General features: G+C 43.6%; 1 long non-coding RNA gene across 1 annotated transcript; it reads left to right on the top strand.

The window, feature by feature from the left end:
* Positions 1-37255: 37255 nt before the first annotated feature.
* On the top strand, positions 37256-43426 carry LOC309373265. The gene is made up of 3 exons (XR_014169920.1): positions 37256-37615; positions 39988-40056; positions 43268-43426. It is a non-coding gene; the product is annotated as an uncharacterized lncRNA (long non-coding RNA).
* The last annotated feature ends 28663 nt before the right edge of the window (positions 43427-72089 follow it).

Below are 72089 nucleotides of genomic sequence, written 5' to 3'. Positions count from 1 at the left end.
CTGGCATGCTATGAGAATAGGATGCTGGTCTAGATGGTCCATTGACTTTTCTTATGTTCTGAAGCTCAGACAGTGACCAATCTGAAACCTCGGAGTCAGTAAGGCTTCAGTTTGAGAGGGCACATGAAGGACTCTCTGTGAACAGGAACCAAATGCCTACCTAAATTCCTGGCATTCCTGCTGCTGAACTGATGTTCCCAAAATACTTTTCAGATGGGATTCAGCAGAAGAAATACAACCATGTTCATCATCACTGTTGTTTTGATTGCTTCCATTATACCACTTGGTATGGCACTGGGTTAGTTGATCAAGCAGCTTGTGCAGTCTACTGGCGAGCCCCCAAAGTGAGCAGCATCTGCCTGCCCTCTGTACCCCCAGAGGTAGCCCGCCCTGTTAAATGTGAGCCGGGAGGTATCCTTCCTTACATTTCCACAGTGGCATCTGGCCCCGTGGCAGGAAGGTAGCTTTCACATCCAGTGGCGTAGCGTGGGGGTGCAGGGGGGCCGGCCGCACCGGGCGCAACATCTGGGGGTTAGGGTTAGGGGGCACAAATCCACGGGTTGGGGGCGCAAATTACTTGCCTTGCCCCGGGTGCTGACAACCCACGCTACGCCACTGTTCACACCACTGTGAAAGTACAGTTTGCATGCATCTTGCTGACAAACATCCTCAGCATCATCACATCAACTGTAGCAGCAACAAAATCAGATCGATCATTACAGGTATTCATATTAAGTGGTGAAGAAGGCAAGAGAAGGCAATGAAGAATGCTAAGACTTCTGCAAAAATACCCATGATAAAGGGGGGAAATTGAAAATGATGCTAAGGAGTAGCAGTAGTGAGAACAGCAATAGACAGCATTTTTTCAAAATGTGAAAGATTTGTAATTACAGTGGTACCTTGGTTTAACAACAGATTAGTTTATGAGCAACTTGGATTATACTGCAAACCTGGGAGTAGGTGTTTTGGTTTGTGAACTTTGCCTTGGAAGCACAACATGTTTCGCTTCCTGTTGAGTGTGTTCCATTTGTAAATTGAGTCCCCCACTGCTGTGGGAAAGTACGCCTTGGTTCAAGCACGCTTTGGTTTAAGAATGGACTTCCGGAATGGATTAAGTTCATAAACCAAGGTACCACTGTAGTGTAAAAAGAAAACACTGGCAGTGGGAGAATAATTGCGGACATTCTCAGGGGGTGTTACTGGATATCAGCTTCTTCCTCCATGGCCTAAGGGCTCATCCACACCTTTGCTTGTTCTGTGTCTAGAAAGCATGGGTCTGCATGGCTTTCACCTTGTCTCGCTCCTTTCCCAGGAAAAATCAGGTCTTTAGTGCTAAATCAGAGGAGACATCAATCCGGAAAAAACTTGAATTGCCCGGCAAGAATGTTACTTGCCCCAAAATGGAAAGAAGTACCAATGAAAGAAAAATGGATCTAAAAGCTTATGGAAAATGTAGAAATGGTGAAACTTACCAGAAAAATAAGAAATCAAGATAACAGACATTTTATAAAAGAATGGAAATGGTTTATTGAATATTTACAAACAAACTGTAAGCAAATAAGAACATTGGCAGGATTATTGTAATAATCTGCAGTTTTATAAGAGCATACATTTAAAGTAGATGAATAAATGATTAAGTTAAGTTACGGTAATTTGGAACATGCAGAAAATGAAGAAAAAAAAGGAATCGCAGGAAGAGGGGGAGGGAAGTCGAGTTTCAAAATGTTAAAATGATTGTAAAATTGTTGAAATGTATAAAATTGAAAATCATAAATAAAAATTATAAAAAGAAAAAAAGAAGAAGAAAACTTGAATTGCCTGGGGTTTACCAGGGTAGCAGTGTTGGAAAGTAGTGTTCCAACTATATAACTCAACAGGGAAAAGAATGGGGCAAACTATAATTTGGCTCCCTTCCTCATTACCTGTCTCAGTTAGCATCAGTTGCCACCGTTTAGCCATAGAAAAGACCTAGATATAAACCTCGGGTTTTATTTATTTTTTAATAGAAAGGCCTGGTTAGTATTTATCAAAATTGGTTTTGCTATAGAAATGCTGAGGTGAGGAGTAGCAGCCTCAGCAAAAACGCAGCTATATCTCTGCATCGGTGATAGATGACCCAGTCTAATAAAAGATCTTGACTTGCGTGTATGTTAACAATTAATGGGATGTATCATACACTGTATATGGGAGGTAATAAAGAGGCGCAAATGAGAATTACACTGGTTAATTGGTGTCATTAATGGCTCTTTTGTTTTGCTGGAATAGCAGTATCTTATTCTGAAGATGTCGCAGAGCTGGCTGCAGCCATCGAGCTAAAAGTGCACAGGACTCAGAAATGCCACTTTAACCGTAAATTCACTTTCAAGGAAATCTCTTGACACAAGGCCTTCCATTAGAATTTAGCATTAACTCCTTTCCGGCTTTGTGTATGCTTAAAAAAACATTTGGCAAATTATCTACCATTTGGATCCTTCCTTGCCTGCTCATTACACAGCAGCAGGTCATATGCAGCCAATTACGCTGCAACACCGTTTGTCGAGAAATGTCTCAATCTTCCATTGTGCAAATAAATACTTAAGATGTGGTGCAACGTTACAGGCTATGACACAATTCTGGCGCTTTGGTTGTTAACCTGGCATTTGCAGAAAGTTTTATTGACCCAAATACTGTTTCAGTGGGGATGAATGTAAGGTCAAAAAAGATTGCCCCATTTTCTCCCAAAATACATTCTGTCCGCCCCTCCCCCTCACACACCTGGGATGCAAGTGATGGGGGGACACTTTACCCTCTTCCGGGGGTGCTTGTGGTTCAGCTAGTGGTACAAACCCATTACAGTGGTACCTCAGGTTACAGACGCTTCAGGTTACAGATGCTTCAGGTTACAGACTCCGCTAACCTGGAAGTAGTACCTCAGGTTAAGAACTTTACCTCAGGATGAGAACAGAAATCGCGCGGCGGCCCGGCAGCAGCGGGAGGCCCCATTAGCTAAAGTGGTACCTCAGGTTAAGAACAGTTTCAGGTTAAGAACGGACCTCCAGAATGAATTAAGTTCTTAACCCGAGGTACCACTCTACAGTTACAAACTCCTCAGGTTACAAACGCTTCAGGTTACAAACTCCGCTAACCTGGAAGAGTTACCTCGAGTTGAGAACTTTGCCCCAGGATGAGAATGGGAATCATGTGCCGGCGGTACAGTGGCAGCAAGAGGCCCCATTAGCGAAAGCACGCCTCTAGTTAAGAACAGTTTCAGGTTCAGAACAGACCTCCAGAACCAATTAAGTTTGTAACTAGAGGTACCACTGTGCAATTGGAGGATGGGGAGTCAGGCTAAATTGAAGATCATGCAACCAGGTGCTGCTGCTAAGATTGCGATGCTCCAGAACATACCTGAACAAGTGAGTTAGGTGCCTGGTCTCTAGAATCCATAGCAGAACTCACACTCAATCCCTGCATCCTTGTGTATAATGAATGCACTGTTGCAATAGCTTCCCTTCTCCAAACAGTGAGATATTCCAGATGTGCAGTGCCTACCCAGGTTCAGATTTATGAGGAAGCTTTTGGAGTTTTGTAATATTTGAGTTTATTTAAAAATATACAGATTGAGCCTAGGTAGAGGCCCAGATTAAACACTCAAACAGTCAACCAGAGCCCATTCTTCCCACATCTAATCTCTATAGAGTGAGCAGCCCAAATTGCTCTTAGCATACAACTCAGCTGTCTCGGTGTCTCTCTTAATCTGCCTTCATACCACTTCAAAACTGCAGCCTGTGCCATTTGTTTCCTTCTCAGGCACCTAGATTATATCATCTTTAGCTGCGGTGGGGAAAGGTCTGCTTCTGCCCCATTCAGAAGACTTAAGGAAGATCGTCTAATGATTAGTTCCCATGGAAACACATCACCAGAATATCCTGGGCTATTAATTCTCCTTTGTCAAATCCAAATCTCTGGCCAGGTATTGCCTCAGGACAACCCACAGTATAGTCCTATTCAGAGGAACCTGATAGAATACATATATGCCATACGGGGATGTCTGGCTATAAATACAAATTAGGCAGTCAGAAATGGAAGGTGCCTAAACAATGGGATCTAAACAAGTTAAAGGACATCAATCATTGCTACCGTTTTTCAGAACAGACAAGGCCTTTATTGGGGTGGGGTGGAAGTGAGGAAAAAGAGGCCTGTATTGCAAGTGCCAGAGAACCATAGCCCCGTCCCCTAAGAGATGTACTCAACAAACGTTTCACATTTCAGTCCCCTTCAAACTGATCATCAACCTATTCATTGACTTTCAAATGCAGGTTTTGAGACCTGCAATAACCTGGAATTTTCATTGTTTCAAGCAATTCGCTTTCTTCTATGGGATTGTGATAAACAAACATCCTTTTGATTTGGATGAACAATGTTCTCTGTTTCACTTACTGGTGTGACCTTGTTCTGTAAAGGCAGCAGAATGCTGTAATCTGTATCATGAATCATTGTCCTGGCGACGCAGTGAGTCAGAAACTGGTGCCTTAACTTCCGAGCTCCTGGTTCCAGTTGCATGAAGCCACCGTGCCCAGCTAAGCCAAGGGTTGGCTTCATGCGTTGTGGGAGCCTGCGCATTTGCTAATTTTTATTATATCACGTGAACATCAAAAAAATGAAGATCATGGCCACTGGTCCCATCACCTCCTGGCAAATAGAAGGGGGGAAAATGGAGGCAGTGAGAGATTTTACTTTCTTGGGCTCTATGATCACTGCAGATGGCGACAGCAGCCACGAAATTAAGAGACGCCTGCTTCTTGGGAGAAAAGCAATGACAAACCTAGACAGCATCTTAAAAAGCAGAGACATCACCTTGCCAACAAAGGTCCGTATAGTAAAAGCTATGGTTTTCCCAGTAGTGATGTATGGAAGTGAGAGCTGGACTATAAAGAAGGCTGATCGCCAAAGAATTGATGCTTTTGAATTATGGTGCTGGAGGAGACTCTTGAGAGTCCCATGGACTGCAAGAAGATGAAACCTATCCATTCTTAAGGAAATCAGCCCTGAGTGCTCACTGGAAGGACAGATCCTGAAGCTGAGGCTCCAATACTTTGGCCACCTCATGAGAAGAGAAGACTCCCTGGAAAAGACCCTGATGGGAAAGATGGAGGGCACAAGGAGAAGGGGACGACAGAGGACGAGATGGTTGGATAGTGTCTTCGAAGCTACCAGCATGAGTTTGACCAAACTGCGGGAGGCAGTGGAAGACAGAAGTGCCTGGCGTGCTCTCGTCCATGGGGTCATGAAGAGTCCGACACGACTAAACGACTAAACAACAACAACATCATGTGAACCAGGCCACTATCTCATGCAGAAAGACCAGGGTCCAAGCCTTTCTTCTTCAAAGGATCCCAGAAAGCAGAACTGGGAAGAACCCTTTGATTTTGACCTTGAACAGCTGCTCCTAGTCAGTGTTTAGACAGTACTGAGCTTGATGGACCAATGATCTGACTCAGTGTAAGGCAGCAAGCTATGATATGGATGCAATCGCCCCTGCCTTGTGGTCTAATCAAGGATGGACCTAGGGGGTTAATACCAGTGGCTCTACTCTGAGTAACCATTGAACACCACCCAAAGTAGACAGGACTCTTCAAGATGGGCCAATAGACAAGCCTGACATGGATGATTTCTTAGCTTTTGGGGAGGGAAGGATGCTGAGCAGGAAAAACATGGTAGGAGGATATTTTGACCATGACACCATGCAGATGATCCGTGAACGAAGATGTGGCAACAGGCTTGTTATACAGCAACTTTGAATAGCCATGTATCCCGATTACTGTGATGCACATTACTATGCAAAAGTCTTTTTGTTGCTAGAAAGTGGAAAGCCAAATTGCTGAGCCACTTACGAACGTCTCAGTCCCAAAACTATATCATTTAAAGAGAAAAGAAAAGAACTGAATCTACTTTAGCTTCCATTTTTCAAAAGTATTTTTCTTTTTCCTTTTTTTTATTACTGTCCTGCTAATCTCTTGAATAGTTTGGGATGCATTAACAGTACCCTTCATCATTCTAGACATCTTTTACTTTTAAAAAAATAAAAAATCTGAGCACTTCAAGTGCTTTGTTTCTCCTGAACAAGTTGTCTCTTAACAGCAAACAGATGATAGAAAATGCATTTGGAGGATCATCATTTTAAGGGGTTTCCTGAAATGTTTTTAGGGAAGCAATTATAAAAAAAGAAGAGGGTGAAAGAGAATGTGCTTTTCTCAAATGTCTGTGACAGATTCACTTTCTGTTATCTTAGTGCATTCTGAACAATCTTTATCTATCTCTCACTACATTATAAAGAGTTCTTTGGAAAGTAAACGCAAGGAACTTGTAGTGAATGCTATGAAACAGAATGCAGGTCTTTATCATCCCATAGCTGTTTTGATTCATAATCTGAGTCAAATAGGAAAGTGTTTGAATTGAATTATTTAAGGCTGCAGTCCTGTTCTCCTTACCTGGGAGTAAACATCATTGAATTTTATTTATATTATTTAATGACAATTGCATGCTGCTTGATTGCAAGAAAATCTCTGAGTGGTCTACTTAAATATATAACATAACACTGAAACAATAAGTTTGTAATAATAGGTATTTAATAATATTCAAAAGATGATTAAAAACAGCAGCAGTTAAATGAAATAAAGCACATGGAACTGCTACATATTTGGATAGGCCTGCCTAAACAAAAATGTTGTAAGAGTACAGTGAACATGCCTGCCTCATCTCAATTAGCAGGGAGTTTCAAAGGCTGAACTCAGTTGCATTTACTTATAAAGTCAAAGCTAGTACAGTGGTACCTCAGGTTAGAAATCCCTCAGGTTACAAACACTTTGGGTTACAGATTCCGCTAACCCGGAAGTAGTACCTCGGGTTAAGAACTTTGCCCCAGGATGAGAACAGAAATCACGTGCTGGCGGCAGCAGGAGGCCCCCATTAGCTAAAGTGGTACCTCAGGTTAGGAATGGTTTCAGGTTAAGAATGGACCTCTGAAACGAATTAAGTTCATAACCCGAGGTACCACTGTAATGATGATAATGTGGAAGATTATGTTGGGTGGGATGGCACAGATTGGGAGGAACAGAGGAGCTGATTTAGTCTGGGACCGCAGGATGATAAAATAAATGGTGCGGATAAATGATGCTGTTACTTATGTTAAATTCTTACATTACAGTTGGACTGACCCCTTCTCCCCGCAGGGCCAAATGGAATTTTTAAAAATCATTTATTTGTTTTAGTATTTCAAGACTGTAACCTGCCTTTGGTGCCTTGGCAGAATGGTGTAGCAATGTGATAAAGATATAATCATAATACAACTCACATCCTCCTTGACCATAGCCTGTGTTGGCTGAGGCTGATGGGAACTGGAGTTCTACTAAATCCGAAAGACCACAGATCACCCCATCCCCACATCAGTCCTTCAAAATCATCATTAAGCAACTTGGCAAGCTTGTGGAATGCCTTTCCCAGTACCCAGACTAAATCCTCTGCAGACTTAAAATGTAGCCTTGTCTAGAGCAGATGGAAGAGGCAAATACATTTAGGAGATCCTTGATTTATTTCCCTCTCTGTTTCTGTACTTGAATTCTCCTACTAATGCAAATGGGAATTGTACGGATACAGAGAGGCTATGATGTGCCTGTATAAAATCCAGGTAATAGAGTTATCAGCATCCTCTCTAGATAGGTCTGAGTGCCCGTAATGAGGAGAAGCTCACATATTTGATCGTATGCAGATTAGTTCTGTTTCAAAATAAAGAACATCCAACTGCATAAGGCTGGGGGGGGGAGGGGAAGGGGAGAACACTTGTCAAGATGAAATGGTGCTTTGTAGCTATACAAGTGGAGCAAAAGCAGTGTTTGTGCCAATGTACTTTTAATGGCCTGGCTCTGTGGTGGGCCAAAGATGCCTGTGCTATTAGCCTCACATACAAAGCAATGGTACCTATAGATGTCTCCAATTGCGCAGATATCTTATATATCTGAGCATCACTCTCAGATCAGTGGTTGGACCACCCTTTGTTGTGACCTCTAGGATAATCCAGGAACAGGTACAAAAATGGTATTATACACAGGTAAGGTTGATGTTGGGATATGAGTACTACGCAGCTGCAAACAAGCAGCTCGATGTTTCCATCACATGATGTGGCTAGCCCTGGGAAAGGGTGTACCAGGCAGTTCACAGGGCAGTTCACAGGGATTTGTTCTTTGTGTAATATGAGACCTTCCTGTTGCTTTTGTGAAGGAAGTCTGTCTCGGTTGCTCGGAGGAGACTGAACTGAACGGACATGTTTTGTACAGTTGTACAGTCAGAAATAAACCGTAGATGAAACAGACTTTCTGACTTTCTTCTTTCTCCTGCTGGTATGCAAGGACAAAGAGGGTGTGCATCTTCCACGCAGGGAGATGTCGCCTATCAAGATCTTCCTGGACTGCCGTGATGCCAGCCAGGGTAGGTCACCGGCAAACATGCCCTGGAGCCTGGGAGAGGGGCCAGCCTCTCCCGAGGGGGCAATGTTTTCCAACAGTTATATCAATCTGGAAGTAAGAATTGCTGAAGGAAATGTGGAGTGATGGGACCGTACAGTCATATGTGGTGGGATTGTCCATTATTTAATGAATTTTGGGAACAGATTGGTTCCCAATAACCTGGGAAATATCGGGACTTGTGGGAAGGAATGTGGAAATAACTAAATTAATGGCTCTTATTACCCTGAGTAGTGCCGAGTTAAAAACAAAAGAGGAATGCAGATGGGTAAAATTGATGATAATTGCAGCTAGACAGCTTATAGCAAGTAATTGGAAAAATGCAGAAGAGCTAGGGGTGAAACAATGGAGGAAAAGATTGGTTTGAGAAGATATTGAATTATTTGGGTAGGTTTGAACAATTTGAGGCAATTAAAATGTTAAAAGTTAAATAAACCCTGTGGAGGGAGAAGTGTTAAGGTATATAGAAGTGTACATATGGTTGATTCAAAAATGTTATTATTGAATATTATTGAATTTGTATATTATTGAATATTGTATACCCAATGTATCAGCCGCATGGGGGTTTTCACTGTTTGCGTTTTGGTGGTTGGTAATATGTGTATATATATATTTGTTGTCTGTGTGTGTGTGTGTGTGTGTGTGTGTGTGTGTGTATATATATAATCAGTGGATCAGTGGTTGGTACTACTGTTAAGTAAAGCAGTGAGTCTCAGGTGCTCAAGCAGCAAGTACCTGGAGCAGAGAAAGAGGCATGTGATACAAAGAGCAGAAGCAAGCACCAGGCTGGTAGGTGATCAGTCAAGGACTATTGTGACAGAGAATGAGCCTGGTGGTCTCCCAAACTGAGGTACTGCAGCTGATCTCAGAGCATTATAGAAGTAAGCAGTAAGTGATTGGCTGTCAGGCACCACATGATTCTAATGAGTATTCTATTGATATCCCAGTTCAAAGTCTCTGCAGTTCTCTCCTCCAACCAGCAACCCTACTAGCACAGAGTAGGATATTTTAGAGAAAGTGCCATGGGCACCAGTTACAAAAATGGCTGCCATGGGGGTATGCCAGTTAACATAAAATGGCAGACAGAACAAAATGGTGCAGGGATGATTGGCCATATACGGTCCCATCAATTGGGTAAAGGTACCTACATCAGCCAGCACAGCACACAGTTGCAGAGATTCTCTGGGGGAATTTTTTCAAAATCAGGGGGCCACCACTGAGAAGCCCTCCACCTAGGAATAACACTTGCAGTATAATGGTGAATTTTGGACACAAGAGAGAGCTAAAAAAATTGGATTATTATAAAAGATGCAGGAGGAAATGATTATCAACAGGACCCAGGAGGTCCAGGAAATTCTTTGGAATCTTGTTTCTATGTTGTATGTTGGGTATGTGACTGTAAAATTTTAATTTGAAAAACCAAGTGTGTGTGTGTGTGTGTGTGTGTGAGAGAGAGAGAGAGAGAGAGCCCCCACCTATGAGCTTGATCATTGATGTTTTTCAGTTATACACAGGGATAAAGTGTGATATGCATTTCTTTTGACACCAAGTTCCTAAACCATGCAGGACTTTGCCCGGCAAAACCAGCACTTAGAACTGAGCTCAATGAGCTCTTCAAGGACTCTGCCCTCTCTTCTTAGGTTCTTTTAATTTAAACCAGGCAGACTAGACAGCCTTCAAATCAGCAGAGGAAGGGGACTTCAGGCCCAGAGGTTGAATGTGGCCCTCAGCCTCTCAACTTGGCCCTAGGAACTCTTCCAGGGCACATCCCTTACCAACCTTGCTGTATATATTGAGTGGTTTTGCTTGGCTGGAATTTGTCCTTGAACATTGGTAATGCTTCTTTTGCCTGAATGGAGCATGGGGGCGGGGGGTACGTCAATGTGTGTCAATGCTAGCCTACTGTAGGCTAGCATTGGCTCTGCCCACTTTAGGCTGCAAAGAAGGAAATGAGATCCTAGGTTCAGTACCTCAGAAACAGATGGTGCCTTCATACAGAGGAGTGTCCTTTGTACATTTCTTTTATTTATTATGCAATTATTGGATTTATATGCCACCCTTCATGAAAAGATGTCAGGTTCACAAGATAAAAATATAAGATGAAAACACAAATAAATAGTCCAAACAGAAACAACGAAATTACAGTCATACCTTGGGTTAAATACGCTTCAGGTTGCGTTTTTTTGGGTTATGGACCGCCAAAACCCGGAAGTACCGGAATGGGTTACTTCCGGGTTTCAGCGGTCGCGCACGTGCAGAAGCGCTAAATTGTGCTTTGCTCATGCGCAGAAGCGCCGAATCGCAACCCGCGTGTGTGCAGACGCACCGCTGTGGGTTGCGGATGCTGTGGGTTGTGAATGTGCATCCCGCACAGATCACGTTCGCAACCTGAGCGTCCACTGTATAACTCCCCCTCACACAAACACATTTAAAAAGCTGTATCATATTATTCAGTGAAAGGTCTGGTTGAAGAGGAAAGTTTTTCGCTTGGCCTGACAATTTTGGCAGGAAATCATGTTCATCTAGCACTGTACAGTACAAGATCCAATTGTGGATATCTTTGCAGAAGAGGGGGTCCCAGCAACTGCTTTTTGTTAGGGCAGCGGTTCTCAAACTTTTTCCTCTGGGTGGGCTGCACTTTCGGGATAAGAATGTGCTCGCGCCACACCAAATTCTTTATTGATAACAATAGAAAACAAAGAGAAACAACTTATAACTCAGAACACCACTACTTTATAATAAGATCATGGGACATCCAGAAAGTATCAAACAATGCGGCTACATAAGAACACAAATCATTCCAAAAATATAATATTGATTGTCCTTCCTTGAATCTTTCTGCCACATTTGCAGTCCTCTCCTGCCACACAACAGTGTGGTGCACAAACACCCTTTGAGAACCACTGTGTTGAGGTTGTTACTAGTCTCAAGGTCTTCAGTATCAGAAGTTCAGGTGTCCAGTAGTGAGGCATTTCTGGTAGCATTTCTGAGTTGGGTCTCATTATTTTGGAACCCACCCCCATCACAGAGACTCATCAAAGCCCAATCTTGACTATTTTCCCAACGTATTTGAACAAACTCATATTATGGCTCATTTTACAGCTTAGCAGCGGTCTTCATGCTGCTTTCTTAGAGCTGGGACGTTACTAAGAAATGTATCAGGAATTCTTCAGGCTTTATGGCCAACATGCAAAGATTGGTTCCTCGGTGGGCAAATTGATGTGGAAAAAGCTCCACATCAAGTTTGGACGAATGGAAACCACAGTGATAGATGAAAGGCTTTTTATTGCCTATTAAATTTTTACTTATTTTAATGAGATACTTTCTATTTGCTTTATAATCTGCAATTTTACCTGCCCAGCGCCGTTGTGAAGGGCTAGAATGTAGCTTCAAATAAACATGCATTTTATTCCACTGCTAACCAACCATTCCATACTTTCCTTCCACCCCCACCCCCCCAATCCCCTGCTGTCTGGAATAGCACACAGATAGAAGAAAAATGGCTTAAAAACATATTTCTTTCTGCCCTCGTTTCTGATTTCAGCAACAAACGATCAAGCCTTAATTGTGTACTGCATCACTCCTCTGCCCAACATATAACTTGGTTGCAAACAGATAGAAGAGGCATCTGATTGATTTAATCTCCTTGCATTTCTATTTTTATTGAGTTTTATTTTTAAACATAAAATATCTTTAAAAAGTAGTTTTATGATTTAGCCTTTATGAAAGACTAGCTTTTTAAGAGAATTGTAATTTTTTTAAGGGTATTTCGCTTCTATGAGTTATTTCTTGTAGATTCACATAATGACATTATAAATCTTTCTGTGCAGGCAATTACTAAGGCAGAAATGGCCTATTCCCCATTGGCTTTTAGGCTCAGCTTACTGACATATTACAAGCAGGCTTACCATGGTCATTAAAAACTGATCTGGGATTTATTGTGCCTCTTTAAACTCTCAGTACTTTGAAAAGTATTGAACAGAAAGGAATACAAGGTGAAGTTACAAAGAGATCCAACAAGGCAATCAAGGAGAAAATAGACTTAATTTATCCCACCAGGCCCTTCCAAAAAAAGAAACTCCAACCCTACTACAAAAAAAATATTTGAAATTAAAATCTGGGTCTCTCCTAAAGGAAAAAAACATGCAATAGGTCTAGTCATAATGAACAGAATTGCTCCTAAAGAGGTTATGCAATTTAGAGGACATCCGTTTCAAAACTACAGCAAAATCTTGCAAAATATGTAGCACAATGTTCCCTTTCCCCCCATGGAATTTACACCAAATAAGTTAAAGTCTTGCCTTGTCAAGATAACTAAGACAAGCAAGACAGGCAGAGACAAATAAAATATTTTTAAAAAATATGCTAATGGATGGTCTGAGCACTGCATGTGATAACTATGTCTGCAATCCTGGGGACTTGAGTGAGCCCCAGTGTGTTCAGCAAGGCTTGCGTAGATATATGCACAAGGCTGTGCTGTAAGATGAGGAAAAGGTCTGGGTCATTTGGGGGGGGGGAATCACAGATGAGTTGAAGATTACAGCAGCATGCCTTGGATTTCACCTGGAAGGATGCGTGCGGGATTGGTAAATATACTAAATCTTTGTGTATGCATTTTTCTATACCACTTGAGATAAAAATCATCAGCTGGAATCTTCCTACCCCGTTTTCTCACAGGACAAGAGATCTGGTGACCACAGAAATATTGTGATGAAGGTCTCACTTGGTCAACACCCTGAATCGCTGGTGAATTCAGGGATTATTATTCCAAGATAGCTGGTCGTGGAAACAGGCTCAGAGCAACACACACGTAATTAGAAAAGGAAAGGAAAGAAGGCAACAGTAGCATCAATAGAGATTCTCTTTCTGCTCTCTAGTTCATGCAGAAAAGCAAGAGGCATTGGTTTGTGGAGGTTCAAGGATAATAAGAGAAGAATCTGAGCAAACGCCACAGTTTATTATTTATATTTATTTAACAAAATGTATATGCCACTTGATTTTAGGAAAAGCTCTAAGCCAGGGGTCAGCAAACCTTTTCAGCAGGGGACCAGTCCACTGTCCCTCAGACATTGTGGGGGGGCCGGACTATATTTTTGGGGGGAGGGGAATGAATGAATTCCTATGCCCCACAAATAACCCAGAGATGTATTTTAAATAAAAGGACACATTCTACTCATGTAAAAACACCAGGCAGGCCCCACAAATAACCCAGAGATGCATTTTAAATAAAAGGACACATTCTACTCATGTAAAAACACGCTGATTCCCGGACCGTCCACGGGCTGGATTGAGAAGGCGATTGGGCCAGATGCGGCCCCCGGGCCTTAGTTTGCCTACCCATGCTCTAAGCAGTTCACAAGAAATATTAAAAATTGGTCCCCACTGGTTAGGGGTCTGTTTGTTTGCTGAAGTGATAAAAGTTTGTATTCTTACCATGAGATGAGCAGTGGCACTTCTCACTATTGTTACTGGCACTTGCCATAGGCTCAAAAATCCCAATTAGAATTAAGAGCATTATTTTCAAATATATTGCCTGGCAAATGATACCCCCCCATGCACCCAGCCCCTCCAAGACCCTCAAGAGAATTCTAGGGTGGTGTGTCTGTCTCTGGGCAAAATACATATGCCCCACACCAAGGGGTGTGAGGTTTCTGAAGCTTTTTCATCAATCCAGCCTCCTGGACCCAGTTGGGTCCCACATATGAAAACAAGGAGGATGTGGGTTTCCTACAGATGCTCTTTAGAATGCCGGATCTTTGGCATCTAGTGGAAAGCATATTTTAATGAATTCATTATGTCTAAGGATGGGTGAACCTGACAATTTTTCTTCCACTCAGTCTCTCATTGTTTGAACCTTAAATTCATTTACCCCCATTTCCACATCAGTTTCCATAAAAAAATAAAAACAAAAAGCTCGAGAAAATTCACCAGCATTTTAATGTGAATTTCTCCTAATATATGCACTTTGGTATTCTATTTTTTGAGGGGAGAGTGTCTAATATGCACATTCTTTACAATATATAATGTGATTTTGTATGGTATTTTCACATTTCACATCTCTATGCACCGTCTACCCTGATGCATGCATTTTTGTCTGCAGTGCAAAATTCAGAGAACTGCAAATTTTGAAGAATGGCAACGTTTTGGTTTGAAAGTTTTTGGAAACTGTAAATCAGGTTGGAGCATCTTTAAATGCAAACTGAATCAAATTTCTCCCGCATCCCTTATTACATTTATGGCCCACTCTGCTGGAAACCATCCAAGTCCTGTTCAAGTAGTTTATGGGGCAAACGTATTTAACTTCAGCAGTAGAATGCCTTCAGACCATTCTGTGAACCGATCAGCCTCCAACTAAGATGTTCCATATTCTGATGATAAACTGTATTGTAGGAGGTTGGATTAGGTGGTCCTCAGTGTCCCTTCCAACTCTGCAATTCTATGGGTCTATGGAAGTTTCTTCACACAGCTTTCCATAAGTAACGGCTAAGCTAAGTTGCTTGGTAACTTGTAAAATACTTCTCAGAAACTCAGCTCATTGCATGGAGAGGAACGAGAACACACAGCTTTCCCCCACTTGGTGCACCATCCCTACTTGTACACATGCAGAAGAAACACCCAAACGCAAGTTTTATGCATACAGTTCAACATACAAAAGTGGAAATTTGTGTGGCTTTTTCATTGCAGGGGAGGAGGCGCAAATGCTTCAAAAAGAATTCATATATTCTATAAACAAATACATATCCTATAAGCGATAGAGCACTATTAAAAAGAATATGAGTGGCCTTTTGTATTTCCAATTACAGTGGTACCTCTGGTTATGAACTTAATTCGTTCCGGAGGTCCGTTCTTAAGCTGAAACCATTCTTATCCTGAGGCTCGCTTTTGCTAATGGGGCCTCCTGCTGCACGCGTGATTTCCATTCACAACCAAGAGCCACCTTTTCCGGGATAGCAGAGCTCGTAACCTGAAGCGTTTGTAATATGAAGCGTTCATAACCAGAGGTACTATTGTAGCTGAATTGATTAGATGCAGAATTTTGTGTATGTGAGCAGTCTGTGTCTGACTGCCTCATTGCACGTCCCCAGCAAGATGAAAGAATCATAAGCCATGTTGCCACACTACCACCAATGATGAGAGTTGGCAATTATTCATGTGTATCTGAATTTTCAGTTACGGATACACACCCACATTTTGGGCCTCCTACACCAGCAATCAGTGAGTCTCTGACCATTACTATAAAGCACATATCTTTTACTCCAGATGGAGCAGATACAAATGCACTTCAAAGATCTCAGGATGCACGTCTCTCACTAATTCTACACAGGAAACACCCACTGACATCAGCGGGACTTGTGTTTGAATCGCTAGGGGTAGGGCTAAAGTCTTAAATCTCTAATTGTCTCTACAGAATCTGGTTCCACAAGTAATCTAAAATTCTTTTTTCCATTAAGACAAACCTCGTTCAGCCTTACATTCCATTCTTGGAACATGCACACAGTGCATTGATTTACACTTTAGCAGTAATAACTTTTGGCTATTAGAGAGCTCTTATTATCCTTTTTTAAAATTGGCTTCAAGCATTTGGAGACTCATCTCCACGCCTTGTAGAAGGGAAGGGATCCCATGGCAGAGATTTTGCATGAAGGCTAGCGTAAAGCCTTCATCACTTCCCATAACATTGCACATATTTCTATAATATACTTAGGAATACATATTACCTTAACAGCCTTGCGCTATTATTCAAAACGCCGAGACAATAAATTTTGTTCAAATTCCAGGAGTGTAATTTTGCTGTTGGAGGGATCCAAATCCTTAAGTAATATGATTGCTTTTGACTGCTAATGAAATATTATCCCAACCTTTTGGCAGCAAGGTTGCATTGTATATCTGCGTCTCTGAGATCCTTTATGGTCCTTAGCTAATGCTGTTCGGCTCAACGGGTGATATTACATCTGATTAAAAAGTGTTGTTGGTTTAAAATAAGAGGGAGATGGCATATAGCATAACTCTATGAGAGCAGTTACAGATAGGTAGCCATGTTGGTCTGCCATAGTAAGAACAAAAAAAAAATCCTTCCAGTAGCACCTTAAAGACCAACTAAGTTAGTTCTTGGTATGAGCTTTCGTGTGCATGCACACTTCTTCAGATACACACTATGAGAGCATTTCAAGCTGCAAATGGGGTGGGGGAGTGGGTTGCAATGCTCCATCGTGTTAGATCACACATACTAAAAACATTTGGCATGGTTTTTGTCCAGTCTGCTCCCTGCTGTGGAATTATTGTTGTTGTTGCTGCTGATATATACCCTGCCCATCTGGATGGGTTTCCCCAGCCACTGTGGGCAGGCAGCTTACAGCACATTAAAAAATGTGGGATGTAGCATCACTATAGCAGTCAAGTACAACATTTCCTCTTTGCCCAGAGTGGACACACAGGGGGATGTCACTCCAGCCAGGAGGACTTCCTGTCACACCTGTCTGGAGCATCTGCCCCCTGCGTGTGACCAGGTAGATGGGCGTGGCCCTAGGAAACCCCATAAAAGGGCTGGTCACGAAGTCATCTCCTCTTTGTTGTATTCCATCTTGATGTATTTTGCTGTGTGCTGGCTCTCATACAGCCACACATGGGCTCAATCCCCATATGGGATGAACTCACAGTCTCTTCGGAGACTTCGGAGCCTGCCTTCAGGATCAAACTGTGAACTGAATGTAAGTAAACTTCTTATCGCTACTTTTAAAAGAAGACTGTTGTGTCTTTGTTCTTTTTAAGAGGGAACAAAGGGGATTTACCAGGAACAATCCAATCTGGACAAGCCAGACTGGATTGCTTAACTCAAGAGATTCCACCGAATCTACCAACTAACTTCCTGCAATATACAGGGGAATGTCCTCTGCTACTGACTCACTACCATGACTGAGGAAGGATATTATTTAATCAATATATCCTCTCCTACTATCCACAGCATTCTCACAAAAAGGAACATAGGAAGCTGCCTGAAAAAGTCACAGAATATTGGTCCATCTGGCTTAGCATTGTCCACACTGACTGGCAGCAGTTCTGCTGAGTTTCAGGTGGGGTCTCCCACATCCCTACCTGGAGATGCCCAGGGATTGAACCGCAGAGCTTTCACACTCAAAGCAAATTCTGTACTTCTGAGCCACAGCCATCCCCCAGACTATGCTGGTTTTCTGCTTGCAGGAAGGTGTTTTTTAAACACACATAAGGGAGCATTCAACAATGCAATGCCTACCAACTGCAGATTGAAATGCTACCCTTCATTTTACCACTTCATTCGACCGCATCTGTAGACTAAGCCTCAGTGTGTCACCAGTGTGCCGCCATTGGGTCTCCTCCAGTGTTATGCTTCTATAAATAAAGATCAAAGTTATCCATTCCGAAGGAAATCAGCCCTGAGTGCTCACTGGAAGGACATATCCTGAAGCTGAGGCTCCATTCAATACTTTGGCTTCCTCATGAGAAGAGAAGACTCCCTGGAAAAGACCCTGATGTTGGGAAAGATGGAGGGCACAAGGAGAAGGGGACAACAGAGGATGAGATGGTCGGACAGTGTTCTCGAAGCTACCAACATGAGTCTGACCAAACTGCAGGAGGCAGTGGAAGACAGGAGTGCCTGGCGTGCTCTGGCCCATGGGGTCATGAAGAGTCGGACACGACTAAACAACAACAAAGTAAATGAAGTGCATTTGCCATGTGTACCTCATTATGCCACAAATAGTTAAAGGTCAATATTTCATCAGAAATCTATACACATTTCTTAAACAGAACATCAGCAATGACAGACAAGGCTCTCTGAAAGACAGCTTACCATACCCATTCCAGTCTCCAGAGATGACTTACCCAGTAGAGCAAACAGTGACTGAAGATGGTGCCATCTGCTCACATCCTGGCCTAAGGACCTCTTGGCTGGGGACATCTCATGCCCAGATCTGGAAGGAGAAGGAGAGGACGAAGGCTTGGTATTTTATATTGGCCTAGTGATGGACTCGGCTAACTTTTATCATATCTGTTACAGGAAGGAATTGATCTCATGTGTACATCTACATGTTGATGTTTTGTTTATTTTATGCCAAACTCTCTTTTGTCCTTTTCTGTTCTGATAAGTACAATTGTTTTCATAATATTAACTGAAAATATTGGACAATTGATTTATATGCCTCAATGGCCAATGAGCAAAACAGGTCAAAGTGCCACTGTGTCAGAGTAACACCAGCCTGGAAGGTGGTGGCTGTATTGTCATGGCAATGGGGTCATTGCCATGGCCAGGAGATCTCAGGGAACATATTCTGTATGCCACACTGTATTCAGTCGGGTCAGTGGTAAAGGGGTGTGTGCATCCTAGTCACCAATGGGACTTCCAAACCTGAGGAATGATGCGCAAAATCTCTGAAGGAAGACAGCATGAGAAGACATTTTGAAGTGACCACTGTTGACGGGCTATAGTGATTTTTCCAGCAGATCAGGAACAAGGGAACCTTCTGTGTATAGGACCCAATGCAATGAAGCCAAGTACCAAGAAGAAATCTCAGCAGTAGTTCAGCAGAAGCTTACTCATTCCACTGGCCTATTATCAAGCTCAGTGGTAGCCCCTTCTGAAACACCCAACAATGGATGATTTAAAAAACTTTATTTCTTTACAGGCTTTCCCAGAAGAATGAGTTAACTCACAGGCAGTATCTGATTTCTTTCTTTCTTTCTTTCTTTCTTTCTTTCTTTCTTTCTTTCTTTCTTTCTTTCTTTCTTTCTTTCTTTCTTTCTTTCTACTGTTTAATCTGTCCTTTCTTCCTATATTTTAAACCCCCCCATTGTACACCTTTCTGGAATTTTGTACTGTTCAGCTGTGTATAATATTCCAAATAAAATATTTCAGAAACTAAACAGGAAAATCCTTGAAAGTCAAGTTTAAGAATGGCTTCCTAAGCTCCTGCAAATTCCACCCATGATATTACAACACTAATAAAAAAAAAAACAATTTCTTTTCTTTTTTTTTGAAGTTCCTAGTGGAAAAAATAGGCATAAAAACATCTATTTGGTAAGGTTGTAGTAGGTGTTGTGTACGTGGAGAGGCCTAGTTTTGGGTTTGCAAATGTTGCATGTGTGTGACAATGCATATAGCATCTTCCATAAAATTGTGAGTCTTGCACCTTCCATTCCCTCTATCTTGTCTGAGATCTCCAGCAAAGAGATGTGAATGGGTTAAAACTTCACAGATGCTTCAGGGCAAAAGTACGCAGTTAGGTGCACAAGATGAATTGCAGTAGAGGACAGGAACATCTGTTCCCCTACACTTCTCGGATTGGAGGGTTTAAACTCCTATGCTCATTGGCTCAGATTGCCAGTCCTTACCTGGAATGTACAAAATCCCATTCAGGCAATGGAAACATGAAATTTTGATCCAATAAAAGCTTTAAATTAAAAAGCATCCCATTGTGCGTAGACTGTGTGTATCCAGTGAGTTCAGATATATATTTGAATTATTTGCAAAGAAAAAGGAATATGGGAGACTGGAAAGGGTTTCAAGATTTCTTAGGAATTTTGTGTTCCCCTAGAATGCAAGATTTTGTTCCCGCCTGTTAACGCAATCAGGTAGGTGTGGACAATGTTTCCTTTTTGAATCTCTTTATTTCCCCATTTTTTCAAATGCCATGATATTTCCAATTCCCTTAGATCCACTTCTATTTTTTATATATAGAGAGCAGAAGATTGCATCTGAAGGGTTTAAGTGAACATCCCTCCAATTGGCATACTCCACATTGGCATACTGCAGTGCCTATCAACTCCAGCCAGCATGGTCAATTATCAGGAAAAATGGGAGTTGTAGTCCGAAATAACAGAAGGGCATCAGATGGGGAAAAGCTCGTTTAACACCACTCTCCTTAGCTTTGTTGTTTAGTTGTTTAGTCGTGTCCGACTCTTCGTGACCCCATGGACCAGAGCACGCCAGGCACTTCTGTCTTCCACTGCCTCCCACAGTTTGGTCAAACTCATGCTGGTAGCTTCGAGAACACTATCCAACCATCTCGTCCTCTGTCGTCCCCTTCTCCTTGTGCCCTCCATCTTTCCCAACATCAGGGTCTTTTCCAGGGAGTCTTCTCTTCTCATGAGGTGGCCAAAGTACTGGAGCCTCAGCTTCAGGCTCTGTCCTTCCAGTGAGTACTCAGGGCTGATTTCCTTCAGAATGGAGAGGTTTGATCTTCTTGCAGTCCATGGGACTCTCAAGAGTCTCCTCCAGCACCATAATTCAAAAGCATCAATTCTTCGGCGATCAGCCTTCTTTATGGTCCATCTCTCACTTCCATACATCACTACTGGGAAAACCATAGCTATTACTATACGGACCTTTGTTGGCAAGGTGATGTCTCTACTTTTTAAGATGCTGTCTAGGTTTGTCTCCTTAGCTACCCTCAGCTTATTTCCAACCTGGTGCCATCCAGATACTTTGGACCATCCTCTTTTGATGTGGGTCATGCTGGATGGAGCAGATGGGAGTTGGAGTTCAAGACATCCAGAGAGTAGCAGGTTGGATATAATTGACAACAACAACAACAACAAAAACAACAACAACAATTTATTATTTATACCCTGCCTATCTGGCTGAGTTTCCCCAGTCACTCTGGGGGGCGGCTCCCAATCAAGTGTTAAAAACAATACAGCATTAACTATTAAAAACTTCCCTAAACAGGTCTGCCTTCAGATGTCTTTTAAAAATAAGATAGCTGCTTATTTCCTTGACATCTGATGGGAGGGCGTTCCACAGGGCCCCATCTGCACAGGCCCCACCTGCACATTTAAAATGGGAACATACCGCTTAAAATAGTGATGGCTTTCTCTGTGAGGGGAACAAAGATCTCCTCACAATTCTCAGACATGATAACACTTTAAATGTATAGTGCGTTTGGGCCTTAGGTTTTACCAATATTCCCTAGTTCTAGGGAGTTCCTTTCTACGTGTGTGTGTAAAGAATACCTAACAAACACCTCAGGTTACAAACGCTTCAGGTTACAAACTCCACTAACCTGGAAGAGTTACCTCGAGTTGAGAACTTTGCCCCAGGATGAGAACAGAAATCGTGCACCGGCGGCGCAGCGTCAACAAGAGGCCCCATTAGCAAAAGCACGCCTCTAGTTAAGAACAGTTTCAGCTTAAGAACGGACCTCCAGAATGAATTAAGTTCATAACTAGAGGTACCACTGTAATTGTGATTCAAATTGTAATGGTTCCTCACAATTTCTGTTTATAAAAGTGGGGTACATTTCCTAAAAGTAATGTTCCGAAGAATCATGGGTGACATGCTCAAGCACCACAAAATGTTGTCTTCTGAGGCACTCTGTAAATCACCTTGAGGAGAATAGAAATTTCAGAACCAAAGAGACCATTATAATTAGGCCCAGAAATAAAAACCCCATAATTTCCCCACTATCTTTCCTTGCCTCCCTCTCACGCTCTTCTGCACAGTACTATGTGCATTGATGGTGCAATATAATAATAAAAAATACATTTTCGTGGCAATAATAGGTGGGGTTTCTTTTTGTGGGACTTTGTATAGATTTTTTTTTTGGGGGGGTGACCATCTTTTATTTTCTTGATTCATTTTCACTCCTTGATGGGACAAATCTTAGGCCATCGTATTTTACACTTTAAGACACAACATGGCAGCAATAATTGAAGTACCGTAAGTGTGCCATTTTTAATCTCTGAGTTAACTTTTAGGTTTACATTAGGGCTAGGCAACCTGTGGCCCTCCTCATGTTGCCGTTGTACTACATCTCCCATCATTCCTGATGACTGGTGATTCTGGGCCTGATGGGATTTGGAGGCTGGCAACATCAGGAAAGCCACTGGTTTACATTATCTAAAAAACAACAGAGCTCACCTTCCCAAACAAAACCACTCAATTTGAAAGCAAACCCATCCTTATTGACAAGTCCAGATCATTAGAAGAAACAAAAGATAATTACTTGGATAACTTGTTTAAGAGATATGGGATTACGAACCAGTCATGGGGTTGCCAGATGGGCTTTGTGAAATATGGCAGTACAGTGGTACCTCAGGTTAAGAACTTAATTTGTTCTGGAGGTCCGTTCTTAACCTGAAACTGTTCTTAACCTGAAGCACCACTTTAGCTAATGGGGCCTCCTGCTGCCGCTGTGCCGCTGGAGCACGATTTCCGTTCTCATCCAGAAGCAAAGTTCTTAACCTGAGGTACTATTTCTGGGTTAGCGGAGTCTGTAACCTGAAGCGTCTGCAATCTGAAGCGTCTGTAACCCGAGGTACCACTGTAGTCCCCCCATCAGAGGAAAGGAGATGAGGGAGACCAAAAGGTATCATTATTGTTGGTTCATGCTGAAAGAGGTTGGTTCTCAAAATTTCCACTTGAATCTGCATTTTCTCCTGGCCCTTCATTTGTGAAAATGAAAGAAACTGAGGACAGTTTTCTTTGAAATGCCCAGTGCAACTAGGGAAAAGTAACACCCGCTCTCTTTCATCATGGAATTGGTAACTTCCATTTGCTCTTAAAAAAACAACAACCCAAAACACCAAACCTCTCACCCATTCAGTTTAAATTTAAACATATTAGTGGCGTTTATCTGTCTGTCTGCCTTTTATTTTGTCTGTCTTCCCTCTGTTTGTGTTTTGTGTGAAATTTCAGGAGATGAATCCCATTTTCTATTAATTCAATGGCTGTCATCTCGCATTACCTCATGCAGCCCAGATCACAACAATGAGATCTTAGGGTTTTAAATTAATAATACTGCAACACATCACTCCGTTAAAGGGTTGTACTCATCCATATCACGCCTGCTCTTGGGTACCTTGCCTGCGGTCTGATGCCTTCCGCCGCTAGAATGGGTTGGAATTGCATGAATCTAGTTGCAAACAATCTATAATTGGTAACTTGAATACTTGGAGGTCTCGAGGGGGAAGGAACATTAATTTAATATGGTGTTGAGATTTTAACAAGGTGATTTTTGCTTTAAAAAAAATAAAATAGTTGGGAGGGAAAGCTTTGGGGAATTGGAGATCTGTGCTCTCTGAGTGGCGTTTTCCACACCTACAAATACATACTGACAGATAAGTGTATTGCATTGCAATTACCTTACATACAATGTCAGCTAAAAGCTACATGTAAAGTCAGATTCTCAGATCGCCGAGGCATCAGGGAGCAGGCTATAGATTCCATTAACTATTAAAAGTTGAAATTAAATTTTATAGCTGCTAATTCAGAAGAGCCAAGGGGCAGAGGGAGGAAAAACGAAATTGGTGTATGAGTAAATCATCAAAACTGCTACAAGTTCAGGAAGGAATAAAACATTATGCCTAGAGGAAAATAACACACAAGATCAAAACTGCATCCCATCGAACATTTACCATTGTTATTCAGGCATCTCTCTCCTTAGTTTCTTCTTCTCGTTTCATGTTGAAACAAATGCGCTAGTGAAAATAGTCATTTTAGCTGGTGAGAACGATGTGTGTGTGTCTGTGTGAGCACGGAAAGAAATACGCCCATATACCTAACATACGGACGGCACGACATTTAAATGATAAAAAGCAGGAGTGTCTCCTGCCTGTTTTTAATCCTTGCCTCAGAGCCCCTTTGAAACATCCACAATATTAATAAGACTCTTATTTATCCATAAGTCTAAGATGCATTCGGCAAACAGGCAGTGAGATTTGTATATGGGATTCATTAAGGGCGGTTGCCAATTGTCAAATTAGTTTCAGACCAACCTGCTGAGTGTAAATGCAAATTTACCACCTTTGGAGCTGCCTCATTTTACAGCAATTGATTTATGTTTGAACGGGAGCTTTTTTTAAGAAAGAAAGAAAGAAAGAAAGAAAGAAAGAAAGAAAGAAAGAAAGAAAGAAAGAGGAAAAGAAGAAGTTGTCTTTTGAAGCCTTGCTATCTATGCACGGGCTCCTTTGTCCCAGTGTCTTGGGGATCTCGTGTGGCAATTTTGATCTTTGTATTCCGAAAGCCTTGGAGAGCCCATCCAGGTAACTTAAAAGTGCGATATAATCAGAAAGGATTTGGAAATAAAGTCTTTGCCTTGTCACATTAATGCGGCCCTATCAAGTGGCAGTTTATCAAGAGGCAGCTCACAAGGTTTTAATGAGCATGCTGCCTGTTCTTGTACAATACTAATTAATCCCATTTTTTCCACACTGGTGTGATTGCTTCATGAAACCCGCATTGTTTTATGCTCAGCAGCAAAGCGGGTTCTTGCTGATTAAATCTCCTTCCCAGTGCTGCAGCCTGACAACTGAATTATACCTTGCTCAAAATAATAATGGGTATCAGCTAATAAATACGGTTTAACACACACAAAACTATGCAGCCAAAATCACACTACAAAATAGGAGTTTGACTTATAGGCACAGCAGTGTTTCATTAAACATCTGTATTATAATTCACTGGTTTTCCAACTGATGTAATAACTTAATTGATGAGAACAAAGACAAGCTTATTTATTCACCCAATTGCTTGCTTCTTGACTAACATTCTCCCCCCCCCCTTCCCCCTTGGCGTTATTGTGGAAATAAATATGCAATATTCTTTTTATAGAAGTCTAATTTAGGCCCCCTTCTCCCCCCCCCATCGAGGAATCAACATCACAATCTGTTTCTGACAAGTTCTTGCTACAGAGTAGCAAAGCCTCATTATGATAAGACAGCATTGTGTTGTTTACCCTAATGCTGAGGCATTCCAGCAAAGGTGAAAGAGGAGCTCTGCTTCAGGCAGTTAATAAGGAATAATTGTCTGCAACTTCCCATTCGAAGATTCAGAAAAATGAGTATTGCTTCTTTTCTTCATCCACTCATACGTTCAAGTGATTTCAGTCCTCTGGATGCTAAGCCAATGAATGGGTAACAGCCATATTCCCAGGCAGGTAGGCAGGTGAGCATGGGGGAGAGAGAGGTCTGACTATTTTACCGAATCAGCCCCAGACACGTGCCGAAATTCTCTCTACCACTTTGCAGGAAGATGCACAGAACTAATACAGGCACCCCAAATATCTCAGAGTACTTTCATCTGAGCTAAGTTGGCCATTGGTATCCTCTGCCCAAGTGGCAAAATTCTATGACTCATTTAGTTACATTTTATATTTATCAGGAAAAAATAATTTATATCCTGCCTTTTTTTAAAAAAAAAAATAATTCGATATCCACATGTGCAATCATGTAAAGCAACCATACAAAATCCGATTTATAAATCAATCAATCATGGAACAGAATTGTAGAATGGCTGAGTGGGAAGGGACCACAAGGGTCATCTAGTCCAACCCCCTGCAATGTAGGAATCTTTTGCTCAGCATGGAGCTCGAACCTACAACCCTGAGATGAAGAGTCTCATGTTTTACCAACTGAGCTATGGGGTTCAAGCTGCCAGAAATAAATACAGCATCTGGGAAAAAATGATATATGTATAAATAACATCCTCAGCCATCAAAACACTGCACCTCTGAAAGTCCCTTAAAAACCATGTTTTTGATATACAGTGATACCTCGGGTTACATACGCTTCAGGTTATATACACTTAAGGTTACAGGCTCCGCTAACCCAGAAATAGTGCTTCAGGTAAAGAACTTTGCTACAGGATAAGAACAGAAATCATGCTCTGGCAGCGCGGCAGCAGTGGGAGGCCCCATTAGCTAAAGTGGTGCTTCAGGTTAAGAACAGTTTCAGGTTAAGAACGGACCTCCGGAACAAATTAAGTACTTAACCTGAGGTACCACTGTATACCGGTGGGACGCAGGTGGCGCTGTGGGTTAAAGCCTCAGTGCCTAGGACTTGCCGATCGAAAGGTCGGCGGTTCGAATCCCTGCGGCGGGGTGCGCTCCCGCTGCTCGGTCCCAGCGCCTGCCAACCTAGCAGTTCGAAAGCACCTCCGGGTGCAAGTAGATAAATAGGGACCGCTTACCAGCGGGAAGGTAAACGGCGTTTCCGTGTGCGGCTCTGGCTCGCCAGAGCAGCGATGTCACGCTGGCCACGTGACCCGGAAGTGTCTCCGGACAGCGCTGACCCCTGGCCTCTTAAGTGAGATGGGCGCACAACCCCAGAGTCTGTCAAGACTGGCCCTTACGGGCAGGGGTACCTTTACCTTTACCTTTACCACTGTATACCAGAAAACAGGCATCACAGTAGACAGGCTTCTTTGAAAAGAGCCAGCCCAATATATTTGACTGCCTGAGGCGAAGCAGCAAGGTGCACAGAATATAAGAATGTAAGATCAGATCAAAGCCTCATCTCATCCAGTATCCTGTTCTCACAGTGGTCAACCAGATGCCTGTGGAAAACCCCAAAGCAGGCCCTGAGTGCAATGACATTCTCCCCACTTGTGATTCCCAGCAGCTGGTGTTCAGAAGCGTACTGGCCCTGACAGCAGAAAAAAGAACATAGCCATTGTAGCTGGCACAAATCTGTTGATATCCCCCTTTCATAGAATCATCCAGCCCCCCTGCAATGCAGGAATCTCAGCTAAAGCATCCATGACAGATGGCCTCTGCTTAAACCTCCAAGGATGGAAAGTCCACAGCCTCTCGTGGGAGTCTGTTCCACTGCCAAACAACTCTTAATGTCAGAAAGTTTTTCCTGATGTTTAGTCAGAATCTCCTTTCTTGTGACTTGAAGCCTTTGGTATAGAGTCCTACCCTCCAGAGCAAGCTAAACATACCCAGCTCCTTCAACCGTTCCTCATAAGGCTTGGTTTCCAGAACCTTGATCATCTTGGTTGCCCTCCTCTGATGCTTTCAAAGCCATCTAAGTTGGTGGCCATCACTACACCTTATGGGACCAAATTCCACAATTTAGCTATGATTTGTTGAAGAAGCACTTTCTTTTGTCTGTTGTGAATCTTCCAACATTCACCTTTATTGGATTTCAACAGGTTCTAGTTGCCTCTATTGGTCCAAAGGTTAACACATATTACGATTACCATGGAAACACACAATTCATTTTTGTGTTTGTGTGTGGCGAATCTTAGAGAAGATTTGCCCCTTCCCTTCCCCCCCCACTGGTGGTAAACTTGGGTCTCTTATTCATAGGCCATATGCAACAAGTCCCAGTCAAAGATTATTTGGAATTATGCTTTGTGTTGCTTAAGAATCTCTCCCTTGCACGTCAACAAGGCCTTCCTGGTTGGACATGCTCCAGGGAAGCCAATAAACAAGAAAAAGCAAGCCTTAATGTTGACTGTAATAGTGATTTATACCAGGGCTGGCTTCAGATGCAATGAAAGACAGCTTTTATTATTTAGTTCCCTCTTTCCATGATGCCAACAGCACAATAGTTGCTTCGCAATCAACAAGGATGGATAGGGACTAGAGCTGTATCAGCCCAGTGCTGCCATGCCCCATATAGTTACTGGGACAGATTTCCCTGTCATTGGGCAATGGCACAGCATGACCAAAGACCAAGGCAATTTGTGTTTACTGTTCCTAGCAGTTTACTGGCCTGCGAGTGCTCCAATTGGAGAACAGCCTTTACCAAAGGTGTCATGGACTTTGGTAAACCCAGGATGAAAGGGAGAAACATGCTAAGAGGAAGGAACGCTTGGCAAATCCTCAGCATGATCAATTCCCGCCTGGAAACCTATGTCCCCACTGTGGAAGGATGTGTGGATCCAGAATTGGCCTCCACAATCACTTACAGACTCACAGTTAAGACCGTATTCATGGAAGACAATCTTACTCGGCTAAGAATGATCACCAAAGAAGAAGAAGAAGACTCTTTAAAGCATGGACTATTAAAGGAGAAGGGAATGCTGGAACAGAAGGCAAGCCAAGTCTTGTCTGAACAATCAACAAGGACAGGTCTTGGTAAACACAAGAAGTGCAGCAAAGGAGTGGTTTGCACAGTTTATCAAGGGTCTCTGCAGCATCAAATGGTGACAACCCTCTCTTGGGTAATTGTGTGGAAAAAAATATGGTTTCTAGGCCTATGGGGGCAGGTAACTTCTTCCTCCTTAGAATTCATCCATGTCTGCATTTCAGATAAAACTATCTTCTATGCTTCCTATTAAATAAACCACAAGCAAGCAAGCAAGCAAGCAGACCCTGACATCATTAGCAGGAAAACATTTAGCTTAGTTTGGCCCTGAGTTCACTATTCGGGGGAGATTGGTATTAATAGCCAGTCTACCTGGGACAACTTTGCGGGTCCTCAGACAGAGGTCTTCTGCAGTCCAAGCCCCTTAAGCAGAAATGTCATGCACCGAATCTGGGATTTCAAGGTACGATGATGAAAACACTGAATGATGAAATTAACTCCATTTCTGTAGGTTGGAAAGTAAACAAAATTGGGACCATTTGAGCTCACATTGGCTTTGGGCACCGAAAAAGGAATCAAGTGGTAAACAGCTAGGGCTTTTATGCAGCCGAAACTCACAAGAACTCAGTTCCAGCACCTCTCAGGTGGGTACCATTGTCATTGTAAGAGGACAAGGGAGGGGCTCATGTTGAATTTCGGCATCTCTTTTTCTAGAAAAATAGCGCTGTAAAGAACTGCATGTGGATGGGTCTATATCGTCCACAGAAAAATAAAAGATGGCTATTTATGCATGGATCAGGAAGAGGAAATACACCCCCGGAAAAAGAAAGAAAGAAAATATGCAGATTTGCATAAAATGTGCATATGCTACTTTCCATCTCTAGATGCAACTTTCAAAATAATTGCTACATCTGGCAATAGTGGGGGAGACTATGTAACCAGGTGCAATGTGTGCCTGTTCTGTCTGCCACTCAGGAACTAAATGCTGATGGACAACTTCAAGGTCCCTGCTTTTCATTCTTAAATTCCAGCCCTTCAATCAGAGCATTGCCCTCTGAAAAGTATGACACATGGCCACCTCAAAAGGAGGACTGTGCTCTATAAAGTGGGACATAGGTTCACCCACCATAGAAAACAGTGTTAAGGAAGGTTAAAATAGACAGTAGGTAAAGATCCCAGCAGAGGATATGGTTAAGTGTCAAATGGAATAAAGCATATGATTGTCTTAGTGGCAAAGCAATGTGAATGGTGGCTATCCGTCTGGGAAAACCGCCAGAAATGTCTTCTCTTGTGGCAGTGGGAATTAACCGACCTTTCAATAATCCAGAAATGAAAGTATGGGCATGTATATAGGGTGCTCACATGTAACATTCAAGGAGTGTACCATCTGTGTGCACAAAGAGTTGAGGTGCACAGATCAACAAGCGTACAGTCTTTCACACACTTGAACATGTGTCAAGACATGTGCCCGTGTTCAGTTTAACATGTAAATAAACCTTAAGGACATCCACAGATCAAGGATTACTGCATAACTCCCTGTTACAAACTGCTGGAGGCTTTGCTCCGTTTATTCTTCCATAGGCAGAGAAAGTCAGCTTCAGTTTTGAGGGTCAGATCTGGGCAACTGTTATTCCAATGCCCCACAGGTACTCTGCTTTGAGTGTACCTGCTCTAAAGGGAGACCCAAATGCAGTTGGCAGTGGTGTGCCCTGCCAGGAGTGATCCACCCAAGGGTGCTGCCATTTGCTGCCAGGTCTGCTAGTAGGTCAGGAAAGCTTGTTCAGGGATATTATTCCAGCTTTCACCAGAAGTATCACAATGCCCAAGGCCAGTTCTGCTTATACCCATATATAAATGCCTTCAAACTATTGGTGCACAGCTCTCTTTCTGCTTCATATAGCTTCTGCATTATTGCCTAATAATTTTAAGACTTCCCCTTCTCTTGCTAGCAAATCTAATTATTCAGTGACAGCAGTTGGCTGACTTGGGCACTGCACAACATGTCATTCTCCCCCGCCCCACCCCCCAAATGCTTACCCAGAATCTCAGAAGCTGTTGGAGATTGTTTTGAAACCTGGCATACTTTTCAGTCATGCTAATTTCTGCAAGGGAGCCAAACTCGATTACATTTGGCTCAGCCACAGGCTCTTGGTGAAGTGGGAGAAACAATATAAGACAAAATTTGCTTCTGTACTCTCTCTCTCTCTCTCTCTCTCTCTCTCTCTCTTCTTTGCCTTTTAGCAGAGTGGGAAAAGATAATCATGGTGGGTTTCAGTTTCAGACACTGCCTATTTTCAAGGCATCCGTAACAGCATGGAGTTAACCTAGCATTGTTGCGTGCAAGTTGTTTCTTGTAGATTGTACATCTAATTCCTGTTGATTTGAAGTCACGATGAGAAGCCTAACCAGCACTTAGATTGGAGGAGGCCCAGAGAGACCAGAGCCCCATGACCTTTTCATAGAATCATAGAATTGTATCGTTGGAAGGAAACCCAAGGGTCATCTAGTCCAACCCCTTGCAACGCAGGAATCTTTTTGCCCACCATGGGGCTCAAACCTACAACCCTGAGATCAGGAGCCACATACTCTACCAACTGAACTATTTTCTTTTGTTATGACCTAGGAAGCTATTGCTTTTAGAAAGCTACAAGGTGATATGATGGCATGACAATGATGGTGGTGGTGAGTCAGTGAGTAGAGCTTGTGGATTTTAGTAAGAGTCCCCTACTTGCATCTGATTGCCCCAGATGCAAAATTTGTAGGGGTGCAAAATTTAAGCACCAGGTGTTGCCTCAATATAGCTACATGCTTCCATCGCTGGGCTCTGTCGAAAACAGCTTCTCCATGCGAACCCGGAAGTGACCTCTCTAGACAACGAAGCAACTCTTCTTTTCTTATCTCTGTGGTTGCAATCTCCTGGGTGACACGAACGCCTTAGGCAGTTGAATATGCATGAACAGATCCATCCATCACCTCCCCCCCCCCCCCCCGAGAGGACTTGGACACTGGCAACCCATGCTATGCCACTGCTTGCAATACATATGGGTGTCAGGAGCTAGGCAGAGGAGGAGGAGTGGTGGAGACCACCTCCCTATCCTGACCCTTCCAGGGAGGAGGAAGAGGAAGGCAGTATAGATTTACAACAGTGGTTTGCAGTTGGTCACAGCTCAGAGGCAGATGAGGGGGAAAGCTGGGAAATAGTTGGAGAGGAGGAACAGGCAGGCAGCTGGATGACACGTTGTCACTAGAAAGAATTCCAGATCCACCATCTCCCAGAACCTGGCGAGCCTTAAAAGTAGGAGAGCAAAGAGCAAAGACAGAGGGCACTTAGTGGCACCCGTAGAGGAGGAGATGATGACGATGAATGAGGAAGTGGGAGAGAAGGGGTGGGGTGGAGATTTACTCGAGTTAACACCATTATCCAAGAGGCTGGGTTCTATAGTGTCTCTCTGCAAAGTTGGAAATAAAAAAGAAGTGTAAGAAACTTTTCCTTGTCTTTATACTTTCCTGGGCAACCAGCCGGGAGCCACTGACAGCACCCTGGCAATAGACCACATTGGCTCTGCTGGTCCATTTACATCAGGCATGTCCAAAGTCTGGCCTGCCGATCAATAAAATTTGGCCCCCGTAGCAGTACATTGGTACCTCAGGTTACATACGCTTCAGGTTACAGACTCTGCTAACCCAGAAATAGTACCTTGGGTTAAGAACTTTGCTTCAGGATGAGAACAGAAATCGTGCTCCGGCGGTGCAGCAGCAGCAGGAGGCCCCATTAGCTAAAGTGGTGCTTCAGGTTAAGAACAATTTCAGGTTAAGTACAGACCTCCAAAACGAATTAAGTACTTAACCCGAGGTACCACTGTATATGTCCTGGATTTTACTTTGGTTCATTTCATCAAATCTAGCCCTCTTTGAAAAAAGTTTGGGCACCCTGATTTACATCATGCCGACCTCCCTGCTGCCTCACCTCTCCCCATAATGAGCAATGACCCACCTGGTGGGAATGTAGTGTAGTGGCTCTGCCTCACCTGGTCAGCCACTTCTCCCTACTTTCCATCTTCTGAGCACTTATCTGAAGCACTCCCACCGACATCTAAATTGCCTCCTTTGCCATTTTGTCTTCAGCACCAATCCACCATAGAGGCAAGCTGCTTTTACAACCCAGCTATGACTTGGCTCTTCAGAACTTCATTGGAGTTAAGCCATAATGTGTGCACTAGGTTATTATTTTACTTTCAGGGGGGGGGGGGACTGGGAAGGAATGGGAAAGGAAGTGGGTTTCAAGTGAAATTAGAGAGATATGCTTAACACCTGTTTGTTTGCTGGAAAGCCTTTCAGCTGTAATACTTTAGGCACAGGAAAAAATATTTGAAGGGAGGAGGGGGAAATCTGATAGGTGATAGACTGGGCAAAATGAAAAGTGCCATTATCCAAATGTTTATGGATCCTTTTAGCTAATGGATTCAAATGTATAATTCTGCACTTGTCAACAAACATGTTAGGGCTCCATAGTGTAGTTCAGCCAAGTCTTTTAGGCCTCTGTTGTCTAAAGTAAACATATTTTCCCCACAGGTTTTTTATTTTATTTTATTTTAAAAATGCTACTGGTGGTATTAGTATAGGTTTCAATTTGGATTTTCCCCTCATGATATCTATGCAATTCATTTTTCCGTTTGATAATTTACATGCACATTTATATATTTGGTTATACATTTTAAATGTATCGGAAGTATTATATAATGACACATGAATCCAACACATTGCCTACATATATTCCCTCTTTATGTTTATACATACAATCTGGAATTACAAAACTTGAAAAATCTATCTAAAAGCATTTAAGTGCTATATATTCTCTGTTATATACACTCTTATAGCTATGACTACATTATATTTATATAATGCCTAATGCAGATTTCGTGAAGAATAAATACTTATCAATCTATTTCAATATAAACTTTAAAAGCTTCTAAAAGTTTATAAAAATATACATCAAAATATAACATTTATTTTCTTATATATAACTGTCAATTTCCATTCAATATTTGAGCTTTCACATAATGTAAATCTACTTGTGGAACTATAGTGGAATATAGCACAAGTTTAGCTCTCATACTGTGTCCATATTATTTGCAAACAGGTCTCTCCCCCCCCCCCCCCCGGAAGTAAATAACATGTGAATGTGCATTAAACTTGCACTATATTCCACTATAGTTCTGGAAGTTGCTTTTACATAGTGCAAACTTATCAGTCAGGGGGAAGTCATGAAAATGGAATAAACTGCTATTTGGATGTAGCCAGACTATTAATAACTGCACAAGGAATATCTGGTTTGACCATGAAAATAAAATTCCAGCAGAGGCCCTACAAACTTTTTCTCTCTTTTTTAATTTATTTATGCATTTTCCAAAACTTGGTATGTGCAACTTACATTTACTTTTGTTAATATCGTATCACAAGACTTCCATGTCCACCCCTCCATGGTTACCTGTTTGTTCGTTATTTTGCTGCATATCCTTTTAATACCACCTGAGTTCTACAAAGTTTCTCATTGTGACCCCTGAAGGAACCATTTGTGATTCTGGTGTGAAGTTGTGGGAATTACATTGTAACTGAACTGAGTCAGGCCAGAAAGTCAGAGAGAGAGAGAGAGAGTTTGGAGCTGCATGCTATCTCATGAGAGAGGACAAATATGTGTTTAGTGTCACAGATTTGAGAGTAGAAGGAGAGGCTTGTGGAAAATTCGAACCTAATGCTTGCCCACAGCTGTTGATATTTGCAAGGCCTGTTCAGCATATGTCACCATGTGCCACAAAAGCTACTAATCATTTTACCAAGCTGTGCCAGTCCAAATAGGCAGAAGCAGAGCCCAAAATGGAGAAGGAAATTCATGCATTATTCACTGGCATCGGGGCAGCAATAAATAGCGCCATACCCAAACTGCAAAAAAGAAAAAAGAAAAAGACCAAGCTCTGTTGTTTTTCAGAGGGCCTGGGGCTCTAAGAAGTAAACAACTGGATGCAGACTAAGGCCACATTCACACCATTATTTAAAGCACTGTGATACCACTTTAAACAGCTATGGCTTCCCCCAAAGAATCCTGGGAGCTGTAGTTTGTTAAGGGTGCTGAGAGTGGTTAGAATGCCCCTATTCTCCTCACAGAACCACAATTCCTAGAGTGTTTTAACAAATCAATCTCTCTTCACAGTTAGAAACTTTTTTAAAAAGAAGGAAGGAAGGAAGGAAGGAAGGAAGGAAGGAAGGAAGGAAGGAAGGAAGGAAGGAAGGAAGGAAGGAAGGAAAGAAAGAAAGAACTATGGATTCTGTTGGACCACCTTGTCAGTTGGTCGAAATAATGTAAATCTGTTGAGAGCATATAGATTTTTAAGGATTTTTCTTTTAAAAACCCACACAAGCTTGGGATGGAACAGGCTATTCAAGTGCAAGGGACCGAGACTGGATCAAGACTGCTTCAACCATCCCTAGTATACTTTGATGCCATGGTTCCTTCTTTGCATGCAGCTACAAGCATAATATTGTTCTTTATTTTGGTATTTCCATTGTCCTGTCAGTCTATTATCCTGGGATGGATTAGTCTACGAGTAACCCAAGGCATTCTGAAATACCAGCCTATATTTAGGAATGGATCTGCCACAAAGATTGCAAGCAGCATGGTATGCTTCTTATCAAACACTTGGATGTCCACCTAGAGTGCAGTGCTGAAGACCAAACTAAATGAGATGTGGGAAATGCATAATTTCTTTCTTTCTTTCTTTCTTTCTTTCTTTCTTTCTTTCTTTCTTTCTTTCTTTCTTTCTTGGAATGAATTAGATCAGGACTATGATGCTAGAGTAGGAGGGTGCTATCCAATTCCCCATATCATTTTTTCTGATTTAAATCACCACCAGTAGCACAATCCTTGAGCCTGTTATTTGCCCCATCAGGGAAAACATGCCCAGCTGATATGTACATTTTGTTTTGTTTTGTTTTATTCCCAACCCATATAGCCTATGTTTCAGTCAGAAACAATTGTCCAGAAATGTCAAATGCACATAAACACAATCAAATGCAATAAAAACAATTATAAAAGAACAAAACAGCAGAGGAAAATAGAAATAAAATCTGGGAAATAATTTCAGTGGAACATAGAGGCACAGAACAACATAGCCTTCTATCCTGCCTTGAAAGGTCTCCAATTGTTATGTTTTTTGCACGGTGCCAGAAGGCTTGGGGAATGTTCAAGGGAAGAGAGATGCAAAGTTTAAGTGTGCTAGGTCAGGGGGGATACCTAACCTCTGAAGGGACTGGGAAGCAGAGTATCTGTAGAAGACTTAAGTAAATGGAAAGTCTTCTAAGGTAGAAGGCAGTTACTAAGGAGCTCATCCTGACTCCCATTTGAATCACACCCCAGAACATTAGAAAATTCCATTTTGCTCAGAAAGGTGAACTAAGCCAAGGCTTAAAGAACCAGAACTCTCACTCATTATGGAAAGAGGCCTGAAAATTCCTCTACATGCAGATACATAGGCCTTTCCCCATGCCTAGTGACTAATGCAATAAAGCTGTCCAAGGCATTTCCACTAAGTGACCATCCTTGAGGCTTTAGCAAGGCTCATCTGTAACAGGACACCCTTTATACTCCTCCCTGCCCAATGGTCAGCCTGGATGTGTTGAGCCAATCCACTGGCGAAAAATTCATCCCTGACAAAATGCCACCTGCAATTCAGTGGGTCACAAAATGGGGCAGCTGCATGCAGATCGAGTGGTTCCTGACACTATAGTGCAAACACAATCCCAAAGAGTGCAGAACAATTAAAACCAGTCAAAGTTTAGGCAGAGGCAGCCCTTGTGGTGGGAGCCCTTCTCCTGACACCAGTGTTGCTGCAACTTATATGGACAAGGCTGGTGTGGGGCAGGGTGGCAGTGAGGCTGGGGCTGTTTGGGCACTGTGGTGGGAGGACTGGTTAGGTTCTGCCAGGGGGTCCATGCAACCCTGACCTCATCATCCTGCCCCATCCCAGCCCTTTCCAGGTGGGGCACAATCATCTCAATGTCAGGAGTGTCACTCTGCAGTTCCACCCTGCCCCGCGAGTTGTCACTGATTGTTCAAATAGCTACAATGATCCTGGATGCTGGAGAATTCCCACAGAAACAGAAATGAGAATGGAACTTGCTGGTGTTTGCTTATTCAGACTATGCACAGAATGAAAATCAATCCAGCAGGAATGATCAGTATTCACTGTTGTTGCTGTTTTGAAATGGCAAAAATGGCAACATAACTGAATATGTTCCCGTCCCCAGTGCAGATTGCACTTCCTTTGATTGGAAAAGAATTGCCTTTCCATCAAAAAGAATGGTGTGGAATAACAAAATTATGGCATAATTACATAATTGTGTAAGGTTCTGCTACTGGGGACCACAAGATGAATAACAGCTTTTGTCAGAAGCCGAACTGCAGCGGAATGGAAACATGGCTGCAGGCAACAAGCATGGTTTGTTTGTTGCCTGCTATAGATGGCTTCTTCCATTCCTAACTGCAACTTGAATTGCACCCCCCACTTTATGTGTGAAACTGAAAGGAATCATGGCAACTACACCTTGATTATAGGTTTGTAGGCCCACCAAAACCAACATAAAAACAACCCCAGCAGCTAGATCATACATTAAAATAACTAAGGCTGAAATCAGTCCTATTTACCTGGGAATGTTACCCATTCAGCTCAATGGGAGTTATTTCTGAGCAGACATGTGTAGGATTGAACAGGTGAGTAAGATCTCTTTATCTTCCTGTAGAGATGGTTGTTGTTTGAGATAGCCAGCTGCTGCAGCAAATTTCAAGAGAAGCAGCATCAGACCTTCATATTTGGAGTATGTTTTCTATTATGTGAGCATTTGAGATGTATTTGAGCTCTCCCCCCCCCACCAAACCAACAGTAGGTTTAAAATGTGCCTGATACTTGTGAAAGAAAGGATAAAGCAATCTGTGTGACTTTCCCCCTGTGCTCTCTGTCCACCATCCCCAAGCCACAAGTTGATAACTGCCCCATTTTTATACCTGCGTATTATTAGCATAAGTAGGGAAAGAGAAAAGACAAAAAAATTGCTTTAATCCAGGCTGATGTGTGACTTTGCATAGCACTTTGAATGTTATTAAGTGTTTGAATTCCTTCCTGTGTCTTTTTTAGCCTCCATGACTGTCTTTCTCTTTCGCTGACAGCCTCTGCAGGACCAAATTGACAGCTCTTTAAAGGAGCCTGACGAAAAGCAGCATTAATTAAGTCATTGCCGGACTGTAATTGTGTTAAGAAGTAAAAAATCTAATATGAGAAAAGGTTAGTGAGTCCTCTCTTGTGTCAGATTTTCTACTCTCTATGAATATTAATGCCCTTAATGAAGACAATCTTTGCCTCATCAAGCCGATGCTCTGCATTCAGGTGCCAAATCTCTGCGCCATTGATTTGTTTTTAAAGAACAAATATGTCAGGGGAGAGTGACTGTCCTGTTTCTTATCAACATCATAGAGAGTGCTTTTGTGTTCCTGGAAGGAGTTTATAGATTTTTGTGTGTGTGCGTGTGTGTGTGTGTCTAGTAAGAGCCGCTCATGTGATGAGAGGGACAGAGAGAAAAATAGGGGTGTGTGATAATGGTGTTAAGGAATTGAATATACTGCTGAAGCAAGGTAAATTGCATGGGATAGTTTGTCTTTATCCTTGCCTCTGCTCTGCCACAGCTTCCTGTTGGTGCTGCTTTAGTGCATGAATTTTCACAAATGTCATCCTTCTGTTAACAAGAGGCTATGGCCACCGGAGTTAAATTGGTGGGATATGAATCATCATCAGCAAGAGTCCAAGAGTTTTAAACACTGGGATGAAGAGCTTTGTGATAAGGGGATGATCATCTTTTGCTGATTACCCCTTCCTCCTGCCAGGCTCATAATCGTAATGAAACTGATGAGTGATAATCTTTTCTTAATGCAAGGAGGCCCTTGGGAGCCAACGTCTTGCAAGCAATATTTGTGTGTGTGTGCGTGAGCGCATGTGTGCATCAACCTCTATCTAAAATGATTAGGTGGCCATCATTCTCTCAGCCTCAGTCTTTCCATCTGCAAAATGGGGATATTAATAGTGGCTGAACGTACAGTGCTGTTGGAAGAACAGCGGATACAATGAATGAGGAGTCTTACATTGTTAGAGTAACTGTACTGCAACAAGTATTACCAAGATACCAATATCATCATTTTAGTATGCCTTTATAGGTGTTTTGCTTCTTTAAAGCTCATCTTGTTAGCATGATGAATTTCTCATCTACTCAGATCCAAACTCTGTTTGTTTATTTAAGAGCTCCGTACTCTGCCTTTCAACATAAAAGCCTTTGAGGCAGCTTACAACAGCTTAATTTAAAACAAAACAAAAAAAATCATCAGTAAAATCATACAAGAAAATGGCAGACATAAACACAACAGAAAACAGGTCGAAAGGGATCCAGATTTTCTTGGCTGTCATCGTGTGGTCCAACACTTTGCTCAAAAGCTGGTGCGGGAAGTTCATGATGCGATCTCCTGGGATTTTCATTTTTACTTTTAAAAAAAATATTCACAGGAAGCTCTGAATTTGATTCAGAGTTATGGGGTGAGATTTCCTGAACTAAATTGCTCTCCCCAAACTACTATCATTCCCATAATAAAAAAATAAAATAAAATACTGGTGTCTATATTTTCCCACTGCAATACTAAAAGCAGTTCAGGGTGTTAGGGATGGGTAAATCTGTCAATTTTAGTTACTCTCAGTTTATCTCTCTCTCTTTTCAATCTTAAATTGGGGATAGAAAGAGGAGGTACAAGAAGGCTTGCAAAGGGGTAACCCACTTGTTGTCAGTCATGTGACATTGTGGTGTCATCATGTGATTGACGAGAAATCTGTCAAAGTTGGCCATTGGGTTGCCAAAAAGGTCCTCCACCCTACTTTAATGTAACAACAAAAGGAATGTGAAATCTGACCATGGATCTTCCATGAGGTAGCAGCCAGCTGCAATTCTACTTAGCTGTTTGAAGTCTCTGGGAGGGAATCCATGGCTTCAAGTTACTAGAAAGGAGATTCCGACTAAAAATAAAGAAGAACTTCCTGATGTTAAGAGCTGTTCAACAATGGAACAGACTTCCTTGGGATCCTGTGGACTCTCCTTCCTTGGAGGATTTTAAACAGAGGTCAGGTGGCCATCTGTCATGGATGCTTTAGTTGAGATTCTTCCATTTCAGGAGGTTGGACTAGATGGCCCTCGCGGTCCCTTCAAATTCCACTATTGTGTGATTCAATGTCACATAAAGTCAAGTCCACACTGGGCTGCACTTCTCTCACTCCCCATTCTGCAGTTATATCTACTGGGCTGACAGGACGTTAGTCCCAAGCCTTGAATGCAATTCTGGTTACATTTTTGGGTGAATATACTGAGTCTTATTTGGATGAATCTTGAACTCTGCCTTTCTGTCCTGCATTTCAAACTATTGTAGTCATTGAAGGTATTCAGCTTCCAATAAGAACCATGAGAGTCGCATGGCCCATTATTTATCTTGTTCCTATCTAATAGATCTTTGGTATCTCATGTTATAAGCTTTTCACACACATTAGTGGCAATGTACACAAATCTCCTCTCATAATTTATGTTGCCTAATTTAGTTCCGCAAGTTTTCTCTCATTTGCTTTGACAGTTTTGACTACCGATAAAGAAGACATCTTGTTTTTCTTTCTCTTCTCAGACACAGGAAGTGCTAGGAAAGGTAACAAGCATATGGAAGCCACCAAATTATTTGCTGATAAGTAGACATGCCTCAGCCAAAAAAAGAAGGGAGGGTGATGCTAGTGTTGTCCTTCCTTTTTAAAGATGGAAATCTGCTTCAATTACTGTGAGACACATTGTCTTGCTGTGTCAATTTGCCTTCCTTCCATGCCAGGGTGTGGAGAACACGTGGTCCTCTGATGTTGCTTGGTCACAACTCCCATCACACCTGACCGTTGGTCATACTGTCTGGAGCTGCTGGAAACTGAAGGCCAGCAAGATATGGAAGGTCACAGGTTCTCCACCTGTCTTCCAGACTGTGCTGTGGCCTCATCACCGAAGGATATAATGGACCCTGACAGGCACAGAAAGAAACCCAAGGCATGGTGGGGGCTGCATTCAGTTTTGCCTGCTTTGGATGAATTTGTGCAGAGCTTTTTTGGGGGGGGCAGTAGTAATTTAGGGATTATATGGCATGCGTGTTGTTGTGTGGTAATTTCTGCTTGCTTCTGTGATGTCTTCTGGGACATAGTACTACGTTCTTTTTTAAAAAACAAAAAACGAAACCACCCTGAATTTGGGTAAATAAATAGATGGTCACTAAGGCATCATAAATCTCCAGGGCTCTCTCTTCCTGTAAAGGCTAACAGAGTTTCCCATCACTCAGGGAAAAGGGTGTGCTTAGCATATTGACTTAGGTTGTATATAGCACTATCAGAACATTATTAAGCATTGTTGGCTGCCCACTCTCCACCTTAGAGCAGATTTATGCCACAAGGTGCCATAGGAAGGCACTGGACATAGTAAAAGATCCATCGCATCCTGGTCACTGTCTCTTCGAGCTCCTGCCGTCGGGATGGAGATACAGGACGATGAAGACAAGAACAAGCCGTCTTAAGAACAGCTTCTTCTCCAGAGCGATCTCGGCCCTGAATGGGAAGCCTGGACTTTGAAAGTCATCTAATCTTCCTTGCTGTACTATACTGTATTGTTTTAACTAGTGTTTCTATAGTTGTTTTGATTTTGTGTGGAGTGCCCTACCTGGGTGGATGGAGCAGCCAAGTAATTTCGTGGTCCCCAAGAGGGGGCAATGACAATAAAGATATTACTATTATTATTATTATTATTATTATTATTATTATTATTATTATTATATTATAATATTATTATTATTATTATTATTAAGATGCATTTGCACAACCAGGCTCTTTTAAAATTTGGTTTATGCCATGTTAGCCACGTGCATTTCAAGTTTGCGAGCTCCTTAATATGTGCACAGATTGCATTAGGAAACCTGGATGAGATGAGATATATATTGTATTTTTTTCGTGTATAACACGACCCCGTGTATAAGACAACCCCTATTTTTGGGAGCCCTCAACAGTTGCTGAGCTTCTTTTGTAAGTTCACTGAGCTGTTGAGCAACTTTTTGATGATCTGCCACTCAGGCTGACGGAACTGTACACCGTATACTGGCACTCACCAGATACTCTTCCTAAGCTGAGAAGAACTGGTAAGCAGCCTCCTCTCCAACATTTCCCTGCTACTGCCACAGCAGTGGCCCTTGCTTACTTAGCACTTAGAGTGGCTGAAGAAACCCAGCCAGATGGGTGGGGTATAAATAATAAATTATTATTATTATTATTATTATTATTATTATTATTATTATTATTATGGCATGTTAACCCGTGTATAAGATGACCCTCAATTTATCACAAAAAATTCAGAAAAAAGGTTGTCTTATACATGGTAAAATACGGTATGTGGATACATCTAGATGCTTAGCATGACATGTCTGCCAAAGTCACCTTATAGAAGTATAAAATGAGTTATTGAACTCGGTCTTTTTTCTCCATGCCTAAAGAACAACCCAATGCCTGCAAGATTTTGGACTCATCCAGTAGGGAATAATGTTTACATATACATACGTATTACGGGACACAGGTGGCGCTGTGGGTTAAAGCCTCAGCGCCTAGGACTTGCTGATCGAAAGGTCGGCGGTTCGAATCCCTGCTGCGGGGTGCGCTCCCGCTGCTCGGTCCCAGCGCCTGCCAACCTAGCAGTTCGAAAGCACCTCCGGGTGCAAGTAGATAAATAGGGACCGCTTACCAGCGGGAAGGTAAACGGCGTTTCCGTGTGCAGCTCTGGCTCGCCAGAGCAGCGATGTCACACTGGCCATGTGACCCGGAAGTGTCTCCGGACAGCGCTGGCCCCTGGCCTCTTAAGTGAGATGGGCGCACAACCCCAGAGTCTGTCAAGACTGGCCCGTACGGGCAGGGGTACCTTTACCTTTACCTTTATACATACGTATAAGTTTTATTTTTTAATAGACTGCAGAGGAGGAGGAGGATGCAATGTTTTATATAGGCACAATATATACTGCCTATAACTGCCTATACTGTATCATGTAAAGTTAATTCAAGTCACTTCTTTAAAGTGTAGTGACTCACTAGGCTTTGCCCAATTCAGCTTAGAAAAGGGCCTGGTTCATATACACAGCTTTATCATTTGACAAATCCAGTGTCAAAGTGTTAGACCAGGACTAGGGAGATCTGCTTTCAAATCCCCACTTAGCACTCGGTGACCTTGGGCTGTTCACTGAATCTCAGCCTAACCTGTGTCATATGACTGCTGTGAGGATATAATAGGAAGGAGAGGACCATCCAAACTAGGCTTCATCAACCTGTTGCCCTCTAGATGTCTGGAAGTAAAATTCTGATCAGTTCCAGCCAGCATCTGGAGAGTACCAGGGTGACAAAGGCTGTTCTAAACTTACTTGAAGGGTGGAACAAAAAGGTGAAAATGAAATGAAAGAAATAAGTCATGGGAGAGTAACTGTGCCAGAACATATCAAACACCACAGGGAGTGGTTTTCATTAGGCGCATGCAGGGAACTACATTATCCACCCTGCATCTTTGACTGTAGCATTTGGAAGCAACCTAGTCAGTTTTGTATATGCTCTGTGTTGTTTCTATTGGATCTGCTATTCAGATCCAAATCTGATCTGTTAAATCTGAAGCTTTGTTTCACCCCTATTGGCTACCACAGGGGATCTAAAACAGCTACAACTTTCCCCTGCTTTTCACTTAAGTGGATGAAATTTGCAGGCAAAGGACCATCTTCAAAGTGATTAAGTCTGCCAAATTTCAGGCTGATCCATCAGAGATTTCCAATGCAGGAACCTTTTTAATTATCTGTCTCCACATTGCAGGTGTGGTCTTCCCTTCTGAAGAGACAAAGCCTGTCAAGTTTCAGAAAGAGAGGTGGAATGATTCTCCTACAAGGGCAGATTTTCCTGTTTGGAAGTAGGAAAATATAAAACAAATTTCTAGGGTTGTTTTTTTTTTAAAAAAATGGGAAATTAATTTGAAAACTGTGGACATGGCAGGGGTGCTTCTAGATAAGAAACCAGCTAAAGTTCATAAAGTTGGGTCCATGGAATATTGAGATAACTGATTTTACTTTTTACAAAAGAATTTCAGAAAAAGACTGGAAAGAGAAGTTTCTGAATTGCAACTTATTACCAAACCTAAAACCATGGAGAGACCTGGTCTGAATAGAGACATTGGATTCTTATCTCATTATACATGATAAAGCTATTTTTAGCCATCTCACACCTTGCTTTTTCCTGTAAGACCAATTGCAGTCATTAACAGGTTTACCACACCTATCAGCCAATCACCCACTCCCACCACCCTTCTGAGTAATACCCCTCTCCACCCTCTCACTATATATAAGGGTCTGGTGACTTCTGTTTCAGTGTATCTGAAGAAGTGTGCATGCACACGAAAGCTCATACCAGTAACAAACTTAGTTGGTCTCTAAGGTGCTACTGGAAGGATTTTTTAAATTTTTATTTTACTTTTATAAGGAAAAACTGGAAAAGTCACTCTGGTTTGCCTCATTATTTTGGAGCCACAGGGAACTGATGCATACCCCTAGTTTTCATGCTTTCTCCCATTGCCTCATAGGCAGCATATTCCTGAGGAGTCAGTTCACACATTCAGCTGTCAATCATCAAGACGAGAGAAGTCATTACGTCCGGTATGCATGAACCCACCCAAAATTTTAGTTCAATAACTAAACTTATTTTTCCATTTATAGCACTAATGTTTTGTTTGAAGCTGTTACATGACAGGCAGACAGGCACCTCTCCAACAGTATGTCATATATTCACATAACCACCTACAGCTCACAAACGTGCAAGAATGTCCATATGTACACATCCCCCTCCTCCCGCCGCCACCCATATGAAACCCAAACAGTCAGTAACTCTAATATGGGATCATCTTCCCAGTTAAATTTATGTTCCTCACACACATAAAGCACTGAATCAACGATGTGGCAGAAAGGTTTCATTTTATTCCACTTAATTTTACTGTCCATGTGGTTTGAGAGAGAGAGTCAAAGGAGGAGTTTTGATCCGGGAGGGTATTGGATTGATTGCCCTGCAAACTAAGCCTGGCATTCTGATTTTGGAAAGACCCTATAGTAGCAGCGTAAGCATCTCGTGTTCTGCCCCAAGGAAGTGCCTTAGTTTTGACCTGGGGAGTGCACCTCTGCAGGCGTGCATGTATTCCGTACAATAAATGGGATGTTCAATAACAAGACAGGAGAAATTTAAGAGGTGTGGAAATGAAGCTAGCTACAGGATTGACCTGACTCCTTCTCTCCAATTAATTTAATTGGGAGTTTTGGTTTACTTAGCGCTTTTTATCCATCCATAGATCTAAAAGCACTTTATATGAGAATGTAAATGTCAATATCCTCATTTTGCAGATGGGAGAATAGGGGGCAGGAGAGGTTAAATGAGTTGGCCAAGGTCAGCAAGTTTAGTGCTGGAGCCAGGAGTAGATACACACACTCCTAGCCTAGTGGTGCAGAAGTTTTCAAGCTGTGCTTCAAGGATCCCCCCTGGGGTTCCTCACTGAGGAGGTTACCAATGGGCAGGCAAACATTCCTGAAAGACAGCTTGCATATCACTACTGATTTTCCCTCGCCATGCGTAGTCATTGCGGAGTACTGGGGATGCTCTAGGGTGCAGAGCCAATGCAGAGAGCTAGGCCAGTGTGTGACTTTGGAGAAGTGTGAATTTCAAAGAAGAGCTGTGTTTCAGTTGCTGCATTATTTTGGGAAGTGGGAATTTGGAAGGTTCACATTAAAAGGCACACTGAATCAAATTTCTACCCGCTTTCTAACAGGGTGGAACAGGACTCACCACCATCACTAGACTCCTGCCAGAGCAGAATCTGCACGTTCCTTGCACTGAACAATAATGTGACTATAATATTTTATTGTATATACTGCCTGGCTCATGATCCCTGTAGCAAACACAATTGGCTTTCAGTTTTAAGTATTATTATGAAAGAGAGAGAGGGAGAGAGCCTAAGCCCAGAAGTGGAATATTTAGGGATAAGAACAGAACATGAATTTTAACAATAAAACCAGAAAGGCCGCTTGGTATATAGCATTTGGGTAACCCTCTGGGATCGACTTCTAAAGATTACCATATGTTCTGTCCCTGGGAATATGAAAAATGAAGTGAAAATATGCTTTGTGGAAAGACATTCTTTATGGCACAGGGAGAACTGTAAACTGAAATAAATACAATGCCTTCTGAGTGCTACTCAAGACGCCAGTGACCTATCAATTTCACAATTCGCGTAAAAGGGAACGAGAGGGATGACAGGTCTTTCCCAGCAGAGTAGGTGATATACTGTAAGCAGCTCTAGACCTGCTCTTGATTATTAACAGAGACTAATACAGAGTTAAGCAGGTCCTGAAAATGCCTCAAGCTAGTCTGGGAAGTCTCTTCTCTTCTTGCCATTCTTGAAACACAAGGTGGGACCCTAATATTCAGAGGGAAACCAAAATGGCCAACGAATTGGAGCAAATTCTCCACGAGGAAAGGCTGACATACTGCATTCAGGGCATTTAAGTTTTTTAAAAATGACAAGTAGGACCTGCAGTAAAGTGTGGACTGCTCCTGTTCACGGTTTCAGCCAACCATATATTCCATGACATTCCTCCTCTCACCTGGTTTTCTGTCCCCCGCCCCATCTTTCAACAGCCAGTCAGCATTCTGTGGCTCCTGAGCATCCTCAACCCTCATTGGGCTGTTATTTGTTTTAATTCCCCAATTAGGGTCTCTTTTTCCTCCCTAAGTATTTTTGTGCATTTGCAAACTAAGGCGCTCTCCCGAGTTTGCCGATACCTCTCTCTTGTCTGTGGGTTGCATCATTTTGACCAAATAAGCCCTTGCACCCATGCTGAAAAATCAATAAAAGAAAGAAAGGTGATGAGGAGTCAAGGGGTAGAAAGGATCTCCCTTCCAGACTCATTCTCCTCTGATGAAATTGGTAAGAATGCTCTCCAAATACCCTAAAACAGAGGTTCCCAATTAGTTAAATACTGCAGGCCTCCTGTTTTTCGAAAGCCAAGCCATGGATATCTCTATGGTAATTTTTGCTACGTGAATGGTACCACAGATTCCCTGGGTGAGTCATGCAGACCCCCTGGGGCCCACAGATCATCAGTGAGGAACAGCTGCCTTAAAACATTATTTCTTTGAGGTTAAGCAGATTGGACAATGATTCCATCTATCCATCTTGTGCATGCAGGTGACTGTACCTCCCACTGCAATTGCTGCTGTGCCCATGTTTCCTCATGAGAAACTGAGCTTGTTTGTTTGTTTTGCACTGATCTGAACATAATTGTGGGAACTGTAGTTTTGCCTGGGCTTTTTCATGAAGGGTCTTTATGGGTTTCCCCAAATGGTGGTTGCATCGTGGAGCTCGACGGATGACGGTCAAATGTCGCCTTGCACTTTGGGATTGCCTCCTCTTTTAATCTTAAAGTGCTGAAACACTCGCTGGTAAAAGCAATTTATTTTCCCACCGTAACAAAAAATATTTGCTGCTTTATTCCCAAAGCACACTCAGGATTAAGGCAGCAGAAGGCAGTGAAATGGGAAATATGATGACAGGAAAATCCCCCCCCCCCTTTAGTGGGGTCTTTAGTAAAAAGTGTGAGAACTCCTGTGGGAGTTGTTCTGTGCCCTGCGCATGAGAGTCCAATCGCTCCCATTCAAAAGCAGCAGCTCCAAATGCCTTCCTGCTTTTTCTAGCAGTTCTCTCCTGTGCATGAGAGCCAAACCAGTCTTCCAGCCTTGAACAGAGAGCTCAGACAGACTGATGGATTAGGAGGGATCGGTGAATCGGTCAGTTTTGCTTTCTCATCTTTCCAGTCTTAAGTTCAGTTTTCCACATTTTCGCATCCGCTTGCGATTTTTTTTCTTTTAAGTCCTCAGGAAAACTAATCAGCATTTCAGTGTGAATTGCTGGAAGTGCAACCGCAGGGATCATTCAATGTGCATATAAAGGGTTAATTCTGTCAGTGTTAAAGTGTTAAGTTTTGTTCAGTTTTCTCACTAAAGTATCGTCTGGATTTCTTTCCTCTCAGGACTTGGTCTGTGTTATTTGAATGACTTTGGTAACATTAATTTTCCCTAGTATGCAGTCGTACCTGATGTACATATTTTTTGCAAAGCATTCCACCCCCACCCCCAATATAATGCAGTTTTGTACACTCTTTTCAGTGGCATGTGCATTTTTGTGTGCACTACTTGGCATTGCAAATTTGGGAGAAGTGCACGTTTCAAAGGGTGGCTGCGCCTCAGTTTGTGCATTCTTTCGGAAAGTGCAAGTTAGGAGGAGGAAGCTGACAGCCAGTGCCATCCCCTAGACTGGTTGAATGTAAGGTGAGGGCAGGCAGAAAAAGCTTGGTGAGCCCTAATTGCTCTTGTGAACCAGCCTCCTCTGGGTAAGTTACTGCTCAGCAAGTAGCCAAGTGTTTTCTCTTTATTTGGTCAGGACATTACTGGCTCAAGCCAAGTGAGCCGAGGCTCAGATAATGGCAAAACCCCCTGCTCTGTATTGGATTTAACACTTTTTATGTTACAAGGTGCATTCTAACCAATAGTATAAGCGTTGGTAGATGAATGTTCTAATGGCAAGTAAGCGCATGCACTTTCAACCATCAACAGTCAGTTCTTGTTGGGGCTTTTATTGTGTAGTCCTGTGAGTTCGGGTTTTGTTTTTCCTATGAGTGAGCCATTGTCACTGACAATGTTGAATAAACATAGTTGAGGAACTTATACTGCCTTGGGCTTCTGACTTTTCCCGAACATTTAACACCCCCAATCTGACATCATATTTACCAGGGGAGAGGAACCTCGATGGTAGAGCCAGGGCTGGATTTAGGTTTGATGAGGCCCTAAGCTATTGAAGGTAATGGGGCCCTTTATATAGCAGGCGTGGACCATTACTTACATCATAGGAGCCTACACAAAACAAAACACTGTTGGTGTATGTGGGTTTTATTTTATTTGGTTTTTTATCTTATATTTTGGAAATGTACATCCAGGGTTTTTTTCTTTAGTTTTTTTTTGGGGGGGGAGAGAGAGGGGCCCTAAGCTATAGCTTGTTTAGTTTATACAGTGGTACCTCGGGTTATGAACTTAATTGGTTCTGGAGGTCTGTTCTTAACCTGAAACTGTTCTTAACCTGAGGTGTGCTTTCGCTAATGGGGCCTCCCACTGCTGCCACAGTGCCAGCACGCAATTTCCATTCTCATCCTGGGGCAAAGTTTGCAACCCGAGGTAATACTTCCAGGTAGTGGAGTTGTGTAACCCAAAGTGTTTGTAACCCGAAGCGTTTGTAACTCGAGGTACCACTGTATGTAAATCTGGCACTTGGTAGAACATATATATATATATATATATATGGCAGAGTATGGGGGGGGTCATAGTTCAAGGGCAGAGAATATGCCAAGAGTTCTGAGTTCAAAGCTTCATGAAACCACTTAGAAGGATCAGTTAAGACCTCTGCCTTGAGCCCTGGAGGACCCTAGCAAGAGAAGAGAATACTATTCTAGGTGAAGAAATAGTCTGGCCTGGTAAAAAGCACCTTCCTATGTCCTGGACAGTGTTCTCGAAGCTACAAACATGAGTTTGACCAAACTGCGGGAGGCTGTGAAAGACAGGAATGCCTGGCGTGCTCTGGTCCATGGGGTCACGAAGAGTCGGACACGACTAAACGACTCAACAAAAACATGTCCTGTGAGAGAGTAACCTAACTGACCTTGATTCATTGACATCCCCAAATGACACCTGTTTTACTCCAAAGAAATATCCTAAATTTACAGAAGGAAACAAAATATGAAAGTGGGAAATTGGGTGGGGGTGGGGCGTGCTATTCATGTTAGATTTTGTAAAGCCATTCAGTTTTATGAAAAGCCTAATATCTAAGCCTAAACTAAGTAGACAGTGATCCTTTAACACCCTGCCTTTTCATACATCCCACCATTCTATTGTTTAGGGGGACTTCGGTTGCTTATTCTTTCACCTTCCAAAGTCCTTGGAGGCTAATTCCACTAGAATACTTAAATCTGCAAAATATATAGGTTCCCCCCCTTCTTCTTTTGAGGGAAATGATTGTACAGGATTCTTTTGACTCTTTAATACACATTTACACACTGCCCAAGAAATTCCTCTTTCAATTTCTATTAAATCTCTATTCATACCTCTTTCTCTGGGATCAAACTCTGCCGAGGAGTCTAGTTTAAGCTGTTCGCTGTCTTAAAGAAGAAGATCTATTAATTTAATCATTTCTATGAATCAATTCTAAATGATCTCGGCAGAGAAAATGTGTTAGCCATTTAAATCCCATCATTACATATTATATAATAATTACCACTAATTTCTACGTTGGCTGGGCCTCCATATTGCTTAACACACCTAATGTATTCAGGCTATCCACTTTACCAAATCTTTTTCTGACTTTTCATGTTAGACTTGCCACTTGCAAATGGACATAGACCAAGGTCTCAAAATAATAATTCCTGCAAAAGGTACTGTATGGATAAAGTCCTTCCTCTGTGAAGGTCATCAATGATGTGGTCTTTTGGGTGCATTACTCTTGGGAAGCAGTCTTTCCACACTGTATTTAGAATTCAGTTCCACAATTTTGTTTGTGGCTATGGCCTGCAAACTACTTATTCATATGCTCTTGCACATCAGTTATCACTTATTATTTTATTGCTTATGTTTTCTCTGTACAAGGTCCACATACCTTGTACAGATCTTTACGAGCTCTTGGTGCTGGTGAGGAATAGTTTTATTCACCTGGGCCTTTGAATCCACAATGTGTGTTTCCGATCACTGCTGAGCCAAAGTTGCATTGAGGTGACACTTGGAGCTTGAATCTGGGTGTATACCATGCAAAAAACTTAACTCCAATTTTTGTTCTTCTAGGGTTGTGTTGGTGAAAGCAAGCTGCCCCTTTCCTCCAGCTGCCACCACAGAGTGCTTAGGTGAATGGGCAGTGCTGCTACCTGACCCTTCTGGGTGGTGTAGTGTGGTGTAGTGGTTAAGAGCGGTAGTCACGTAATCTGAGGAACCGGGTTCGCATCTCCGCTCCTCCACCTGCAGCTGCTGGGTGACCTTGGGCCAGTCACGCTTCTTTGAAGTCTCTCAGCCCCACTCACCTCACAGAGTGTTTGTTGTGGGGGAGGAAGGGAAAGGAGAATGTTAGCCGCTTTGAGACTCCTGAAGGGGAGTGAAAGGCGGGATATCAAATCCAAACTCTTCTTCTTCTTCTTCTTCTGGGTTGTGCTGGAATTGCCATGGTGTCAGAAGGCAGGGGAGGAACTTCTGTTGCCCTGGCAATGCAAGAACACTCTCCTTTTCCTTCCTGCACAATGGGCAGACTATCAAAGTATCCCTGCCAAAACCATAGCAAAAGGAATGGGTTGTCTACACTTCCTACAAACAAGGTTGTGAATCTAAACCCACTCACTAGACTTTAGCTTCCTGCTTTTTTAGCCTTGTTGTAAAACAGGCTTCCTCAACCTTGGCCCTCCAGATGTTTTGATACTACAACTCCCACCATCCCTGACCACTGGTCCTGCTAGCTAGGGATCAAGGGAGTTGTAGGCCAAAAACATCTGGAGGGCCAAGGTTGAGGAAGCCTGTTCTAAAATGATTTGAATGCTGTTTTGATGGGTTCTTTCTATTTTGCATTGGTAGACTATGTTATTGGCCAATTGTTTTAAGGCTGAAATTGTTACCCACCTTGAAATCTGGTAGGGCCTGAAGGCACATGAAGCCAACATCTTGTTGCAGCTAAGCAGCTCTAGATCCAGTCAGTGCCTGGACGGATGGCCAACCAGCAACTGCATGTGTGCTGCCTTGGGTTCCTTGTAGGCGTGGGTGTATATGGAAGGAACCAAAAACAAAAATAAGAGGCTGATCCATGAATTAATTTGTTGCACCGTGTTACGTTGAATTCTACACCCACAAGGAGTGATTTCAAACATGGCAAGCAGAATGGATACCCTGGACCAGGGGTGGCCATTTGTCTTTCAATTTTCAGGTGTGCCCAGTGTGCGCCCAAAATTTGACACCTCCCTGCCTCTCGCCTTCCATTCTACATGTGTACTGCACCATAGCTGTGATGCCCTATGGCACCCCCTTGGCCCAGTGTGGGGGAACCAGTCACGCTGCCTAAATCTGCCTCTGCCTGGACAATTTTTTGCATGTGTTACTTTGAAAACCCAGGAACTCCTTTTAAAATAACAATAAAAATGAAGACTAGTCAAAAACTGCTCTGGGGCACATGTTTTTCCACAACTACCTTCCAGTTTTGCATTGCTCTGCCATATACCCTCTATATATTTGATGGGGGTCAGAAGCGGTCTTGATGTAGGCTGATTGAACTTGGTAGAATCACAAGAGATGTCTTTGGCCCCTGATTCTCACTTCTCCTGCATCTAAAAAAAGTGCACCACGGCTGATGTTCTGAGCCCTGAGGGTCCTGTTACGTAACCAAAATTAGTATTCCTTCCTCAAGTTTACAGCTCATTTCTGATACAGGGCTGAGCCTAATGTTAATCAATGCAGCGCTCTGCTGTCTTTGACTCTGATCTGTCAAGTTTGTGCGGCTTGTCCCATCCCTAATTTTTTGCCCTTACCAGCCACCTCGCACCTCAACGTCACACACCATGTCAGGATTAGAAACTTTTGACAGATCCGTAATCATCTTGCGCTCATCAGCACTGTGGATGTTAGTCACTTCATTTCCACAGTCTAACAGTTAATATGCCTTAATTTCTCTCACTTTGTGAATATTTAATTCCTCCCTTTTCAACATCATTTTTAGGTTGTGTGAATCATTTTCAAAGCCTCCTTTGCTATTCTCCCTCCACTATCATCTGCATATTTTATGAAATGGCACAGTTGAATCTCTGAGGGCCCTTGATAAAAATGAAACTGGCAGGCTGTTCATTAGTTGTTTACCTGGAGCTGTATGAAATCTGTAGAATGGCGGGATCCCATTTGGATTTGAATTAGGCTATTCTGACACATAAGAATAGAAAACCTTCCCTGAATGCATCCATTTCTTCCTTTTCACTTCCCAATTAATAGATTTTTTTATTTTTATTTTTTGTAAAGCATTCTTTTGACCGGCTTAAGCAGCACTGGTACTTTGGCATCCAAACATTTCATTCTTAAAGCAAAGAGCTGTGATCTTCAGCGAATTAACATTAATGAGGAATTTGAGGAAATGCTAGAGAAGTCCTTTTTAAAGAGAGAGAGAGAGAATCAAATAATCATAGAAAACTGCTTGTGCTCTCAGTGTTTGTTCAGATGCATCTCTTCAGACCCAGCCATTCCTCACAGTAGTAGTAGATTTTCAGGCTGCAAGAACATCCCCAGTCACTCAAATAAAAACAACAGCTCTATGCAAGCAAGAGAATGTGTACATAGTATCCCTGCTTCCACTGAAGTGCATAAGAAAGCTGACTCACACAGACCTTCGTGTACACAGCAAAGCATCAGGAACATTATGTCTTCATTGCTGTCAATGGCTATCAGTCTGAAAGTGGTGAGAGCTCCAAAATTGGCATGGGGAGGGAAATCACATGGGGCAGCCATCTTTTCCCCTCCTTACAACCCCTGGAAACATGTTATGTAGCACTAATGTGTATAACCTGTAGCTAGCCAGATGTTCTCAGACTCCACCTCCCATCAGCCTTGGCCAGCAAGGGATGATGGGAATCGAATTCCACCAACATCTGGAGGACCATAGGTTAGCCACTGGCACTGTAGCACCTTTCCTGCCGCCATTTTTAAAATGTGCAACCAAAGTTACAATTCCTAGCTTCCGTAACCTTCAACCTGGGACATGCTTGGAATTACAGAAGCCATCCCAGCTTATGACTTGAACCCAGAACATCCCACTTCCCCCTCTCAGCGCTGCCGCCACCAAGCTCACAGAGGAGGATGAGCTGGTGCTTGCAGCCAGCGCTGGCCCTTGCAGTGCTGCCATGCTCTCACCTGAGTTACCTGACAGGGCTGCACCAAAAGACATGCACCCCAATTTTCATCAGGGGAATCTTGGAGGGTATGCCTTTTTGCCTCTAAGGATGGTGGGGAATCTCAGACCTATGAGCCAAATGCAGCTCTTTAGGCCTCTCTGTTTGGCTCTTTATGCTTTCCTCAGGTCACGCTCCTCACTGGACCCACTTCACATGCTCCTTGGATGTTCTGCCTGGATGGAATGATCTCAGGCCCAGCCCAATACATTTTGCTGCTTGAGGCAAAACAGGAACTTAGAACTTTGGTCAATGATTCTTACAGCATATAATGCAGGAGAAGGTCACTTTTAATTCAAATGATAGTTCCCATTCAGTTTATGTGGCACACTTTTTTTTTTTTAATGAGCTGGCATGGTTTGGAAGATTCACGTTATTTTTTAATAAAAAAAAACTATATACTGCTATGCCATTAAATAAATATCAAAGCTGTCAACAGCAGTAAAACTGTACAATAAAAGCAACATTTAAAAGTTAAAAACAGACATCAGTTCACCATTGTGGAAGGGTGTGTTCTTAGTTGCCGGTACACGCCTGACAGAATAGAAATATTTTCAGCAGGTGGTTAAAAGTTGGCACAGAACTTGTTCTGCCTGTCACCATCTTTACCCAAGGGAAATACAGCAAATGATTTTTCTCCTGGGGATGTGGCCTCTCAAATGAGAATGTAGAATATTTCCAAGATTTCTATTTGTTTATTTATTTTCTTAAGGAAGTGCAACAGGGGATTAAAATGATTTCATTTTGCACATGGAGGGATGCATTTCAAAGCACGTTTTGCAAAAACAAAAACAAAACTGACTTCAAATAATCTGCAAGAAAAACTCTGAACATGCCTTGTCAGAATGAACTAGTCAACATTAGGCAGTGTTGCACAATGACAGGGATGAGCGATGGTAGATGAGGTGAATAATACAGTCTTCCCCAACCTGGTGCCCTCCAGATGTTTTGGACAATTCCCAGCAGCTCCTGCCAACATAGCCGATTATCAGGGTTTTTGAGAATTGTAGTCAGAAACATCAGGAGGGCACCAAGTTGAGAAGGGCTGACTTAAAATATGCCTTGGCATACCAAAACTGGCCTGAGCCTTTAGATTGTCCTCTCTGAAGCCCTTCTTTGGGTTCTGTGATGGGATAATGAGCTGCTTGTGCGTAAAAGCTTGATCCCTCTGGTGTTTGGCTGGTCAACCAAACCGAGGCACTAACGGAGCCTCCCAAGGCGTGACTCCGTTAGTCGCTGGTAGAATCTGACAGTGGGCGTCTACGAAATTTACGCCAGCATAAAAGTTGTTTCACGGACATGCGCCTTCGTGACTCTCTGCGTGACAGCTTCCGGCGAAGGGTGGGAGTTGCCAACGGGGGTCTTGTTACCTCTGCACTATTCTCACTAGAAGTATCCCAGAGCCCTCCCTCCTCCGACTCCCCTTCTGCCGGAGCTTCTGCTCTCCCCCTGCTGGTTCCCTCCTCCGCTGCAGAATCTCTCCGAGTCTGCTGGAGCCTCTGCACCATCTCTCTTTCCGATGGCAGTTCCCTGACATCCACCTCCCCCTCAGGGCCCCCTTCACCCCCCGCTTCCTCTCCCACTGGCGGTGAGGGCGGAAAGCCCCTAAAGGAACTCTCCTCGTCGTCCGAGGATTCAAACACTTCTAACCATGGCGTACCGTCTCTCTCCCCGTCTTCCTCTTCTTCGTCGGAGTCGGCTTCCTCACCCACCCCTGACTCTGGGAACCCTCCAAACTCTCCTTCCTCATCGGTGTTCCCTTCTAAATCGTGCCACGGGTTGCGGTTTTTTTGGGAAACGCCGATGAAATGTTTCTATTAAAACCTCGTCATTGACTACCTCAGCGGGTACCCAAGTGTTTTCCGACTCTACTTCCCCCTCCCATTCTACCAGATATTCCACCTGATCCCCCTTCCACCTGGAATCAATGATTCCTGCCACGTTCATGTCGCGTTCTCTCTCTTCTATCACGGGCGTTCGGGAGACCTCTCTCTCACGCTCCCCCCCCATTCACGTCCCTCTCGGTACGGCGACAGTAATGACCTGTGAAATACTGGGTGCAATTTCATGTGACTGGGCAGTCTGAGTTTGAATGCTACTGGGTTCACCTGCTGTATGACCTCAAAGGGTCCCAATCTTTTGGGTTTCAGTTTCTTACAACCCCCCTTGAAAGGTAGGCCCTGGGTGGATAGCCACACCCGGTCTCCCACCCTTATAGTTTCACCTTCCCTCCTATTTTTGTCTGCTTGCTTTTTATATTCTTCCTTGGCTCTCTCTAAGTTAAGTTGTAGCTGACGGTGGATGGCTTCCATCTCTTCAACAAAATGTTCCGCCGCCGGCACACTCCACCTCTCCCCTCCTTCTCCTGGAAATGCCCTGGGATGACACCCATAATTTGCCAGAAAGGGACTCAGCCCTGTGGACACGTTCTCAGCGTTGTTGTAGGCAAATTCTGCCAGAGGTAACTTATCTACCCAATCATTTTCTCGGTCCTTTACATAACACCTCAGGTATTGTAGTAAAATCCCGTTTGCCCTTTCCGCTTGCCCATTTGTTTCCGGGTGCCGGGCAGTGGAGAAATTGATTTCCACGTGCAGTAAGCTCATAAGTTTCCTCCAGAACCTGGAAGTAAACTGTTTCCCTCTGTCGCTGACCACCCTCAAGGGGGCGCCATGCAACCGGAAAATATGCTCTACGAACAACTTGGCGGTTTCCTCCGCTGTGACCGCATGTGAACAGGCTATAAAATGACACATCTTAGTTAATAGATCTACCACTACCATGACCGCCGTTTTGCCCTTGGATTTTGGCAGGTCCGTCATAAAATCTATGGAGACTGCCTCCCATGGCCTTTCTGGTGTGGGTAAGGGTTGTAAGAGCCCCGCTGGCGCCACCCTCTCCCCTTTCGCTCGCTGGCACCTGTCGCAACCCCTGACATATTCCCGTACATCCTCCCTCACCTTGGGCCACCAAAACTCCCTGGTAACCAACCACATGGTTTTGTGCTGTCCAAAATGCCCCGCTGTGGGGCTATCATGCAACTGCTTGAGTACTCTGCCCCTCAGTTCCCCATCGGGTATGTACAGTGCCCCTTTGTAATACAACGCCCCACTCTTTTCTTCAAACCCCCCTGTGTTCTCCTCTGTCCTCCTGAGTTCTCTGAGTTTCTCTTGGGCGTATTCGTCGTTCTCCGTACCCTCTAACAGTTCTTTCTGCCCCACCAAAGCCGCCCCACACACCCAGCGGTCTTCAGGGATTACGTGCCTTGCTTCCGGCGCGCCCTCCCCCTCTAAGTACTCAGGCTTTCTGGAAAGAGCGTCCGCCCTTACGTTCTCGGACCCTGGCACGTAATGAATCTCAAAATTGAATTTGGAGAACTCCTGGGCCCATCTCACTTGTCTCTGGTTCAGCACTCGGGCTGTTCTCCAGTACTCCAGATTTTTGTGGTCAGTCCGGACTTGAACCTTGTGCTGCGCCCCAATCAGCAAGTGCCGCCATCTCCGGAATGCTTCATGAATGGCGAGCAGTTCTCGGTCGTATACTGTGTAGTTCCTCTCGGATTTGTTCAACTTCCGCGAGAAGAATGCACACGGTCTCCATTCAGACGCATCTTTCCCCGGCTGGAGAAGCACGGCCCCTACCGCTCGGTCTGACGCGTCAGTCTCCACTCGCATTGGTTGCCGTAGATCCACGTGCAAAAGTTGCTCCTCCGACGCAAACGCTGCCTTTAAGCGTTCGAATGCCCCTTGCGCTTCTTCCGTCCAAGCAAATTTTTTCTTGCTGCTAAGACAATCCGTGATGGGCGCTGTTAAATGGGCAAAGTTCTTGATGAACTTCCTATAGAAGTTTCCGAAGCCCAGGAACCTTTGCACGTCCTTCTTGGTCTTTGGTGTTTTCCATTCCAGTACCGCTTGAACCTTGCTGGGATCCATAGCCAACCCCTTGTCAGACAACCGGTACCCCAGGAATTCCACCTCCCTGCTATGAAACTGGCATTTCTCCAGTTTCACCCACAGCCGATTTTCTCGCAGTTTGCTCAGTACTTCTCTGACATCTCGCACATGCTGCTCCTCATTCTCTGAGTACACCAGGACGTCATCTAAGAACGCCACGCAGTTCTTGTAAAGCAATGGCCCCAGGACGTGATTCATGAATGATTGAAAGCAGGTGGAGCCCCCTTGTAATCCAAAAGGCATAACTAGGTACTCAAACGCCCCCAAGGGGGTGAACATAGTGGTTTTCCACTCATCCCCCTTCCTCACACGTATCAAGTTATATGCCCCCCTAAGGTCCAGCTTGGTAAAAATCTTCCCTTTTCTCACCCGTGTCAGAATGTCATCAATTCTGGGCATAGGGAAAGTCACTGGTTCTGACACAGCATTTAGGGCCCTGAAATCACACACAAGCCTGGGTTTGCCCGTGTTTTTTTTGTCCACAAAGAACACTGGGCTGCCCCCCACCGCTCGTGACTCTCTGATGAAACCTCGCTTGAGGTTCTTGTCAATGAACTCCCTTAACTCCTGCATCTCACGGTCTGACATGGCATACAGCTTGCCCACTGGCAATTGTGCTCCTGGGAGTAAGGTGATTTGACAGTCAAAGGGTCTGTGCGGGGGCAGTTTATCTGCTTCCTTTTCACTGAAGACGTCAATCAAATCAGCGTATTGTGGTGGCACCTTCCCCTTGTCAGTCACTTCCATCCCTGCTAGAGTGGCTCTGGCCCCTGCCTGACCCTCTCCCTCCTTGCAGTGTTCTAGGCAATGTGCTGAACCAAAGGAAACCACCCTCTGATGCCAGCCTACTAGCGGATCGTGTAGTGCCAGCCAGCTCATTCCCAGAATGATGGGAGCTCCTCCCAAGGTGGCTACATTAAACGCTATCAGTTCTGTGTGTCTTGCCACCCTCATAATCATTGGTACAGTCTGTTGGCTCACTTCTCCCCCCAACAGTTCCCTCCCATCAATCGTGGTTACTTGCAAAGGCTTACTTAATGGGAGAGTTTGTATCTGGTGTTCAGCAGCAAACTCCTTACTCATGAAATTACAGGAGCTGCCTGAATCCAATAGCGCTTTTATCTTTAGTGGGTGTCCGTTTGACAGTTCCAGCAACACCTCTATCACAAGCGCTGGTCTTGGAGGTTCCGGCGTGGGCACATTCACTACTCCCTGGCCTGGCTGCTGTGCCCTGATGTTGGCAACCAGGCGTTGGCTTTTACTTGTTCCTCTATTTCTCCTTCCTCCTTTCCCCCAACCGTTCCCGCCATGCCCTGCCATTCCTTCCTTTGCGGACAAACTCTGGCAAAGTGCCCTGGCTGTTGGCAGAGATAACATCTCTTGGCACTCTTTCCCTCCTTCTTCCGCCCTTCACTGGTGTTTGAAACTGCGCGCGCGCGCGCTGTTCCCAGTTCCATCGGCTCTGCGGGCGGGAAAGACTGCTCTGGAATCTCTGGAATGCAGAAGTCCTTCCAACGTTCCCCCTTTCCTTCCCGCTTTTCCAAAGCTCTTGCTTCTTGGCGCGCTCCTATGGACAGTGCAGATTTGGTCAGCTGATCCATAGACTCCGCCCTGGGCGCCCGGGAAAGTTCATCTTTCACGGTCGGAGAGAGCCCTTCTTCAAATAACATTTGAATAGGTTCACTTGCTAGATCCCACCCCAGTCTATGAATAAGCATAGTGAACTCAGTCCAGTACTCACGTACAGATCGGCTCCCCTGTTTGCACCCCATCAACTGCCTCCGCACCACCCCCTGCTCAATCTCGCTGGAAAACATCAAGTCCATGGCGTGAAAAAACTTCCTCGTGTCCTTTAAGATATCATTATTGGCTGCCATCAGGGGTCAAACCCAGTCCCTCGCCCCTCCCTCTAGATGGCTAATTACGTACGCCACTCTAGAGTTCTCATCGGTGAAGTCATCAAACAGTAGATTGAGAGCATATTGCATCTCCGTTCTAAAGGCTTGATAGTTCCTGGGATCCCCCCCCAAATCTCTGCACCAATCCAGGCACCTTTCTGGCAAGTGGGGCGGTTTTCCCCTTATCCGCATCTTGAGCCCTCCTCTCCTCAAGCCTCGCCGTTTGCAGCGCGAGCTGGACCTCCATCGCCCTGTACCTTTCCTCCAGGCTTGGACCTGCTCCAGCTCCAGCTCCTGCGGTTCCGGCTGGTTCGCTCATGATGCCCTCTGCTTGCACAAGCTGCTTTCAAAGACTGTCAGATTGCTGTGATGGGATAATGAGCTGCTTGTGCGTAAAAGCTTGATCCCTCTGGTGTTTGGCTGGTCAACCAAACCGAGGCACTAACGGAGCCTCCCAAGGCGTGACTCCGTTAGTCGCTGGTAGAATCTGTTGCTATCAAAGGGTTAAAAGAGTAGCAGAAACGCTCTAATCACTGAGCAGCTGGAGGTCATTAGGCTTCCAGGAACATGAGTCTGTATAAATAGTCCCCCTGTTTGTTTGTTCTCCCCCTTCTCCCTTTTGGGTGTGTGTTTTGCTGAGATGTGTGGTTCGTCGCCAGGATTGTTTTTTGGTGTTTTGTAAATAAACCTTATTTTTGATTTACAAACCGCATGCTCCAGGACTCCTTTTTGGGAAGATGCTGCCTCTCCTGCCCTTCTTAGCTGCTGCGCGAAATCCTCTGCCGTGGTGAGACTTTTAAAGAAGGAAGTGCACTGGGCATTTACATTAAACTAATTAAAGTTTAATGGGACAGGTTATGGGTGTTTGTACGTCAAGAAGGAGATAAGGAGAGCAGTTCAGAGTGATTTATGCAAGGACTGGAGTGAAGACAGAAGCGGTTGCTGACAACGAAAGCCTCCAAAGCAGCTTGAGTCCTGCAACGTGCCTAGAAAAGTTTTAAAGAGGCACTGCGCAGTTTGTACTCGCTGGAAGACGTCTGATTCCTCAAGGAGCCACCTCAGCAGCTGGGAGACGGTCTACAGGTGTGTGAGTATCGTTCCTAAGCCCCAGGGAGGATGGCAGAGTCCCAGGAAAGTTTTACTGTCCCGTTTACGCGACTCAATGGGAAAAATTGGCAAGATTGGAAGGCTAGAGTAAGGGTTTGGTTGCAAGCAAAAGAGTTGTGGAGCTGTACTGAAGCACCGCCTTTACAGGCAGCTGCAGACGCGTCTGCAGAAGCCAAAGCAGCAGCAGCAGCTTCACAGAAACGCGACAGGAAAGCCCAAGGTCTACTAGTTTTGGCAGTGGGACCAGAGCAAATGCCTTATGTTTCTGAGTTAAAGAACACGCATGAGGTCTGGACGGTTCTGCAGCGGTTAAATTCCAGAAACACTGCGGGGGCCAAGATCCATGCTACAAGATGTTTGTTTGATTTACGTCTCCAACCGGGAGCGTGTGTGAAAGAACATATTGCCAAAATGGTGTCTGCCTTTAATCAACTAAGACAGCTGGGCATTCCTTTCTCTATGGAGCAGCAGTCATACATATTGTTGTCTTCTCTTGATAAAAGCTATGAGACTCTAGCTCTAACTTTGGAAGCTATGCCTTCAACTGAATTAACCCTTGAATACATTTCTTCTCGGCTTGCGGATGAACAGGATAAAAGGCAAAGAGAAAGAGGTTTGTCTTTAAAGGGGAGTTATGCTGTGCCTAAGAGTGTTGATGCTGAGTTTGAGCACACAGTAAATGCTTTTGCAGCTAGACACTGTTTTCGCTGTGGTTCCCCTTCCCATCTAATCAGGAATTGCACACGTGAACCTGGTCAAGACAGCAACAAGGCCGTTACCCCTAGTTACCAGACAAGGAGTTCCAGGGGACGTCGAAGAAGAGGAGGAGGTCGTGGCTACTCCCACAGCACACAGCACATGGCTTCAGCAATGGCGTTGATGCAAGGGCGTGGCCAAGGCAGCAATCTACGCTGGTTGATCGACAGTGGTGCATCTCACCACCTGGTGGCGCCATCTAGTGTACGTTTGCAGAATTGCAGACATTTGCAAACCCCTAAAGTTGTGACAATGGCAGATTCAACTAAACGTTCCTTAGAGACTGTAGGCACAGTGTTCTTGAATTGTTTGCAAACAGAAATTGATGCCTACGTGCTAAAGGGACTGAAGGGGTGTATTTTGTCTGTGTCAGAACTTGATAGAGATGGGTTTAAAACTGTGTTTGAAAATGGGGTTTGCACTATTTCAAAGAATAACGTATCTCTTTTGCAGGTGGAATGCAGAAATGGGTTATATTATTTTGAGACAAGTCCAGATGAAGTTGAACAGGTTCATGCTGGTTGTGTGAACACGCCTACCCATAATTCTTGTGTTCATTTATGGCACCGCCGTTTAGGGCATATTAATTTTCAGTATGTTAAAAGGCAACCTGAATTATCAGAAGGGTGCAAATTGAACAAATGTACTAAGTATTTGGATTGTACTGCATGCAAAAGTGCGAAGGTTCATAGATGCAGCTATCCCAGTTCAGATAGGAAATCTGACAAAGTATTCCAACTTGTGCATATGGACCTATGTGGCCCAATGCCTGTTGCTAGCATGGGAGGTTCAAAGTATGCACTGTGTCTCTCGGATGACAAAACAAAGGTTACATGGTTTTTTCCTCTCAAAACAAAAGCAGATACTGCAGAAACAGTTAAAAATTGGGTTCATGCGGTAGAACTTGAATTCGGTACTAGAGTACTTGCTTTTCAGACAGACAGAGGGTCAGAATTTACCGGGTCTGTGTTGCAGAATTTCTTTAAGAAAAAGGGAATTAAGCATCGTCTGTCTACACCTTATTCCCCCCAAGAAGGAGGCGTGGCCGAACGTAAAAATAGGGTTCTGCAAGAGTTGGCAAACTCTATGTTGTTTGATGCTAAACTTCCTCAGAGTTACTGGGCGGAAGCCTGGCAGGCGGCTACTCATATTCTGAACCGAGTATATAATTCGGTAATTGATACTACGCCTTATTTTGCTTTATATGGGAAGAAGCCCAAAGTTAATTACTTTCGGGTGTTTGGATCTCAAGCCTATGTACTTATCCCAAAAGCGTTAAGGAAAAAGGGAAGTCCAAGGGCTAGGAAACTCATCTTTTGCGGGTACGAACCACATGCCAAATCTTGGAGGTTTGTGGACCCAGGTGGGGATACTACAAGAGTGGTCCTCAGTAGGAGCGCTGATTTTTGTGAGCAGTCCGGATGGACTCACTTACACGCTAACCCTGACATTTTGAGAGATGATTTAGGCATTCATGCTGAGAAAGAAAGTCCAGAGAGTGATGAGCCAGAAGGGGATGGTGCACATGGTTCAGATGCAGATTCTGATCAGGCACGAGGTTCTTCTCCTAAGGTAGAAAAGCCAGAATCTAGGAGTGCTCCAACTTCGCCAGTCAGTAGGCCTAGCAGACAGCAAAAGCAAAGCAGGTCACCTGCAACACCAAGCCCAAGGGAGGTATCTAAACGGAGGTCTTTATCCCTAGGGGCGCGTCCAGACATAAAGTCTGAGACAGATTCTGACAGCCAACGGTCAGAGGGGGCACAAGAGGAGCAATTGCGCAGGTCAAAACGCGCCACGAAGGGCAAGCCGCCAGAGCGGTTTAAGGTGACAAGTGTATACGTAAATATGGCACAGTGTGAGCCAGAAAGCTATATGGAAGTACAACAGCTTCCAAGCTCAGAAGCCGTAAAGTGGCAGGAAGCAATGAAAAAAGAGATGGCTTCAATGAAGTCTCTCGGTGTGTTTACAAGTACAGAGCTTCCGAAAGGGCAACAAGCTGTAGGTTGTCGATGGGTATATCGTTTAAAGCCCACAACTACTGAAGAGTTGCAATATAAAGCCCGGCTAGTTGCAAAAGGGTTTTCGCAGCGCAAAGGTGTTCACTATTCTCAAATCTATGCCCCTACTTCAAGATCGGAGTCATTAAGAATGCTTCTAGCCTCTTCAGCTAAGAAGGGAAATAAGCTGTTTCATTTTGATGTCAATGTGGCTTATTTAAATGCAGACTTACAGGAGGAAGTCTATATGACACCACCACCAGGTTTTGAAGGAGACAAGCCAAACCAGGTCTGGCGCCTACACAAATCCATTTATGGGTTGAAACAGTCCGCCCGTAATTGGAATTCCTGCTTAAACGATGCTCTAGAGAGCATGGGGTTCAGAAAGAGCGCAGCAGATGCGTGTCTTTATCTAAAAGGCTCGGGATGTGAACAAGAAGCAGTTTTGATATTTGTTGACGATTTATTATACAGTGGAAAGGATGATAAACTTGCACAACAATTTGCCACAAAGCTTGGAGAAAGGTTTCAGATAAAATCACTAGGCAATGTATCTGTTTATCTAGGAGTTAAAATTCAGCAAGATGAAAATGGTAACTATTGGCTTAGCCAAGAAGCTAAAATCCAGCAGTTGCTGGAAAGGTTTAAAATGAACAACTGCGCTGGTGTTAAAACCCCAATGGAGTTAAGTTACACAAAGGATGCTCAAACTGAGCAAAAGGCAGAGTTCTGTAATCCCGGGGTTTACCAGTCAGCGATAGGCAGTCTACTCCACATTGCACAGTGGACTCGGCCCGATATAACATATGCTGTCAACATGCTGTGTAGACAAGCTGAAAAACCATCAATGCATGCTTGGCAAGGAGTAAAAAGAGTTTTAAGGTATCTCCAAACTACCAAAAGCTTTCGCTTAAAACTATCAGCAGAGGGCAGCACACAACTTGAATGTTGGGCCGACAGCAGTTGGGCAGATGCTGGACCAGATAGAAAATCAGTGTCAGGAATGGCGATAAAATTTGGAAATGCACTAATTGGTTGGAGATCAAGAAAACAATCACTTATAGCTTTAAGTTCAACTGAATCTGAGTTCAATGCGTTATCAGATATATGTAGAGAACTGGAATTTTATAAGCAACTGGTACAAGAATTGTTTGGAGAATGTTCCCTACCTATCAGAGTGTGGGAAGACAATCAACCTTGTATTAAACTAGCTAAATCAGGTCAATTCAAGGCGCACACAAAACACTTGGATATCCGTTATCAAAATGTATGCCAAAGTGTAAAACAAGGTTTAATTGAACTAAAGTATTGTCCAAGCCAAGAAAATCTCGCAGACGGTTTTACAAAAGCTTTGAGTCCGCAATCTCATAAATGTTTCTGTTCAGGTTTAAATTTGTATTAAGGTTGGTACAGCTCAGTGTTACGAGCGAGAGGGGGTGTTGCTATCAAAGGGTTAAAAGAGTAGCAGAAACGCTCTAATCACTGAGCAGCTGGAGGTCATTAGGCTTCCAGGAACATGAGTCTGTATAAATAGTCCCCCTGTTTGTTTGTTCTCCCCCTTCTCCCTTTTGGGTGTGTGTTTTGCTGAGATGTGTGGTTCGTCGCCAGGATTGTTTTTTGGTGTTTTGTAAATAAACCTTATTTTTGATTTACAAACCGCATGCTCCAGGACTCCTTTTTGGGAAGATGCTGCCTCTCCTGCCCTTCTTAGCTGCTGCGCGAAATCCTCTGCCGTGGTGAGACTTTTAAAGAAGGAAGTGCACTGGGCATTTACATTAAACTAATTAAAGTTTAATGGGACAAATCTGACAGTGGGCGTCTACGAAATTTACGCCAGCATAAAAGTTGTTTCACGGACATGCGCCTTCGTGACTCTCTGCGTGACAGCTTCCGGCGAAGGGTGGGAGTTGCCAACGGGGGTCTTGTTACCTCTGCACTATTCTCACTAGAAGTATCCCAGAGCCCTCCCTCCTCCGACTCCCCTTCTGCCGGAGCTTCTGCTCTCCCCCTGCTGGTTCCCTCCTCCGCTGCAGAATCTCTCCGAGTCTGCTGGAGCCTCTGCACCATCTCTCTTTCCGATGGCAGTTCCCTGACAGGTTCTTCCAGAAGTGAAGGAAGCCACAAGCTGTGGTTGCATAGGGCTCAATGCTGATTCATGACATTTTCCTCCCCAATTCATTTTTATTAAAAAAGACCAAAAGTATTCAAGCCCTGTGCTCCAAGGTAGGTCAACCCACTGTTTCAATTACCCACAGAATGCTCCCAACATTGCACGATTTCAGGGCATGATGGGAAATGAAAATAGCCATTTAGTTGTCTAGAAATGCAGAGAACATTGGTCAGAACACCATTTCTGCTGTCCACTCCTGCCGCATAAATTTTCTAGGACTCATCAGCAGAAGGGGATGTCCACCAGAGTGTATTTTCCGCAGGGCCTTCTCAAGCTGAGAACTAGCCCTTGCTTGACCCCTTTCCTCCACATATTATTTAAATTTATATTGTAAACTCATTGGGACAGGGATCTTTCACCACTGCTTTGGCTCTTAATTGTAAAGAAAATGGAAACCCTATACAAAGGGATTGTGCCACACAAATAAATAAATAGTCTATCATGGTTTTTACACATGGAAGTAAAAGGTGTTTCGGCTTGGCTTTCTAAGGCAAACTTTACCTAAGCTCTATCATTTCTGCTGTAGTTTGTTGGTTACGGAAGAAGAATGGGGGAAAATACTATTTTCCTTCCACTAGTATTCCTCTCATTCTTGTGTGTGTGTGTGTGTGTGTGTGTGCGCGCACACACACACACACACACAGGCTTGATGGGAAAGGCAGACTCAGTGGTTTGCAATGTGGCATTCCCCCCCTCCTCTTGCTAAGCAGACCAGAGACCTGACATTTGATGTTGTTTGTTTGAAATGATAAACTTAATCATGAGTGAAATGTTAGGAAGTGACAGGGCTGGACGTGGTAAGGTCACTTCGCATTTGAGCCAAGTACAACACAGCTTTCCCTTTAATTGCACTGCCAGGCTTTGCCGTCTGGAGAACCTAGGCATTTTGCAAGTAGGGAACTGAATCTGTCTTTGCGATAATTAAACCATGGACCTCTGTAAAGACTGCCAAATCTGCCATATGGTAGTTTTATGACCGAGACTGCTGTTATCTCTGGAGAAAGCAAACGTTCCTAATCTCATTTTAGTTATCTGTGATCAGAACCCATCTTTCCAGAGGGCAAAATGCAGGCTTTCCAAATTGTCACATGATCTTCTAAAGCAATGGCATATTACTCACTGTTGCGGATTAATACAATAAAGCAAAACAAAAGTGTAGAACAACAAACAACAACAACACTGCCCATTGCCGGAGCACACCATGGTCTGACGTGCTCATACCTCATACTATGAAGAAGGCCTGAGATTCCTCTTTACTCAGTGAAGAATCCATTGGTAAAAACTTCGATGGGGTTACAGTCTGCCACAATCTAGCTACCTACCTGGCACTATAGAAATCAGGGACAGCCAACACAGTGCCCTTCAGATATTGATAGACTACAATTTCCATTATCCCTGACAGTGCTGGATTTGGGATGGTGCGGGTGGTTCCGACTCATGGGGTACCAAGCCAAGGGGGTGCAAAACTGAGAAGATCCATAATTGAGAAGATCTATTTGGGGGCACCAAATTTTGGCCCCATGCAGGGTGTCATATTACGAAAGATTACCAAAGCCCACCCCTGTTTTTGACCATGCCCGGACAATTGGGCTGGAGCTGATAGGAATTGTGGTTCAACATTTGGATGGCTGAACCAAGGCTATCCTTGATGCAAGTGCAGAACTCAGCTCCCTCTTCAGGTACAGAAGGGAAGGGGGATGCAAATGGCCAAGCCCCTGATTTGGTCAGGCATGGTGTAAATCTATCACTCACTCTTCAGATTTATGAATTTTAGCCCCATCCTGTAATGCAGAGCTGGATGACCTGTGGTGCTCCAGGTTTTATTGGATTACAGCTCTCATCAGCCATGACCATCAGCCATGCTGGCTGAGACTGATGATTAGTTGGAATCTTACAACATCCAGAGGGCCACAATGCTGTAATGCAGGCATCCCCAACCTTCGGCCCTCCAGATGTTTTGGACTACAATCCCCATCATCCCTGACCACTGGTCCTGTTAGCTAGGGATCATGGGAGTTGTAGGCCAAAACATCTGGAGGGCAGCAGGTTGGGGGTGCCTGCTGTAATACGTTTGAGAGTTCATTAGAACCTACTTATCATAGAAATGCAGGTTATTGCACAGGGTTGCATTCTATCAGGGCTAATCTTTCAGTGCTGCATTTCAGCAGTGGTGGATCCAAATTGGGTGGAACTAGAATCAAGGAAGGGACGCGGGTGGCGCTGTGGCTTAATCCACAGAGCCTAGGACTTGCCGATCAGAAGGTCGGTGGTTCAAATCCCCGCAATCGGGTGAGCTCCTGTTGTTCGGTCCCTGCTCCTGCCAACCTAGCAGTTTGAAAGCACATCAAAGTGCAAGTAGATAAATAGGTACCGCTCTGGCCGGAAGGTAAACGGCGTTTCCGTGCGTTGCTCTGGTTTGCCAGAATGCAGCTTAGTCATGCTGGCCACATGACTCAGAAGCTGTACGCCGGCTCCCTCGGCCAATAAAGCGAGATGAGCACTGCAACCCTAGAGTCGGTCACGACTGGACCTAATGGTCAGGGGTCCCTTTACCTTTACCTAGAATCAAGGCAGGTGAGGCTAACTCCTTTCTCTCTTTTGTCTCCTATGTTCTCTTTGTTTTTCTGCTACTCCTTTCTCTCTCTCTTTTTGCTACCCATTTTCTCCCCTTCCTTGTCTCCCCCACATGAAATTACTCTGAGGGCCTTGTGAATTGGCCCAAGGGCCACATGTGGCTCTAGGGGCATAGGTTGCCCCCCCCCAGCTTTATATCTTTAGGTGAACTTTCTACATTATCATTTCCTCACAAGTTTCAGTCCTGAGCACTGATTCTAAACAGGTTTGGGGGCTAATATTCAGATGAAGTCCCATGTAACTCGTAAGAACCCATGACCTTCATCGTATTTATGTGGCACACAGCTACTGTTTATCAGGATATTTCAGGTCTGTGAATCTCTCTCACACACACACTTTCTTTTTTTAAACAGCAAAATTCTAGTTATATAAACTAGATAATGCAGTCTGCTATAAATCACCCGGGTTGTCCCTTGATATTTTGAAAACTGATGAGGCTGCCGATTCTTGCTTCTTACTTTGTATGCAAATGATGAATTATAGATGGGGAAATAGGAAAAAGAAGGTTTTTACTCATTTACTGGATTGAAAGGGACTGGATTAGTGAGTGAACACTAGTACCCTTGGACTATTTATTGTGACATTGCTCAGAAATATTCAAACTCCCAAAGCCTTCAAATCACCGGGGACATTGTTAGCCTTCTTCAGGAATTATTAACATGTACAGAAATGTATGAGCCTCACTTTATAATAATTAATCAGGAGCTGTTGATTAATAAAGCTCATTTTTTTTCATCCCGATGATTCAGGGTATTATCCAAAGGACAGTGTCCTTGTCATATTGATTAAGAAACTAGACTTTGCAGGGAAAGAAAGTGCACAAATAGCTGTGCCTCATCCTTCCTTTCAGTCTCCCCCACCTCCCATCCTGCCACCTCCCCAATAAAATAAATATTGAATGAGAATATTAACTCGTTAACCTTGACAACAATTTGTAATTTTCATAAGGGGGTAAAAAACTTGCATATTCAGCAAATAAATCGCTGTGGGGATTTCTGGGAAACAAATTGGAGGGAATGAAGAATGCTGCCATATGAATTCTGTCATTTTTATGGGCCGCCGTGATTAATTTGTTTGTTTAGGTCCCTCAATTAAGGCCACAAATACAGTAATGTGTCAGGCGCAAGCTAACTGGAACTGCTAGTGTGGGGTGACTTCTAAGGTCACTGAATGCTTAGGTTGTCCTCCTACAGTTCTAAGTCCAAACCTACATTTCCCATTCTGCTCAAAGGCACTTGACTTCTGTCTCTCCTCCCTACAAAGATTGTTTCAGGCTCCTCGTGGTGATGAGCACGCCAAAGAGATAGTCGTGCCAAGAGACCAACACATGCTGGGGTTCCAGTTGTTGGAAACCACAGGAGGAGAAAGTGTTCTTGTGGTCAAATCCTGCTTATGTGTTTCCCACAGTACGTTTCCGAGTACAATTCAAAGTGTTGGTGCTGACCTTTAAAGCCCTGAATGGCCTCGGTCCAGTATACCTGAAGGAGCATCTCCACCCCCATCATTCTGCCTGGACACTGAAGTCCAGTGCCGAGGGCCTTCTGGCGGTTCCCTCACTGTGAGAAGCCAAATTACAGGGAACCGGGTAGAGGGCCTTCTTGGTAGTGGCACCCGCCCTGTGGAACACCCTCCCACCAGATGTCAAAGAGAAAAACTACCAAACTTTTAGATGACATCTGAAGGCAGCCCTGTTTAGGGAAGCTTTTAATGTCTGAGGCATTATTGTATTTTAATATTGTGTTGGAGGCCGCCCAGAGTGTCTGGAGAAGCCCAGCCAGATGGATGGGGTATATTATTATTATTATTATTATTATTATTATTATTATTATTATTATTATTATTATTATTTGGTTGTCCACTGTGAGAACAGGATACTGGACTAGATGGGATATTGCCCAGATTCAGCAGGCTCTGTTTATGTTCTTATATTCCTATTTCATTCTTCACTCTCTGCAACAACTTGATTTGATTGGTATTGCTGCTCTCATCATCTTTACAAGACAGTGTCATTATTTGACCTCATTCTAAACAGGATGGCCGCTGAACAGTAGTTAGTTTAGTTAGGAGGTCTAACTTTCTTCTGCTAAGAATAGCTGAGTATGTGGAAACAGTTTGGATTGTAGTTCATGTCTCAGGGTACAATATGAAGCACGCAAGGCTTCCATTTTGCTGAATCCACATGTTGGCTCGGGATGGATAATTTTCAAAAGTTTAGCATGCTGAATTTTCAGTGTGGCTCTATTGTAAGTGTAATGCTTATATGGGGTTGCTCGTGCGTAAGTTGCCGCCACTCCTGGCTAGGTAGCCTGGTTAAACCTTCTCTGGCTGGACAGCCCTTCACTTCGTGGCTGTTCAGTCGCTAGCAGAATCCCTCAGTGGGCGTTTCTTGAACTTCTTCCAGCAAAGAAGTTCTTTGACGCCAAGTCTACGCCTACTTTCCCTGCACGGAAGTCTTCTGCGCAGGGTGGGTGTGGGTAGCGGACAACCCGTGCTCTCCCCGCTGGTCTCAGGCGAGGAGCCCTCTCGCCAATTCCCCCATCTGCCCCCCCTTTATCCCTGGTGTTACGCTGATTTCCTTCCCCAGCCGATGAGCTCCCTCTCTCCCTGCTGGGCCCTTCTCCAGCATCGCTTGGGAGCCTTGCCTCCACCTCTGGCTCCGATGTCAGTTCCCTGACAATAAGTATAAGCTCTGGGCACCTAGAACTCTGGAGACTTTGCTCACATCCTTAGCCCAACATCTAGCGAGACAATGTGACTGAATTCTAAACCAACTGCCCACTTTTAATGGAACATTCCTGTCTTCAAATTTGTATTGAATTAGGGAGCCACTACAAATGCATCCGGTATGTTATGTATATCATTAGGTTTGCATACTGCCCTTGTCTGCTTAGACACATTATCACCTATACGAGAAAATGAAAGATGCAATGTGATTGCTTAAAATTAATTTTTTTGAAGTGTCTTTTTGAACGGTAGAAATTTGTATCTTGATGGAGAAGTGAAAGGAAAATTAAATAAAGTGTTTTTAATACTTTTGAGGAGCACGCGGGAACTGCCAAGTGAGTGACAGAAATGGAAAACAAAAGAAATATACAGATTTATAGCAGGGAAGGAAGCCTTGACTGCCGGAACGAAGCATGAGACCAGGATAAGATTGAAGATGCACTGTTCTCTGATGGGTTTGGCATTTTAAAGGATGTTTCTTACCTTCATTGATGCTGGTTTGTCCAGTATCTTTTCACTTGGATATTTCTCACACAGTGGAACCAAAGCAGCTACAAAGACTCTGGTGCATATCTGCTCTGATCTACTGGCAGTGTACCATCTAGTCTTCACCAAAGTTGTTGAGAAAGGATTTGTGGGCCCCACAGCAACTATGATGCCTTCCTCTCTCTCTCTCTCTCTCTCTCACACATATGCTATGGGAACTGACCACCAGTTTTCCCTTTGTAAAGGAACTGACATTTTCCTGGGCCAGTTCAAGAAATGGGTCACTCAAGAGCACACAAACTAATCATCTTCTGGACTCTTCATTCTTGCAATCCTACAGCCCATAGTTTCCAGGTGTGGCAGGAAGGTCCCTCCCTGACTCCCTGAGGTATTGGCTAAATGTCCCCATAGCCTCCCTTTTCATGGAACACCACACACACACACACACACACATTGTCATGTTGTTTAAGATTATTTTGCAAATTTCCCCTCCTTGTTCACAGCTTTCATGCCCCTTTCAACCACCCCAGAAATTCTTCTTGATGTTATTTGCTTCAGACAGAAATTATTCTGCCTCCAACTCTCTTAGAGACCCTAGGATCTATCGGTCAACATTATGGGGATAATACTCATGCATCCAGATCTGGCGTGCTGATTTCTAGCTGAGGTCCATAAGGCCCGAGGAGGTTTTTGAATTGATGGTGTTTTCAAACTTTTGTATGTAACACTTACAGGAAGTTATTAAAATCAGGCAACAGGGGACAGGCTCAAAGATGCAGTCATTCATCTGTGTTGTGTTACGCGGGGTGAGGCCATCAAGAGCCCCTGTTAAAGCCTTTGTTTTTCCAAGTGTTAATAGCAAACATTTTTTTTA

The sequence above is a fragment of the Podarcis melisellensis genome, assembly GCF_964234715.1.
Source record: "Podarcis melisellensis genome assembly, chromosome: 6".
NCBI lineage: Eukaryota > Metazoa > Chordata > Lepidosauria > Squamata > Lacertidae > Podarcis > Podarcis melisellensis.
This window is presented reverse-complemented; position numbering and strand designations above follow the sequence as displayed.